The sequence below is a fragment of the Rutidosis leptorrhynchoides genome, chromosome 5 (assembly GCF_046630445.1).
Source record: "Rutidosis leptorrhynchoides isolate AG116_Rl617_1_P2 chromosome 5, CSIRO_AGI_Rlap_v1, whole genome shotgun sequence".
NCBI classification, from domain to species: domain Eukaryota; kingdom Viridiplantae; phylum Streptophyta; class Magnoliopsida; order Asterales; family Asteraceae; genus Rutidosis; species Rutidosis leptorrhynchoides.
In genome coordinates this window covers 147,826,545-147,898,633 of record NC_092337.1, presented here as the reverse complement: position 1 = coordinate 147,898,633, position 72,089 = coordinate 147,826,545, and the positions used below count along the sequence as shown (strand labels likewise).

General features: G+C 34.8%; 1 protein-coding gene and 1 long non-coding RNA gene across 3 annotated transcripts; one reads left to right on the top strand and one right to left on the bottom strand.

Annotated features, from left to right (window-relative positions):
- Positions 1–59,901: 59,901 nt before the first annotated feature.
- LOC139847156 (uncharacterized) lies at positions 59,902–61,013 on the top strand. Its single transcript, XR_011759336.1, has 4 exons — positions 59,902–59,957; positions 60,145–60,258; positions 60,578–60,696; positions 60,985–61,013. It is a non-coding gene; the product is annotated as an uncharacterized lncRNA (long non-coding RNA).
- Positions 61,014–63,279: 2,266 nt separating this feature from the next.
- LOC139850312 (uncharacterized) lies at positions 63,280–65,512 on the bottom strand. 2 transcript variants are annotated; one of them, XM_071839898.1, is made up of 6 exons: positions 65,321–65,512; positions 64,603–65,016; positions 64,282–64,523; positions 63,895–64,176; positions 63,559–63,651; positions 63,280–63,476 (listed from the first exon to the last, which is right to left on the bottom strand). In XM_071839898.1, exons 3-6 carry the CDS (start codon positions 64,489–64,491, stop codon positions 63,432–63,434), a joined length of 630 nt encoding a protein of 209 aa, XP_071695999.1. In that variant the 5' UTR covers positions 64,492–64,523; positions 64,603–65,016; positions 65,321–65,512; the 3' UTR covers positions 63,280–63,431. The 2 variants fall into 2 exon arrangements, with proteins under 2 accessions (XP_071695999.1, XP_071695998.1); XM_071839897.1 differs by having other exon boundaries at positions 63,895–64,181; positions 64,284–64,523.
- Positions 65,513–72,089: the final 6,577 nt, after the last annotated feature.

Genomic DNA, 72,089 nt, shown 5'->3' with positions numbered 1-72,089 from the left:
CCAACAAGAGCTTACACTTTGGTGCAAGTATCATGGATCCAACACTTGGTTGTGATCTTTCTTAGTGTTCATGAACTTGTTCATAAACTTACATGTAACCTTGGTTCATCAAACACTTACAACACTTGCACTTGAGTTATGATGGACAAACCTTGGTCAAAATGATGTTAACACATCAACGAGTTGTACACTTGAAGCTATACGCATCAAGGATGAGAACCGTGATGAACATCAAGCACCGAGACAACCGGAACTCTCCAAAACCCACTGTTCTGTCCAAAACCTACTGACCTGATGCTTCTGGAACAGACCAGTAGACCTGGGCTGTTCTAACCTTGATTTTTAGATAGAACTTTTCGAGTAGATAACTTTTCATATAGGACTCGTCTTAATCCGAGTTACGGTTTAGGATTTATGGCCCTCCGATCGTTACCATGTCCTTTAACGTTGTGCAGAAATTCCTGACCTACTCGCACTTAGACCGTCGCCACGGTCAAACCAAGACGAGTTTGCTTCTGTAAATTTTACCACACTTAAGGGACTCGTAGACGGAGCCATGACCACTGGTCTCACCTTAATTCAGTAAGGGTAGAGGCTGTGGTGACTGACCGAAGTCAGCCTTTGTTTTACACGACTTTCATAAACGAGTCTTACTTGTTACCTTTTGTTTAATGATGATTGATGATGACCCTTATGACCTTAATTACGTACTTGTAAACCTTTTGAGACGACTTATTGACTTAGTGCTATTTGACTTAGGTTGAGGACGTTTGGACCGTTACTTGCACACCACTTTCCGACTACTACCTTACCATTACTACTAATCATTGTGAGTTATAGCATTCCCTTTTTACTTTAACTTATTTTGGGAACTGAGAATACATGCGGATTTTATGTTTTACATACTAGGCACGAGTACTTAAACTTTATATATGTGTGGGTTATATAACGGCAGAAACATTCCCTTTAGCTCGGTAACGTTTAATCATTGGTTTTTGAACCGTGAACGCGAATCTTAGATATGGATCCATAGGGTTTGACATCCCCACTCGGGCTAGTAGCGCTAGCATTTAATGAGTGTTTAATACTTCGAGGTTATACGCACTTGCCAAGTGCACTTTAAGGGGGTACATTAAACGTTAAGTTAGTTACCGGGTGCCCACGGTTAAGCATATACTTTTACATACTTTTGAAACGCTCGTTGTAGCACTGAAATCTCGTGGCCTACTTACATTACTGTTATACTTAAACTATAGCTCACCAACCTTTGTGTTGACCTTTTTAAGCATGTATTTTCTCAGGTGCTTGAAGTCGCTTCCGCTATCTTACTAGTCGTGCTGTAGAACCCGCTGCCTAGAGTTGTTATCGCATGACTACTTATGTTGCATTCAAACTTTTTACTTATGAACTTATGTTATGTAACGACCATAATGGTCACGCACACTTATTTAATGCTTCTACTTAGCGAAGCATACTTTTGATTTGTAAAACAATTGACGTATGTTATGACGTCACTTTTATTTATGAATGTAAACTCTGTTTTGAAAACGCATATAGTACTTAACCTTGTAATGATCCTGTTGATGATGGTCCGTACATGATGATTTAGTACGGGGCGTCACAGTTATGATGCTGATTATTCAGACAGTACAAGTTCAGAGTCAGAATCAGAATCAGATACAGATTCGCATGATGGTAGAAAAGTTTACGCGTTCATGGCTAACACATCCAGCAATGACAAGGTATGTAATGATTCAGATTCTTTATGTTTAAAATGCACTGATCTTGAACAGGAAATAGCTAGACTTGAATGTGTGGTCTCTAAGCTTAACGAGATACCTGCTACTTGTGAAACTTGTCCGAAACTTAGACTTGAAATTAAGAACTTGAGTCTAGAAATTTAGACACATAGGAAGAACTATGATGATGCTCTTTTCTACCTTAATAAGCAAAAAGAGTATGTTGATGTTATTAAGTCCTTAGAGAATCAGGTAGGTCATTTAAAATCAACTATTGTAGATGATGAGAAAGTGATTCACCTGTATTTGAGCCAGATAGAAGCACTTAAGGCTGAAAAAGATTCATTCAAATTAAAATATGAGTCAGAAAAGGCTAGGATTGATAATTTGCAGAGAATGTCATACGTGACACAAACCTTGAAACATCCCAAAAACCAAAGGATAGGCTACAATCAGGTTGCCCCACCGCTTTTAGGAGAGTTTATCAATAAACCTGTTAAGAAGAATAGGAATTCGGTTGTAGAACCACAGTATGGTAAGCCTGAGAAAAATTCTGTAGAGAGTAAAAGTGAGTATGGTGAGGGTAAAAATCCATTAGATGTTGTCTATGAGACGGAGTCTGACACTGATGTCGACACCGAAAAGGATGGGAAATCCTTTGTAGTTGTGACTAAACCAGTTACAATTTTGAAGAATCCAAATAATGAAGCGAAGAGGAGTGTTAGTAAGCCAAAACAATCTAGGAAGAAAAACACTCAGCACACCCCTGTTAAGTTTGTTAAGGATAGTAGTACTGTGAACTCTCAGATTGTTGATTCCAAAGCTGAACTTCCACCAAAAGGTGAGGGTTCAAATTTAGGAAGGGTGACGAAATATATTCCGCCTAATCGTAGACAGACTGTTAAACAGCAAGTCACGTCACCCACTCCAGCTAGGCAAGAGAATAAACCCCCGATGAGACAGTATTCAACGTCTAGGCGTCAAGTGTTTAATGCTAATGGTTTTGATAATGTTAACTGTTTCAATTGTGGGATGTTGGGACACATGGCTATGAATTGTAAACCCATTCGATAGACACCACACAAGAAGATTGATCTTAGTCCCAAACGTACTTTTGATAGAAGATCATCTTCACATGTGTTTAAATCTACTTCTATCAAATCAGCTGAAACAAAAGTTTTTCAAACAAATGACTATTACAAGAAACCATTACCAAAGAATGTTGTTTGGAAACGTAAATCGGAAGTGACAGGTGTCCAAAATTCTGAAGGTCCTTCTAGATCTAAGGGACAGTGGGTGGAATTGCCAGTGGTTGGCATTGATGGGAAACCCACTGCCATCGGGCATGGGTGGCCCTTTCTAACTAATCTCCTTATTTTTGTGTGCATGTCGCCTACAATCCTCACTACAGTACATGGATTGTTGATAGTGGGGCATCCAGGCACATGACAGGGAACTTGTCCTTACTTTCTAATGTGAAGTGGATGAAGGACCAGTTTCGTTTGCAAGTAGTGAAGGAGGTTTTATTACTGCGCAAGGGGTGATTGCTAATGAGAATGTCAGCTTTGATAAAGTTAATTTTGTGGAAAAAATGTCGAACAATTTGCTTTCAGTTTCACAGGTTGCTGACAAAATGTATACAGTTGCTTTTGATGATAAATTGTGTTATATCCTGAGAAAAGAATTCGTAATTTCGGAAGACATGATTCTGATGACTGCTCCTAGGTACAAGGATCTCTATATCATTGATATGCGTAAGGCTCATGTTAAAGCAGCTATAGGCCATCAGGCATTCGTTTCTAAGGCTACTGAACAGGAGTTGATTATCTGGCACAAGCGTATGGGTCATCTGAGTCTAAGGAAGATGAATAATCTAGTTCACAATGGACTAGTTGATGGTGTTAATCTTAAGAGCTTTCATATTCCTGAAGGGTGTCTTCCGTGTAAGAAAGGGAAACAGACAAGAAAATCTCATGCATCCAAGAAGCATCATTCTGTTAATATTCCTTTGGAGTTATTGCATATGGATCTCTTCGGTCCAGTTAACCGCAAGACTATCACAGAAGAATTATATTGCTTGGTAGTTACACATGAGTATTCACGTTTCTCTTGGGTTGTGATGCTGAAGCATAAATCAGATACTTTCGAGCACATTAAAGTTTTGATTCTGAAGCTTGAAAGTTTATATAAGTTGAAAGTTAGAAAAATTCGTACCGACAATGGTACGAAGTTCAAGAATAACAACATGTTGCTATTTTGTAATGAAAAGGGATACAACAACAGTTCAGTCCTGCTTATACACCTCAGTCAAATGGGGTTGTTGAAAGAAAGAATAGGACGTTAATTGAAACTGCAAGAACTATGCTAGCTGATGCATGCTTACCTATTGTTTTCTGGGGAGAAGCCGTGAGCACAGCGTGTTATGTGATGAACAGAGTTCTAGTGGTGAAGAGACACGGTAAGGCGTGTTATGAATTATTGCACAAGAGAAAGCCTAACATTAAACATTTTGAACCCTTTGGTGCACCTTGTACAATTCTGGTACGAGACGCTGGAGGGAAATTTAATTCAAAGGTTGTCTCTGGTATCTTCTTGGGTTATGGGAATCCAAATAAGCGAGTGTACAATACTGAATCTAAGTGTGTTGAAGAACGTTTTGAGGTTGATATTCAGCGCAATGCTCCAGCTCGTGTTAGTAAAGGATTCGCATGGCAATTTGAATATGATAAATTGTTTGACTCTTTCAACGTTCCACCGGAGCTTACAGACGATGAGTTACTTACTCAGATGTTGTATCATGCTCAGAATTCCACAGAGAATGTTATCTCTATTCCTAGCCAGACTCAAGTCCAGACTCAAAGTTCTCTTCAGAGCCCGATTCAGAGTCCGCGGCAAAGTACACAGAGTGACAATTCTAATGATGATCCTAATGTGGAGATGGTGTATGAGACAGATGAAGATAGTGATTCAGAAGAAGATGAAGGTGTTAATCGAGCACGGTTGATAGAAGAGCACTTAAATCCTCTTTATAATCAACCTCCAACTGTAACAGAGTCTGAACAACCAACTGAAGCAGGAGGAGTACGTAGATCAAATTGTGTGATCATGCCTCCAAAACGTTTAGATGACTACTATGTTGATACAAGAGGCATACCTCATATTGGGATTCCTCATGCCAAGAGTAATGAAGTATCTACGTCAGAAGTTCCTACTACACCCGATGTTCCTGAAGTAACTGAGAGTCAATCGACAGCAGAAAATGTTAAATCTGAAAGTGCGAATGTGGTAACAGCTTTTTATTCTTCGTTAAACAAGACAGGGAGAGTATTTGTGCATGCTCATTCATGCTATATGTGTCAAATTGAACCAAAAGATGCTTTTGAAGCATTGAAATATAATGAGTGGGTTAGTGCTATGCAGGAAGAGCTGTTACAGTTTAAACACTTGAAAGTTTAGAAACTAGTCAATCCACCACATGGTTGTGTACCCTATGGTCTTCGATGGGTGTTGAAGAATAAGAAAGATGAACAGGGTATCGTGATCAGAAACAAAGCTAGGTTGGTGGTAAAGGGATATCAACAAATCCCTGAAATTGACTATGATGAGGTTTTTGCTCCGGTTGCACGACTGGAAGCAATTAGAATTTTCTTGGCTTTTGCATCCTTCATGGGATTTAAAGTTTTTCAGATGGATGTGAAAAGCACCTTTTTGTACGGAGAGATCAATGAAAGGTATTTGTTGAACAACCACCCGATTTCGAAGACCCGCATTTCCCAGAAAAGGTTTATTGACTTGAAAAGGCACTTTATGGTCTTCACCAAGCTCCTAGAGCAAGGTATGCAACGTTATCCAACTATATGCTTGAAAACGGTTTTAGGAGAGGTGTCATTGATCAGACACTTTTCATCAAGAAGAAGGGACAACATCTTATGTTAGTGCAGTTCTACATTGATGATATTATCTTCGGGTCAACAGATCAAGGAATGGCTGATGAGTTTGAGAAAGTGATGTCATGCGAGGTGTATACGAAAATACTATTATTTTTTACTACGAAATACGTTACAATTTACACAAGTTTTAATTATTTATTTATAAATGGGATACACCTAAACCTTGCTACAACACTATAAGCAGTGTACCTAATCGTAGAGTAGTATAGTTTTTAGTAAGTCCGGTTCGTTCCACAGGGAGCTGGCTTATTTTACACTATATTTTTAAACAATTATATTTGTACAAAATATATTATATATATTAATAATATATAAAAGGGGGTTTACCGTTTAATGACCAGTTTGTCAATTTTATATTTTAAGTCACAATTAAAACCTAATGCAAAATATAAATGACGATAATCTAAGTGCGTAAAATAAAATGTGATAAGAAATAAGATAAAAGTATTATGCTTATTTAAACTTCCGTAATCATGATGTTTGATGTTTTGATTATAATTTATTATCCTGGGTTAATTGTCCTTTGTCCTGGATGTATTTGAAACCTATCTGATTTTTGTCCATAATAGTTCATCGATCATAATTATAAAATGCTCGGCAAATTTAACCTTATACCCGAAGTCAAATATTCCAACTAATTGGGGATTCGAACTGTAACAAGGTCTTAATACTTTGTTTAATGAATACACCAGGTTATCGACTGTGTGTAAACCAAGGTTTTAATACTTTGTTAACAATTACACCAATTACCCTTGAATATAATCCACCCCTGTTTTAATGAGTCCATTGACTATTAATCCATCCCCGTGTCCGGTCAAATGAACAATAATTTGTATTTATAAATATCCCGCCCATCGTATCCGATTAAGCGTATGTGGTTATATATAGATACGTCAAATTGTAACCTTTATATTAAATTAATGAGGTATCGTTAATTTAATATAAAGCTCATTAATAGCCCATAGTCTAATTTCCACAAGTGTCGTTCTTTTGTCCAAACCCCAATTATGGTCCAAAGCCCAATTACCCCATATTAATATTTAGCCTAACATCACGATTACTTCGGCTCAAATAAGCATAATAATAACTTAAGTACGAGACATTAATTTAAAAAGGAGAACATAGCTTACATTGATTATTTATCGCGTAGTGTTACATGGACAGAGCTTCGACTTCAAAACCCGTAAAATAACATTTACATTACCCAAACTAATCTAATATAAAACTAACCTATACTATATTATATATATATATATATATATATATATATATATATATATATATATATATATATATATATATATATATATTATACTTAAACAGAGGGAGTAATATATATTTACGTGTCTTTAAACTCGATCAGAAGTCTGGTATTTATAGATGTGGCCTGAGTTTTGGCCCCATGCGATCGCATGGAATTTTCTCTTCCAGGCCATGCGATCGCATGGCCAGCTGGATCCAGCCACATTGCTTTGTTTTCTTCTTTGTCGACGTATTATTTAAATATATATAATATATAAATAATTTATATAATTATTTAAATATTATATTATATTCTTATGCATAGTAGACTTGTAATTTTTGGTCCGTTGAGTCGGGCGTTGATAGTTGGCTCAGGTCCCCGTTCCGGATTTTCGAACGTCCTTTCATACTATTTAATATCTTGTACTTTGCATTTTGCAATTTGTAATTTGCACAAAAAATTATTTTCCTTAACTCCCAAAATCAGCGCAAGTCTTTTAACTCAATTTTTGGGACACTTTTGAGTGCACTATGGCTTTAAGGACCCTTTTCCAGTTTTAGGACGCTTTTTCTTCAATTCTTTAATCTTCGTGCTTCGTCTTCGCATTTATTTATTTAAACGATTACAACTTAAAAATAGAATAATTACAACTAAAAACTTTACATATTGGAAGGATATTGCGACTAAATATATGATCATTTGGAGCACTATCAAATATCCACACACTTGAGCGTTGCTTGTCCTCAAGCAATACAGAACTTGAAATTAAATTACACGAATCACTTCTTTATTCTTCACACTTTATACATCAGTGATTTTGATACGGCGGTATAAACAATGATAGTAACGGTGTGGTTTACAGTCCCACATAACTATTAAAAATTTAGATCCTTTAAGGAAATTGGATCTTTATGAAAACATTTGATCTTTTTGAAAATTCAATCTAGATTTACCCTAGATAAGTTTTCCGGAATAACCCTTCACCGGTGTTTGCAAAATATTTTTGTGGGTTTTGTGGGTTTCAGATTTTAAAATTTTAGCTCAAAACTTGCGGTTTTGTGTCACCCACTTGCTAACCTTGTATTAGGAAAGCACACGTCCAGTATACTTGCTCCGTATATTACCTTTCGGTAAACTACCGTTCGGTTGTAAAGGAAAGCGTTGAACAAGCAACTGTTAAGGCAATATCTAATGACATGCAGATGTTCATGGTCTAAAACTTGTCGGATGCAATTACTATCCTTTGTAGGAGCAATAGTAAAGATCACCTGATGTTAAGCGAGGTGTATATAAAATAGTTTATATTTTACTAGGAAAAACTATTAAATACGATACAATTTTACACAAGATATTTATTTATTTATAGAATGGATATACTTAAACCTTGCTACAACGCTTATAGGCAGTGTACCTAATCGTACAGTAGTGTAGTTTTTAGTAAGTCCGGTTCGTTCCACAGGGAAATCTTTAAACAAAGCTCAACGCTATATTAGTTTACTTTTATTAAAAATACAAATATATATAAGTAATATTATTATTATAAAGGGGGGTTTTTACCGTTTAATGACCGGTTTGTCGATTTTAAAACTTTAGTCGCAGTTAAAACCTAATGTAAAATATAAAATAAATACAAGACTTAAATTAAAGCGTAAAGTAAATAACGATAATGAAATTGCGAATAATAAAATTGCGATAATTAAAAAGTACGATAATTAAAAGTGCGATTAAATAACAATAAATAAAAGTGCGATAATTAGAAGTGCAATTAAATATAAAATAAAGGAAATTAAATATGAAATAAAAGAATTATGCTTATTTAAACTTCCGTAATCATGATGTTTGACGTGTTGATTTTAGTTTTATGCCCATGGGTTAATTGTCCTTTGTCCTGGATTATTCAGTATGTCCGTCTGGTTTTTGTCCATAACAGTCCATCAGTCATAAATATAAAGTGCGAGTGTCCTCATCAAATTATTCTTATACCCGAAGTTAAATATTCCAACTAATTGGGGATTCGAATTGTAACAAGGTTTTAATACTTTGTTTAATGAATACACCAGGTTATCGACTGCGTGTAAACCAAGGTTTTACTACTTTGTTAACAATTACACCAATTACCCTTGAATGTAATTTCACCCCTGTTTTAATTATTCTAGTGGCTATTAATCCATTCCCGTGTCCGGTTAAATGAACGATTATTCGTACATATAAATACCCCGCCCATCGTGTCCGATCGAGTGTATATGGTAATTTATAGGGATGCCCAATTGTAAATCTTTATATTAACATTAACAAACTTTCATTTAGTTAAACAAATATAAAGCCCATTAATAGCCCATAGTCTAATTTCCACAAGTGTCGTTCTTTTGTCCAAACCCCAATTATGGTACAAAGCCCAATTACCCAATTTTAGTAATTAGCCCAACATCATGATTACTTCGTTTTAAATAAGCATAATAATAACTTAGCTACGAGACATTAATGTAAAAAGGTTGAACATAACTTACAATGATTAAAAATAGCGTAGCGTTACACGGACAGAATTTCGACTTACACCCTTACAACATTCGCTAACATACCCTTATTATTAGAATTAAAATTAAAATTAAAATATAAATTATATATATATATATCGTATATATTGAGAGATGAGAGAAATAGAATATGAAATTTGATCAGAATTCGGTTTGCTTTATAGCTAGAGTTGAATTTTGGGGCTCCGCGACTCGCGGCAAAATACTCTTCAAACTCCGCGAGTCGCGGAGGATGTATTTACAGCTCAGTCCTTGGAGTTTTCTTTGCCGACGGTTTTTTATATATAAATATAATATATATATAATTAATATAATTAATTATATATTATATTATATTTATATACATAGTTAACTTGTAAGTTTTAGTCCGTTGCGTCGAGCGTTAAGAGTTGACTCTGGTCCCGGTTCCGGATTTTCGAACGTCCTTGCGTACAATTTTATATTTTGTATTTTGCGTTTTGAATCTTGTACTCTTGTAATTTCGAGACGTTTCTTATCAATAATTGGAACCTCTTTGATTGTCTTTTGTACTTTTGAGCTTTTTGGTCGTTTGCGTCTTCAATTCGTCGAATCTGTCTTTTGTCTTCACCTTTTATTATTTAAACGAATATCACTTGTAAATAGAACAATTGCAACTAAAAGCTTGTCTTTTTTGAGGAATAATGCTATGAAATATATGTTCGTTTTTAGCATTATCAAATATTCCCACACTTGAGCGTTGCTTGTCCTCAAGCAATATCGTCTTGAAATACTAGAATCACTTCTTTATTCTTCACACTTTGTACATCAGTGATTTCTATACGGCGGTATAAACAATGGTAGTAACGATATGGTTTACAGTCCCACATGACTATAAAAATTTAGATCCATTAAGGAAATTGGATCTTTATGAAAACATTTGATCTTTTGAAAATTAAATCTAGTTTTTACCCTAGATAAGTTTTCCGGAATAACCCTTTACCGGTGTTTGCAAAATATTTTTGTGGGTTTGGTGGGTTTCAGATTTGAAAATTTTAGCTCAAAACTTGCGGTTTTGTGTCACCCACTTGCTAACCTTGTATTTGGAAAGCAACACGTCCAGTTTACTTGTCCCGTATATTACCTTTCGGTAAACTACCGTCCGGTTGTAAAGGAAAGCGTTGAACAAGCAACTGTTAAGGCAATGTCCCGTGACATGCTTTTGATTATGGTCTATAACGTGTCGGACGCAATTACTATCCTTGGTAGGAGCAATAGTAAAGCTCACCCTTATAATTTTTCAGTATGGCACAAGGTCCTGTCTTTGACCACTATGCAACCACCGTTCTTACGGTTGACACCCGATTTAGTTCAGATGACCTAATGAATTCCAGGTGAATTCTTAGGATTTTACGTTCAATGGTAATGAACGCATTGAAAATAGGGTTTTCAGAAAACAAATCGGTTTGTAATTTTGATCAAAATATTTTCTCGTTTAAGCTCGAGTTTAGATATCATTGAATTCCATGAGTTTGAATTCTCAATCTTTAAGGTCAATCTCTAGGATTGAGTAATATCAGTCTTAAAAGCTGATTTTTAATCTTTAAGGAGATTATCCTTTCTGGGGATCTGATTCATTAGTCTTATCCAGCTAATTTGCATGGTGCCCCCCCATTGTACGAGATAAATCCTTCTCATGGTTAGGATAAATCTGACCACTTGGCGACCCTGTTTAATGCTGAGGTCCATGGATTTTCTGCTGATTTTAGTGATGACTTTTCTAGATTTTTCGTCAACCTACAGCTGGTCTGAACGACAACTTCATGACCTAAATCAAGAAGCGCGTTTCTTTTTCGGAAGACTTTACTTCCTTTTAATGATGGAATTGATTCATCGTGTAGATCCATCTCTTCTTTTCTTTCATCGGGTAAAACAGTTTAGTTTAGTCCAAAGCAAAAGTATTTTCAGTTATTTGTTACAGATATATGTGACATATGTTTAAAATAACTTGGTAAATTTTCCCACACTTGGCTTTTTATTTTTCTTTTTATCGTCCTCTATTCCATTTTAAATGAATTTTAACATTTTAGTTTGTTTCTCAATTTATGTCCTTTCCGAGGTAACAATAATTTCGGTGTTAAAACCTAGTTTTATCGTTCATAAATATGTATAAACATGATTTGAATTCATTTAATTGAAAAATTTTACTAGAATTGGGTAGTCAGTATATAAGACTAGGGCTGTTCTTTTTTATCAGAGAGCACTAGATTCTAATACAACTACTGCTTTACTAGTATTTTTAATGGTAACCAAGTGTATAAAGTAAAAAATTTTAAAATCTGAAAGAATTTAACCTCTTCCCACACTTAAGATCTTGCAATGCCCTCATTTGCAAGAAATCAGTAACAATTTAAATTATTGAGGGTGATTTGTGTGAAAATGATTAAATTTTTACCAAAGTTTCCAAATATATTGGCGTTTGTTTGCTGAATGATAAATGGTGCACATCATTTGTTCATTCCGTCTTGTTGTTATTTCACATATATTTTGCATCTTGTCGTCAAAATTAGTTGCTTTTGCTGAACTTAATGCCAGTCGTTGAAAATGCGTTGTTTTACCCTGTTGTGTACATAAGATAAACTGCAAACATATATACATATTTTTGAAGTTTGGTATATTACCCCACATTCAAAAATTATTAAAGTCTAAGAATAAAAGTTAGAAATTATAAAAATGATTACAATATTAACAAAAATATTAAATGTATCAATAATTACAAATTACAAAATAAAAAAAATAATAATAAGTAAACTAAGGATGATATTGGTACCAATAGGGGTTCCAGGCATAACCATAAGTGCTATAGAATGCTTCGGCAGGGTCATACGTAGGATATGGTGGCTGCATCTCTATCGACCAAGGAGGGAAGACGGGTTTCGGTGTAGGAATATAGTTTCTACCTATATGTTGGCAATGAGCTATGATCTGGTTCTGATGAACTTGCCAATCTTCAAATGCTCTCTGTCTAGCATTTTCGTATTCCTGAGAAGCTATAAACCTATGCATTTCTTGCATCTCATTCCCCCCTCCTACATTACCTTGCTGCTGGTTTCTCTCCACCTGTGGATGTCTACCATGGTATCGTACTGCGGCGTTATTTCGCCTCTTCAAAACTTTCACACCATGGTATACATTTAAACCTATAGTATCGCGGGGTTCCGGCTCTTCTAGTAATAATCCCCCCCGACTTATATCCACACCGAGATATTCACCAATCAAAGTAATAAAAATACCACCTCCTATTATGCTATGTGGTCGCATCCCCCGAACCATAGCTGATAAATAATAACCCACACAATATGGTATACTTACAGCGCTCTGTGGGTCTCGAATACACATATGGTAAAACAAATCTTGTTCATTTACTTTTTCTTTGTTCTTACCCCTTTGTGTAATCGAATTAGCTAAAAACCTATGTATCACTCTTAATTCGGCTCTATCTATATCCAAATAAGAGTAGTTTCCCCCTTTGAAACGGTGATGGCTTGTCATTTGACTCCACACACCGTGTGTATCAAAATTCTCATCTATCTTTCTACCGTTTAGTATCAATCCTCTACAATCGGCAGACGCTAACTCCTCAGGCGTATATATACGTAAAGCCTGAGCCATGTCCAGTAAAGACATGTGGCGCATCGAACCGCCTAACAAAAATCTAATAAAAGAACGATCGGTTAAACTAGCTACCCGATCATTCAACTCTATACTACATAACAATTCTTCACACCATACTTTATATACAGGTCTGCGTATGGTGAATAAACATATCCAGTCATTAAAAGAAGAATTACCATACCTCTGTACAAGTAATTCCCTAATTGACCCGGCCAATTCTACAGCTTCTAAGGGTCCCCATTCTATGACCCTCGGTACCTCAACAACCTTAGAGTGAAGAGTATGCAAACCCCGTTGATATTTTGGATAATCTATCCAAAGTCTGTCAAATCTCAGGTTCGGGTGCAACTCTTCCAAATGCATATCGGAAAAGGTCATGACTGGATGAGGTACATCCTGCTTGTAGTAGTTATCTACCTCCTGTTGTTCCAAATTCTCAGCAGGAGCATTGCGGGCTTGGGATGAAGATTCACCCCTTTCATTCTGCAAAACACATCAAACACAAATTTTGTGCATCCAAATATGCATTAGTGTCAGCAAAATCATCAATCAAAATAATTACAATGACATTATCAATTTATATCAAACTTAAGCTCATTTTCACATTTTTATCAAATCTACACTTTTTCAAATAAGCATATACGAAAATTTTCGCCAAGTTCATAAACATTCAACTCAAATAACATGTCAAAATAATCATTACTAGCAATTAAACAAGTCTCAAATGGCATTATCTTTCAAAAATCAAGTTCATGAATTTTAGACTTGAAAAAGTCCACTTTAATTCTCAAAATCATGTTTAGGCTCAAAGTTTGAATCATTTAACTACCTAGACATGTTACACTACTCAATTTAGCAACAATTCATGACAAAAATCGGCCATAACCTGTTTATATCAAAAAGCCCCAAATTTGCTCAAGAACACAAACCCTAGATTATTCAAAATTTGAAGTTTAAGGCTTCTAATCATGTTAAACAGCATCAATCTAGGTTATACAAGCATAATACATAAACAATTTAAGTCTAATTACACTAAAAAGCATCAAAATCAAATTGGGGAAAAAATAGCTCAAGAACACCTAATTTCGAATTAATGGTGTTTAGGTGTAGAAATTTACCGTTTTTCTTGAGTAATTCTTAGATAGCATCCTTCTCAACATGATTTTAGCAAAAAATTTGGTGATTAACGGTTAAAAATTGGGATTTTTGGGGGTGTTTTTCGTGTATTTTCGGGGTTTTTCGCAGCAGTTTTTTAGTTGTGGAGGTGTGTTTCATAAACTGATCGTTCAGCTCTTTTATTTTTTTTTCTGATTTTCGGTCCCTCCGCGAGTCGCGGAGGTTTTGCACTTCAAACTCCGCGAGTCGCGGAGTTTGCTCTCTTTTTTTTTTTTTATAATCTTTTAACTTATAAAACAATTAAGTACTTAATTTTAAAATTTTGTTTCCCTTGTTATTTAGGACGAGGTCGTTTCGGATCGATGTCCTAGTCCGTCCTTCGACAAAATTTTAAAATTTGTCTTTTTGTAGCGATTGTTTTAAAAGCTAAGATTTTTGGGTTTTTTCATGTTTTTGGCATACTTTAATTCAATAAGATTAAAAATAATGATAATAAAAGTTCTCGTCCCTCCCTCGGGTAAAGCAATTTCGGTTCAAAGACCTAGTCTTCAACTTACGACGAATTTTAAAAATCATATTCTTAACTTAATGAGATAAAGTAAATTTTTGTTTTTAAATTCACACAACATAAATATAAAATTCAAAATTAATAAAAAAAATCACACCAAACTTAAAATTTGAAATGCATAAAATTAAAATTTTATATTTTAAAAATTCACACCAAACTTAATTTAAAAATTCATAATTTCATATCAAACTTATATTAATTTTTCAAATATTTTAAATATATTGTTTTTACAAAGTTTACAATATTAATTTAAGATTTAAATATTAAGATTAAAAACATGGTAAAAATAAAATTAAAAATCTTTTTGTCTTTTTATCCCACTTTAATCAATCAAATATTATCAAAAATATGCGCCCCTCTTTTCGGTAAAGTAATTTCGGTTCCAAGACCTAATTTAACTCATGACGAATTTTTGAAATATTTTGGGTTGATTGATTAAAGATATTTATACCTTAAGAATAAACGTTAAATTTCGCAGTGATGTAATAAATTTTTGAATGATATCAATAATTTCGGTCGCCAAACCTAATTTTATTCAATACCAATTTAATACTTTTTAGCGAACAAATTAGCGTTTATTATCAAAAGGTTAAAAATAAAAAAAATAAAAACTGTACAGACATACCTGTGGAATAGATTTCTTAGTTATATGATCTATTCCATTCATAAGATAGTCGGTTTAATTGGTTTTCCATGGCTACATAGGCGTAACCTCGAGCATTCAGTGTCTTTTCTTCTAAACATATGAACGGTCCGTCTCTGCATAAAGTAACAAATTCGGTATTTGAATAGGTTTGATTATTTGAACATTTACCTCCATGTGACCATTTTCCGCATTTGTGACATCTTTCTAGGTGTCGTGCTCTTCTTTTCGCTGCGGATTTTGATTTTCCTTTACCAAATTGTAACTTATTATCTTCGCATCTGGATTCTTTTCTAACTCCGTCCATTCTTTCTCTGATTACTGATACTAATTCGCTCGGTAGTATGTCATTATTACGTTTAGTGATCAAAGCGTGTAGCATTAGACCATGGTTTAGTTCACAGGCAGTCTTCATTTTGTAAAAACCTAAAAAAAATAAAAATTCAGAATGGGGGGAGAAGACTAGTTCTTTAGGGTCTGCTAGGGAAAGACCATACGTGTTCCATTTTCGAGAACTACACGAAAACAGACAATCTAACTCTAACAGAAATACATATTATCCTTTAAAGACTTGATTCTCCCCACACTTAGTTAGCTGTGGTGTCGAAATTGTGATTAACTTCGTTGTCGACTTCCATCGAACCATGTATGTAATGTTTAACTCTGTGACCATTAACTTTAAATTCAATCCCATTTGAATTTATCAATTCTATCGTTCCGTATGGGAAAACTCTTTTGACTATGAATGGTCCAGACCATCTTGATTTCAATTTTCCAGGAAATAGCTTGAATCGTGAATTGAAAAGAAGAACTCTGTCTCCTTCTTTAAATTCTTTTGAACTTCTGATTCTTTTATCATGCCATTTCTTCGTTCTTTCTTTATAGATTAACGAATTTTCGTATGCTTCATGTCTTAATTCTTCTAATTCGTTTAATTGACTTAATCGTAGACGTCCGGCTTCATGTAAATCAAGATTACATGTCTTCAAAGCCCAAAATGCTTTGTGTTCAATTTCTACTGGAAGATGACATGCTTTTCCATAAACAAGTCTAAAAGGTGTGGTTCCAATTGGAGTTTTGTAGGCTGTTCGATAAGCCCAGAGTGCATCCTCCAATTTAATGGACCATTCCTTCGGATTTGATCCTACGGTTTTCTCTAGAATACGTTTTAAAGCTCGGTTGGTATTTTCAACTTGTCCACTTGTTTGTGGATGATATGCGGTGGAGATTTTATGAGTTACTCCATATCTTTTAAGAACTTTCTCAAGTTGATTATTACAGAAATGAGTACCCCGATCACTTATTAAAGCTTTCGGTGTTCCAAACCTTGCAAAAAGACGTTTTAAAAAGTTGACTACAACTCGTGCATCGTTAGTTGGGAGAGCTTGTGCTTCCGCCCATTTAGATACATAATCAATGGCTACGAGTATATATAGATTATTATGAGATTTTGGAAATGGACCCATAAAGTCAATACCCCAAATGTCAAATACTTCACATACTTGGATGACATTTTGTGGCATTTCATCACGTTGACTTATTTTTCCGGCCCTTTGACATGCATCACAGGATTTGCAAAGAAGGTGTGCGTCTTTGTAAATTGTAGGCCAATAGAATCCAGCTTCATAAACTTTTCTTGCTGTTAGTTGAGGCCCATAATGCCCTCCTGTTGGTCCTGTGTGACAATGGTTTAAAATTTTACTAGCTTCATCTCCAAATACACATCGGCGTATTATTCCATCGGGACAACTTTTAAACAGATGTGGATCTTCCCAGAAATAGTGTTTTATATCACTGAAGAATTTCTTTCGTTTTTGGTACGATAATCCTTTTTCAAGGAATCCACAAACTAAGTAGTTTGCATAGTCTGCAAACCATGGGATTTCTTTATAATCTATCTTCAATAGATATTCATCAGGAAAGTTGTCTTGTATGGCTGATTCATTTAGAACTTCTAATTCGGGATTTTCAAGACGAGAAAGATGATCAGCGGCGAGATTTTCTGCTCCTCTTTTATCTCGGATTTCAATATCAAACTCTTGTAAGAGTAAGATCCAACGGATTAGTCTTGGTTTAGCATCTTGTTTTGAAAATAGGTATCTAAGAGCAGAATGGTCGGTATAGACCACCGTTTTTGCTAGAACGAGATATGATCGAAATTTGTCAAAAGCAAAGACAATAGCAAGGAGTTCTTTTTCAGTAGTTGTATAGTTTGTTTGTGCTCCTTGTAATGTCTTACTAGCATAATATATAGGTTGAAATCGTTTTTCAATCCTTTGTCCTAAAACGGCTCCCATTGCAAAATCACTTGCATCGCACATTAGTTCAAATGGTAGATTCCAATTTGGTGTTATCATGATCGGTGCATTAGTGAGTTTTTCTTTAAGAATATTAAAAGATTTGATACACTCATCTGAAAAGATGAATGGCGCATCCTTTTCTAGGAGTTTATTCATAGGAGTGGCAATTTTAGAAAAATCTTTTATGAAACGTCGGTAAAAACCGGCATGCCCTAGAAAACTCCTAACTCCTCTAACATTGGTGGGATGTGGAAGTTTAGCAATTACATCTACTTTAGCTCTATCCACTTCAATTCCTTCTTTTGAAATTTTATGTCCAAGAACGATGCCTTCTTTAACCATGAAATGGCATTTCTCCCAATTAAGAACTAGATTTGATTGTTCGCATCTAATTAGCATTCGTTCCAGATTAACTAGACATGATTTAAATGTATCACCGAAGACTGAAAAGTCATCCATGAATACTTCCATGCATTCTTCTATCATGTCGTGAAAAATCGCCATCATACACCTTTGAAAGGTTGCAGGGGCGTTACAAAGTCCAAATGGCATGCGTTTGTAAGCAAACGTACCATAAGGGCACGTGAATGTGGTTTTCTCTTGGTCCTCGGGTGCTATTGGAATTTGAAAATATCCGGAAAATCCATCTAGAAAACAATAGTAACTATTTCTGGCTAATCTTTCCAACATTTGATCTATGAAAGGTAAGGGAAAGTGATCTTTTCTGGTGGCGTCATTTAATTTTCTATAATCAATACATACACGCCATCCTGTTACAGTCCTAGTAGGAATAAGCTCATTTTTCTCATTTGTGATGACAGTCATGCCACCCTTCTTAAGTACGCATTGAACTGGACTTACCCATGGACTATCAGAGATTGGATATATCAAACCTGCATCTAGCAGTTTAATAATCTCTTTCTTAACTACATCTTGCATATTAGGATTTAGTCTTCGTTGGCGTTGCACATACGTTTTATGACCTTCTTCCATAAGGATTTTATGTGTGCAATACGAAGGACTTATTCCTTTAATATCATGAATCTTCCATGCAATGGCTGGTTTATGAGCTTTCAACACAGAAATGAGTTGTGATTTCTCATTTTCAGTAAGGGAAGACGATATTATTACAGGTAATTCAGATTCACCATGTAAATAAGCGTATTCCAAATGGTTTGGAAGTGGCTTTAACTCTAATTTCGGAGGTTCTTCTATCGATGATTTATATCGATATCTGTCTTCTTCTTTTAGCATTTGAATTTCTTCTGTTGTTGGTTCATATCCATTAGCTATAAGTGTAGCTAACATTTCAGCTTCATCAATTGGTTCATTACCTTCTCCTAAAGAACATTCTCCTGTTCCTTGTAATTCTGGAAATTCTTCTAATAATTCTGCATGTGCATCTATAGTTTGAATATAATAACATGTATCATCTGCAGATTGTGGTTGTTGCATTGCTCTATCAACTGAAAAGGTAACACTCTCATCCTCTATACTTAGGGTCAGTTTCTTACCGAACACGTCTATCATTGCTTTAGCCGTGTTTAAGAATGGTCTTCCTAATATGAGAGGAACTTGAGAATCTTCTTCCATGTCCAAAACAACAAAATCTACTGGAAATACTAAATTACCAACTTTAACTAGCATATTCTCCATTATCCCTCTAGGATATTTTATTGATCTATCGGCTAGTTGTATGCTTATTCTGGTTGGTTTCAATTCTCCAAGGTCTAGTTTAGCGTATAGTGAATACGGCATTAGATTTATACTAGCACCTAAGTCTGCCAATGCTTCTATTGAACTAAGACTACCCAGAAAACATGGAATTGTGAAACTTCCTGGATCAGATAGTTTTTCTGGTATCTTATTCAACAGCACTGCTGAACAATTAGCATTCATAGTAACAGCCGAGAGTTCTTCCATTTTCTTTCTATTTGAGATTAGATCTTTCAAGAATTTAGCATATCTTGGCATTCCTGAAATCACATCAATGAAAGGAAGATTTACATTTATCTGTTTAAACATATCCAAGAATTTGGATTGCTCGGCTTCAAGTTTTTCTTTCTTCATTTTACTCGGGTAAGGAAGTGGTGGTTGGTATGGTTTAACATAAGGTTTATCCTTAACTGTGTTATCTTCATTAACCTTTTCAACTACCGGTTCTTTTTCCTTATCTTGATCAGGTTGTGGTTCTTGTGGAGTAGGAATAGTTTCATCAGAAGTTACAGGTATTTCAGGTGGTTTAAGTGTTGTACCACTTCTTGTGGTAATAGCTTTAGCTGTTTCATTCCGGGGGTTAGCGTTTGTATCACTAGGTAGACTTCCCGGTTTTCTTTCACCTATTAACCTTGCTAGGTTACTTACTTCTTGTTCCAGATTTTGAATAGAAGCTTGTTGATTTCTAAATGCTTGAGCATTTTGTTCATTGGTTTGTTTTTGAGATGTGCAAAACTGCGTTTGAGTTTCAACTAGCTTCGTCATCATATCTTCTAAATTTGGCTTTTTATCATCGGTTTGTTGTGGTGGTTTGTTTTGAAAATTCGGTCTTTGCTGATTGTAAGTATTATTGGATACTTGTTGATTGCTAGGACCTTGTTGGTTGTTGTATGGAATATTTCGATTATAATTCTGGTTTTGATTGTAAATCGGTCTTGGCGGTTGATAATTATTCTGATAATTATTTCCAGGCCTTTGGTTTATGTATGAAATATTCTCTCTTTGTTCCATTGTTAATTCAATACTGAGACAATCTTTTGTCAAATGTGGTCCTCCACACTGCTCACAACTAATTCGTATTGAGTGAATATCCTTAGTCATCTTTTCCATTCGTCTCTCCACAGCATCTATCTTTGCGGAAATGGAATCTAAGTCATGGCTAGAATCGGCTCTAGCTGCTTTAGATGATCTAATGATATCTTTTTCTTGGTGCCACTCATGTGAGTGGGAAGCAGTATTATCAATAATTTTGTAAGCATCAGTTTCGGTTTTCTTCATAATAGAACCACCAGCTGCTATATCTATGTCTTTTCTTGTAGTGATGTCGCATCCTTGGTAGAATATTTGTACTATTTGACAGGTGTCTAAACCATGTTGCGGACATCCTCTTAACAACTTTCCATATCTTGTCCACGCCTCATATAGAGTTTCATTTGGTTTCTGTGTGAACGTAACAATTTCTGCTTGAAGTCTTACGGCTTTAGATGCAGGAAAGAATTGTTTAAGAAATTTGTCAATTAAAACATCCCATGTATCAATCGCCCCTTCAGGTAACGATTCCAACCAATCTTTGGCTTCTCCCTTTAAAGTCCAGGGAAATAACATGAGATATATCTGTTCATCCTCCACTTCTCGGATTTTAAATAGTGTGCAGATCCTATTAAAGGTACGTAGATGTTCATTTGGATCTTCCTTCGGCGCACCACTAAATTGGCATTGATTAGTCACCATGTGTAGAATTTGTCCTTTGATTTCATAATCTAGCGCATTAATGTCTGGATGAGTAATTGCGTGACCTTGGCCAGTGCGTTTAGCTCTCATTCGGTCTTCCATACTTAAAGGTTCCAGATTCTCCATAATTGAATTTGTTGAATCGGTATCACTAGATGATTCTGATTTAATGGTTCGTTCCTCAACAATCTCTGTTTGAATGATTGGTGGTTCCGGAGGAAAGTTTAATGGTTCAGGATCTACGAACCGTTCCTGAATATTCTCTGGATTCTCAATTGTGAGGTTGGGTTCAAAAAATGGATTATCGGAAATTTGAACTGAAGTACTTGGTCGACTGGATGACGATTCTAAAGAAAAATCAACGGCGGTTATATTTGTTAAACGATGTCTTGATCGAGTTACAGGTGGTGAACGTACAAAAGGTGATGAACGTCTTGCTCGGTGCATTCACTGAATATCCTATTAGTTTTAAAAAGGAAAGAAAAATTATAATAAGTTATCCAATCAATAGACTTTTCTGATTTTGCCCACGTTTCGAATAGCCAAAAGATGCAGCAGAGGGGCAGGATTCGTTTGGTCTCAATATAATTGAGGACTGTTTGGCTCCAATAACCCGGTCCACGTACAAATCCAACTATTACTACGAACCAGAAAATTTTGATGTCTATCAATTTAACCACTCAAAATAAATTTTCGTAATTTTAAGAAATTTAGATAAGAAGTAGAAAAAATTCTAAGTCCTAAAAACTAGAATGGCGAGAAATAAGAGAGAAAAAGAGTTCGTTGAAAAAGGTTGAAAAAGAAAAAAAATGGTTGAAAAATAAAAGGTGACGGAAAAATAAAAGAAACTTATAAAAACTTAAAAATACATGACTAACCTAACCTTATTACTACAACTAACTTAAAATTATAATCGCAAATTGAAATTACTAATTGGAATGACAATTGGTACATAGTAAAAGGTCTAAAAATATTAAAGCTTACAAGGAAAAACTAAATCCCAAATGGAAATAACTTAAAAAGAAACTAAAACTTCAAAAGGCGTCGTAAAATTCTAAAGCACCTAAATCTTAGTCTAAGGAATAAGCACTTAAGGGATTTTACGGCAATCCTAAAAATCTAGGAGTAAAAATAACTATAGCAAAAACTAAGTTTAAAATTAAATATAAGCGAAAAATACAAAAGTTATGCTACAACGATTAAAAAGAGTACAAAATATAAAAATATACAAAAAGTTGTATAGTTGTAAAAAAGTTGATTACGATTAATTCTTTCGGATTTTAAAATTTTTATATTAAACACTTGGTTACCATTAAAAATACTAGTAAAGCAGTAGTTGTATTAGAATCTAGTGCTCTCTGATAAAAAAGAACAGCCCTAGTCTTATATACTGACTACCCAATTCTAGTAAAATTTTTCAATTAAATGAATTCAAATCATGTTTATACATATTTATGAACGATAAAACTAGGTTTTAACACCGAAATTATTGTTATCTCAGAAAGAACATAAATTAAGAAACAAACTAAAATGTCAAAATTCATTTAAAATGGAATAGAGGACGATAAAAAGAAAAATAAAAAGCCAAGTGTGGGAAAATTTACCAAGTTATTTTAAACATATGTCACATATATCTGTAACAAATAACTGAAAATACTTTTGCTTTGGACTAAACTAAACTGTTTTACCCGATGAAAGAAAAGAAGAGATGGATCTACACGATGAATCAATTCCATCATTAAAAGGAAGTAAAGTCTTCCGAAAAAGACACGCGCTTCTTGATTTAGGTCATGAAGTTGTCGTCCAGACCAGCTGTAGGTTGACGAAAAATCTAGAAAAAGTCATCACTAAAATCAGCAGGAAATCCACGGACCTCAGCATTAAACAGGGTCGCCAAGTGGTCAGATTTATCCTAACCATGAGAAGGATTTATCTCGTATAATGGGGGGGCACCATGCAAATTAGCTGGATAAGACTAATGAATCAGATCCCCAGAAAGGATAATCTCCTTAAAGATTGAGAATTACAAACTCATGGAATTCGATGATATCTAAACTCGAGCTTAAACGAGAAAATATTTTGATCAAAATTATAAACCGATTTGTTTTCTGAAAACCCTATTTTCAATGCGTTCATTACCATTGAACGTAAAATCCTAGGAATTCACCTGGAATTCATTAGGTCACCTGAACTAAATCGGGTGTCAACCGTAAGAACGGTGGTTGCATAACATGGTCAAAGACAGGACTTTGTGCCAAACCGACAAATTATAAGGGTGAGCTTTACTATTGCTCCTACCAAGGATAGTAATTGCGTCCGACACGTTATAGACCATAATCAAAAGCATGTCAGGAGACATTGCCTTAATAGTTGCTTGTTCAACGCTTTCCTTTACAACCGGACGGTAGTTTACCGAAAGGTAATATACGGGACAAGTAAACTGGACGTGTTGCTTTCCAAATACAAGGTTAGCAAGTGGGTGACACAAAACCGCAAGTTTTGAGCTAAAATTTTCAAATCTGAAACCCACCAAACCCACAAAAATATTTTGCAAACACCGGTAAAGGGTTATTCCGGAAAACTTATCTAGGGTAAAAACTAGATTTAATTTTCAAAAGATCAAATGTTTTCATAAAGATCCAATTTCCTTAATGGATCTAAATTTTTATAGTCATGTGGGACTGTAAACCATATCGTTACTACCATTGTTTATACCGCCGTATAGAAATCACTGATGTACAAAGTGTGAAGAATAAAGAAGTGATTCTAGTATTTCAAGACAATATTGCTTGAGGACAAGCAACGCTCAAGTGTGGGAATATTTGATAATGCTAAAAACGAACATATATTTCATAGCATTATTCCTCCAGAAAGACAAGCTTTTAGTTGCAATTGTTCTATTTACAAGTGATATTCGTTTGTATAATAAAAGGTGAAGACAAAAGACAGATTCGACGAATTGAAGACGCAAACGACCAAAAAGCTCAAAAGTACAAAAGACAATCAAAAAGGTTCCAATTATTAATAAGAAACGTCTCGAAATTACAAAAGTACAAGATTCAAAACGCAAAGTACAAGATATTAAATTGTACGCGAGGACGTTCGAAAATCCGGAACCGGGACCAGAGTCAACTCTTAACGCTCGACGCAACGGACTAAAAATTACAAGTTAACTATATATATAAATATAATATAATATATAATTAATTATATTAATTATATATATATTATATATATATATTAAAAACCGTCGGCAGAGAAAACTCCAAGGACTGAGCTGTAATTTCTATCTCCGCGACTCGCGGAGTTTGAAGGGGATTTTGCCGCGAGTCGCGGAGCCTCAAAAATCAACTCTGGCTATAAAGCCAACCGAATTCTGATCAAAATTCAATATCTTTTTCTTCTCATTCATACGTAAAACTTATATATATATATATATATATATATATATAATTTATATTTTAATTTTAATTTTAATTCTAATAATAAGGGTATGTTAGCGAATGTTGTAAGGGTGTAAGTCGAAATTCTGTCCGTGTAACGCTACGCTATTTTTAATCATTGTAAGTTATGTTCAACCTTTTTACATTAATGTCTCGTAGCTAAGTTATTATTATGCTTATTTAAAACGAAGTAATCATGATGTTGGGCTAATTACTAAAATTGGGTAATTGGGCTTTGTACCATAATTGGGGTTTGGACAAAAGAACGACACTTGTGGAAATTAGACTATGGGCTATTAATGGGCTTTATATTTGTTTAACTAAATGAAAGTTTGTTAATGTTAATATAAAGATTTACAATTGGGCGTCCCTATAAATTACCATATACACTCGATCGGACACGATGGGCGGGGTATTTATATGTACGAATAATCGTTCATTTAACGTGACACGGGAATGGATTAATAGCCACTAGAATAATTAAAACAGGGGTAAAATTACATTCAAGGGTAATTGGTGTAATTGTTAACAAAGTAGTAAAACCTTGGTTTACACGCAGTCGATAACCTGGTGTATTCATTAAACAAAGTATTAAAACCTTGTTACAATTCGAATCCCCAATTAGTTGGAATATTTAACTTCGGGTATAATAATAATTTGACAAGGACACTTGCAATTTATATTTATGACTGATGGACTGTTATGGACAAAAACCAGACGGACATATTGAATAATCCAGGACAAAGGACAATTAACCCATGGGCATAAAACTAAAATCAACACGTCAAACATCATGATTACGAAAGTTTAAATAAGCATAATTCTTTTATTTCATATTTAATTTCCTTTATTTTATATTTAATTGCACTTCTAATTATCGCACTTTTATTTATTGTTATTTAATCGCACTTTTAATTATCGTACTTTTTAATTATCGCACTTTTATTTTATCGCACTTTTATTATTTGCAATTTCATTATCGTTATTTACTTTACGCTTTAATTTAAGTCTTGTATTTATTTTATATTTTACATTAGGTTTTAACTGCGACTAAAGTCTTAAAATCGACAAACCGGTCATTAAACGGTAAAAAAAAACCCCCCTTTATAATAATAATATTACTTATATATATGTTTGTATTTTTATAAAAGTAAACTAATATAGCGTTGAGCTTTGTTTAAAGATTTCCCTGTGGAACGAACCGGACTTACTAAAAACTACACTACTGTACGATTAGGTACACTGCCTATAAGTGTTGTAGCAAGGTTTAAGTATATCCATTCTATAAATAAATAAATATCTTGTGTAAAATTGTATCGTATTTAATAGTGTTTTCTGCTAAAATTAATAACTATTTTATATACACCTCGTACGACATCAAGTAATTTTTGGCGCCGCTGCCGGGGATCTATCTTAAAAGCCGGAAGCGCAACGCTAATATAAAAAAAAAAAAGATTTTTATTTTACTTTTATTAAAAGTCGCTTTTGTAAAAATACGTTTTAATTATTCAAAAATATAAAAAGAAAAACAAAAATATAAGTATTTTTTTTTAAGATTTTGTTAAATATTTAAGTTTTATAAGTTTCTTTATTTTTATTTTAGTTTATAAAAATATAAGTTTAATTTTAATATCTTTTATTTATATAAAAAAAACAGAAAACAGAAAATAAAATAATAAAAAAAAAATAGAAAAACGCGTAAAAAATTCAAACCTGTCAACTGAATTTCTGAACCCCGCGACTCGCGGGGTTTTCTTCATTAATTGCCGCGACTCGCGGAGGGTATCTGACAGGCGACATGAAGCCCTAATCGAGCATTGATTACGGGTTATTATTAATTATTAATAATATATATATTCTATTTCTCTCATCTCTCAATATATACGATATATATATATAATTTATATTTTAATTTTAATTTTAATTCTAATAATAAGGGTATGTTAGCGAATGTTGTAAGGGTGTAAGTCGAAATTCTGTCCGTGTAACGCTACGCTATTTTTAATCATTGTAAGTTATGTTCAACCTTTTTACATTAATGTCTCGTAGCTAAGTTATTATTATGCTTATTTAAAACGAAGTAATCATGATGTTGGGCTAATTACTAAAATTGGGTAATTGGGCTTTGTACCATAATTGGGGTTTGGACAAAAGAACGACACTTGTGGAAATTAGACTATGGGCTATTAATGGGCTTTATATTTGTTTAACTAAATAAAAGTTTGTTAATGTTAATATAAAGATTTACAATTGGGCGTCCCTATAAATTACCATATACACTCGATCAGACACGATGGGCGGGGTATTTATATGTACGAATAATCGTTCATTTAACCGGACACGGGAATGGATTAATAGCCACTAGAATAATCAAAACAGGGGTGAAATTACATTCAAGGGTAATTGGTGTAATTGTTAACAAAGTGGTAAAACCTTGGTTTACACGCAGTCGATAACCTGGTGTATTCATTAAACAAAGTATTAAAACCTTGTTACAATTCGAATCCCCAATTAGTTGGAATATTTAACTTCGGGTATAATAATAATTTGATGAGGACACTCGCACTTTATATTTATGACTGATGGACTGTTATGGACAAAAACCAGACGGACATATTGAATAATCCAGGACAAAGGACAATTAACCCATGGGCATAAAACTAAAATCAACACGTCAAACATCATGATTACGGAAGTTTAAATAAGCATAATTCTTTTATTTCATATTTAATTTCCTTTATTTTATATTTAATTGCACTTCTAATTATCGCACTTTTATTTATTTTATTTTATCGCACTTTTAATTATCGTACTTTTTAATTATCGCACTTTTATTATTTGCAATTTCATTATCGTTATTTACTTTACGCTTTAAATTAAGTCTTGTATTTATTTTATATTTTACATTAGGTTTTAACTGCGACTAAAGTCTTAAAATCGACAAACCGGTCATTAAACGGTAAAAAAAACCCCCCTTTATAATAATAATATTACTTATATATATGTTTGTATTTTTATAAAAGTAAACTAATATAGCGTTGAGCTTTGTTTAAAGATTTCCCTGTGGAACGAACCGGACTTACTAAAAACTACACTACTGTACGATTAGGTACACTGCCTATAAGTGTTGTAGCAAGGTTTAAGTATATCCATTCTATAAATAAATAAATATCTTGTGTAAAATTGTATCATATTTAATAGTTTTTCCTAGTAAAATATAAGCTATTTTATATACACCTCGCATGACATCAAGCAATTTTTGGCGCCGCTGCTGGGTGACCCGGGTTCGTTTCCCGGCAGCGGCGCCAAAAATACTTGATGTTAAGCGAGGTGTATATAAAATAGTTTATATTTTACTAGGAAAAACTATTAAATACGATACAATTTTACACAAGATATTTATTTATTTATAGAATGGATATACTTAAACCTTGCTACAACACTTATAGGGAGTGTACCTAATCGTACAGTAGTGTAGTTTTTAGTAAGTCCGGTTCGTTCCACAGGGAAATCTTTAAACAAAGCTCAACGCTATATTAGTTTACTTTTATTAAAAATACAAATATATATAAGTAATATTATTATTATAAAGGGGGGTTTTTACCGTTTAATGACCGGTTTGTCGATTTTAAAACTTTAGTCGCAGTTAAAACCTAATGTAAAATATAAAATAAATACAAGACTTAAATTAAAGCGTAAAGTAAATAACGATAATGAAATTGCGAATAATAAAATTGCGATAATTAAAAAGTACGATAATTAAAAGTGCGATTAAATAACAATAAATAAAAGTGCGATAATTAGAAGTGCAATTAAATATAAAATAAAGGAAATTAAATATGAAATAAAAGAATTATGCTTATTTAAACTTCCGTAATCATGATGTTTGACGTGTTGATTTTAGTTTTATGCCCATGGGTTAATTGTCCTTTGTCCTGGATTATTCAATATGTCCGTCTGGTTTTTGTCCATAACAGTCCATCAGTCATAAATATAAAGTGCGAGTGTCCTCATCAAATTATTCTTATACCCGAAGTTAAATATTCCAACTAATTGGGGATTCGAATTGTAACAAGGTTTTAATACTTTGTTTAATGAATACACCAGGTTATCGACTGCGTGTAAACCAAGGTTTTACTACTTTGTTAACAATTACACCAATTACCCTTGAATGTAATTTCACCCCTGTTTTAATTATTCTAGTGGCTATTAATCCATTCCCGTGTCCGGTTAAATGAACGATTATTCGTACATATAAATACCCCGTCCATCGTGTCCGATCGAGTGTATATGGTAATTTATAGGGACGCCCAATTGTAAATCTTTATATTAACATTAACAAACTTTCATTTAGTTAAACAAATATAAAGCCCATTAATAGCCCATAGTCTAATTTCCACAAGTGTCGTTCTTTTGTCCAAACCCCAATTATGGTACAAAGCCCAATTACCCAATTTTAGTAATTAGCCCAACATCATGATTACTTCGTTTTAAATAAGCATAATAATAACTTAGCTACGAGACATTAATGTAAAAAGGTTAAACATAACTTACAATGATTAAAAATAGCGTAGCGTTACACGGACAGAATTTCGACTTACACCCTTACAACATTCGCTAACATACCCTTATTATTAGAATTAAAATTAAAATTAAAATATAAATTATATATATATATCGTATATATTGAGAGATGAGAGAAATAGAATATGAAATTTGATCAGAATTCGGTTTGCTTTATAGCTAGAGTTGAATTTTGGGGCTCCGCGACTCGCGGCAAAATACTCTTCAAACTCCGCGAGTCGCGGAGGATGTATTTACAGCTCAGTCCTTGGAGTTTTCTTTGCCGACGGTTTTTTATATATAAATATAATATATATATAATTAATATAATTAATTATATATTATATTATATTTATATACATAGTTAACTTGTAATTTTTAGTCCGTTGCGTCGAGCGTTAAGAGTTGACTCTGGTCCCGGTTCCGGATTTTCGAACGTCCTTGCGTACAATTTTATATTTTGTATTTTGCGTTTTGAATCTTGTACTCTTGTAATTTCGAGACGTTTCTTATCAATAATTGGAACCTCTTTGATTGTCTTTTGTACTTTTGAGCTTTTTGGTCGTTTGCGTCTTCAATTCGTCGAATCTGTCTTTTGTCTTCACCTTTTATTATTTAAACGAATATCACTTGTAAATAGAACAATTGCAACTAAAAGCTTGTCTTTCTTGAGGAATAATGCTATGAAATATATGTTCGTTTTTAGCATTATCATCACCCTATAATTTTTCAGTCTGGCACAAGGTCCTGTCTTCGACCATGCTATGCAACCACCGTTTTTACAGTTGACACTCGATTTGGTTCAGGTGACCTAATGAATTCCAGGTGAATTCCTGGGATTTTATGTTCAATGGTAATGAACGCATTGATAATAGGTTTTCAGAAAACAAATCGGTTTTAATTTGATCAAAATATTTTCTCGTTCATGCTCGAGTTTAGATTTCATCGAATTCCATGAGTTTGTAATTCTCAATCTTTAAGGTCAATCTCAAGGATTGAGTAATATCAGGCTTAAAAGCTGATTTTTAATCTTTAAGGAGATTATCCTTTCTGGAGGTCTGATTCATTAGTCTTATCAAGCTAATTTGCACGGCGTCCTCCCCATTTTACGAGACAGATCCTCTCATGGTTAGGATAAGTCTGACCACTTGGCGACCCTGTTTGATGCTGAGGTCCGTGGATTTCCTGCTAATTTTAGAGATGACTTTTCTAATTTTTCGTCAACCTACAGCTGGTCTGGACGACAACTTCTTGACCTAAATCAAGAAGCGCGTGTCTTTTTCCGGAAGACTTCACTTCCTTTTAATGATGGAATTGATTCATCATGTAGATCCATCTTTTCTTTTATCTTTATTATAATATTGCGGGTAAAACAGTTAATTTAGTCTAAAACAAAAGCACCTGCAATAACTTTACGGAAACATGTGATAGGTAGTTTTTTAATTGAATAACTTGGTACATTCTCCCCACACTTAGTTTCTTTCTTTGCCTTTTTATTCTCCTTTATTCCATTTTAAATGAATTCAAGTGTTTTAGGGTGTTTCTCAATTTATGTCCTTTCCAAGGTAACAATAATTTCGATATTATCATCTAATTTTATCGTTCATAAATATGTATAAACATGATTTTGAGTTCATTTAGTTGAAAATTTTTCAAATTTTCACAAAATTTTGGCAATTAAACCAAGTGTAAACCTGAGAGAATTTATAACCCTTCCCCACACTTGAGATCATGCAATGCCCTCATTTGCATGAAATCAGACTCTAATTATAAATTCATGAGGGTGATTAGTGTAGAAAAGTAGTTAAAGATACCCAGTTTGTAATTACAAAGCTCGTCGAATGATAGATGGCGCGCCTCATCGTTCATTCCTTCTTGTTTTATCACACATGTTTTTCTTCAAAAACGGTTGCTTTTCTGAACTGTTTGCTAATCTTTGAAAATGCGTCTTTTACCCTAACTTATTATGCATGTTTATTAATGAGTTATGCACTAACCCGAACCCCGAATTTAACGTTAAGTGGGGTTAGACTTCCCCACACTTAGCTGACGACATGTGAAGTCGATAGAATAAGTTCCACGAATTAGAATAGTGAGCCAGTTATTTAAATCTCGGGTGGTGTGTAATATATCAATGGGTTTAAAGTTTAGAACCACCCGATCGTCACTACTTAATTCTTTTTTAAGTGTAGCTTTTAGTAAATGGAAATGTCTCTTTTCTGGTTCTTGGTCAAATGGATCAATATACACCGATATACATATTTCTATAGGGTGGAAAATTCCTAACATTTCCTTCCGTTTATTCTCTGGATCAAAGTTTTCACCTCTATTACCCAATTGGGTGAAATCCGAGGTGTCATTATCTATTACAGCTCGTAGTTCATCTTCGATAGATGACTCGTCTATTGAGAATATTGGTTTGGAAGGTTGTGGAATGGTGAATTTCGGGATCGAAGTAGATTCTTTTTCATTAACGGTACTTATCGGTCCCACCACTTTGGTCTCGGGGGTAAAGTTTTCAACGTTATCGTTTTTCCAAGAGTACCAATTTGTCACCCTTACTTCTTCTTCATTCATAGATTGATCGATGATTTCATCGGTAGAGGCTAATGTGTCGATATGTTGTGAAATTGGTAAAGCTGAATAAAAAGTATCATCGGGATAGTTGGTGATTTCGGAGCTCTCGAATTCATCAAAATTCGATGATATGAGATTTTCTTGCACAATATTCCTCAGATCAACAGGTGTGTAATCTGATAGAGTTTCATCTTGCCTATTTACAAACTCTCTCATTTGTTCATTTTGAGCATCGAGTTCTTCGAGTTTGATTTTCATATAATCTAAAGAATTTTCATACACATAATTTTCCTCGTCTTCTGGTTGTTGAGTTTGGATATATTCTTGGGAATAATCCCAATTAGAATTGTATTCCTCATAATCATTCCATTCAGGTTCCATGGGTGCATAATTTTCCATAGGAACGTAATAATAACATTCCCATGTTGAGTGATAATCTCCACAGATTTCACAACCAGTTATTGTTTCGTCATTCGTGATCCAAGATTGACCGAACGAATTGTCATCAACACCCGTTTGAGAGTATTGATTAAATTGATTTCGGATGTCATAAAGAGTTTCCAAAATATTCTCGAGATTTTCCATAATGCGCTTATTACCAAATTTTAGCTACAATGTGGTGCATTTACTTAATTATCCTATTAGTTATAAAAATAAAAATTATATAAGTTATCAAATTAATAGACTTTTCTGCTTTTGCCCACGTTTCGAATAGCCAATAGATGCAGCAGGGAGCCAGAACCCTTTAAATCGGAAGCTCACAACTCAGCCACTAACAAATCCAACTATTACTACGAAGTAGAAAATTTGGATGTCTATCAATTTAACCGCTTAAAATAATTTTTCGTTTGGAATTTTGAAGAAAATAAAAATCTATGTCCTAAAAACTAGCGTGTCGAGAAATAAGAAAGAAAAAGATTACGCGTCGAAAAACGTCGAAAAATAAAAATAAGAAAGAAAAACGTCGAAACTTAAAAGTCTAAAAACTAAATCTAAAAAGCTGCGCCTAAAGGTCTAAAGGTAAGTGCAATTTTATTCGGAAAACGACAATTACTTAAATTGGCACTAAAATCTATAAACGGCGGCGCAAAATTCTAAAGCTCCTAAATCTTAATCTAAAGAAAAAGCACTTAAGGGATTTTACGGCAAAGCCTAAAAATATAGAAATATAAAAATTCTACGGCAAAAACTAAGTTTAAAACTAATTACGGACGATAAATATACAAATATTTAAAATATACAAATTATAAAAAGAGACAAAAAATGACAAAATTACTTATTTTTATAAAAATATTATTTTTATATTATTTATTATATAAATATATTAAACTGTATAATTAATAATAATAATTAAAACTTAATATTACTAATTAAAAATTAAAACTAAAATAAACTAATTAATATATTATAACTAAACCCTAAATAATAATAATAAATATATTAAAACCCTACGCGAATTAAATGCAGTCCAAGGTTTGGGTCTGTCACGTCAGCCATGCGACCGCATGGTTTTACAACATCCGGCTCATGCGATCGCATGGGCCTGGTTTCCAGGTTTTTTTATTTATTTATTAATTTTATATTGTTTTTCTAAAAATTATATATAAATATATTTATACAAAAATAAATTAAAAATATAGCGTTTCGCTTCTTCCCCGGCAGCGGTGCCAAAAACTTGATGTCATGCGAGGTGTATACGAAAATACTATTATTTTTTACTACGAAATACGTTACAATTTACACAAGTTTTAATCATTTATTTACAAATGGGATATACCTAAACCTTGCTACAACATTATAGGCAGTGTACCTAATCGTAGAGTAGTATAGTTTTTAGTAAGTCCGGTTCGTTCCACAGGGAGCTGGCTTATTTTACACTATATTTTTAAACAATTATATTTGTACAAAATATATTATATATTTTAATAATATATAAAAGGGGGTTTACCGTTTAATGACCGGTTTATCGATTTTATATTTTAAGTCACAATTAAAACCTAATGCAAAATATAAATGACGATAATCTAAGTGCGTAAAATAAAATGCGATAAGAAATAAGATAAAAGTATTATGCTTATTTAAACTTCCGTAATCATGATGTTTGACGTTTTGATTATAATTTATTATCCTGGTTTAATTGTCCTTTGTCCTGGATGTATTTGAAACCTATCTGGTTTTTGTCCATAATAGTTCATCGATCATAATTATAAAATTCTCGGCAAATTTAACCTTATACCCGAAGTCAAATATTCCAACTAATTGGGGATTCGAACTGTAACAAGGTCTTAATACTTTGTTTAATGAATACACCAGGTTATCGACTGTGTGTAAACCAAGGTTTTAATACTTTGTTAACAATTACACCAATTACCCTTGAATATAATCCACCCCTGTTTTAATGAGTCCATTGACTATTAATCCATCCCCGTGTCCGGTCAAATGAACAATAATTTGTATTTATAAATATCCCGCCCATCGTATCCGATTAAGCGTATGTGGTTATATATAGATACGTCAAATTATAACCTTTATATTAAATTAACGAGGTATCATTAATTTAATATAAAGCTCATTAATAGCCCATAGTCTAATTTCCACAAGTGTCGTTCTTTTGTCCAAACCCCAATTATGGTCCAAAGCCCAATTACCCCATCTTAATATTTAGCCTAACATCACGATTACTTCGGCTCAAATAAGCATAATAATAACTTAAGTACGAGACATTAATTTAAAAAGGAGAAAATAGCTTACATTGATTATTTATCGCGTAGTGTTACATGGACAGAGCTTCGACTTCAAAACCCGTAAAATAACATTTACATTACCCAAAATAATCTAATATAAAACTAACCTATACTATATATATATATATATATATATATATATATATATATATATATATATATATATATATATATATATATATATATATATACATACATATATATATATATATATATATATATATATATATATACATATATATATATATATGTATATATATATATGTATGTATATATATATGTATATATATATATATGTATATATATATATATGTATATATATATATGTATATGTATATATATATGTATATGTATATATACGTATGTATATATATATGTATATATATATATATATATGTATATATATATATGTATATATATATATATTATACTTAAACAGATGGAGTAATATATATTTTTGGTGTCTTTAAACTCGATCAGAAGTCTGGTATTTATAGATGTGGCCTGAGTTTTGGCCCCATGCGATCGCATGGAATTTGCTCTTCCATGCCATACGATCGCATGGCCAGCTGGATCCAGCCACATTGCTTTTTTTTCTTCTTTGTCGACGTATTATTTAAATATATATAATATATAAATAATTTATATAATTATTTAAATATTATATTATATTCTTATGCATAGTAGACTTGTAATTTTTGGTCCGTTGAGTCGGGCGTTGATAGTTGGCTCAGGTCCCCGTTCCGGATTTTCGAACGTCCTTTCGTACTATTTAATATCTTGTACTTTGCGTTTTGCAATTTGTAATTTGCACAAAAAATTATTTTCCTTAACTCCCAAAATCCGCGCAAGTCTTTTAACTCAATTTTTGGGACGCTTTTGAGTGCACTATGGCTTTAAGGACCCTTTTCCAGTTTTAGGACGCTTTTTCTTCAATTCTTTAATCTTCATGATTCGTCTTCGCATTTATTTATTTAAACGATTACAACTTAAAAATAGAATAATTACAAATAAAAACTTTACATATTGGAAGGATATTGTGACTAAATATATGATCATTTGGAACACTATCAGAAAGTCTTGCAGCAGATGTTCAAAATGAGTTCAATGGGAACTATAAAGTTTTTCTTAGGTCTGCAGGTAGCTCAGACGGATAAAGGCATCTTCTTGCATCAAACCAAATATGTTGCTGATATTCTGAAGAGGTTTCAAATGGAAGCAGAAAGACCAGCTAAGACTCCATTGTCAGTGAATCATGGGATCTCACCTAATTGTGAGGGTGCTCCAGTGGACCCTACATTATACAGGGCGATCATAGGTTCTCTAATGTATCTTACAGCTTCTGGACCAGATATTATGTTTGCGGTTTGTCTGTGTGCTCGTTATCAGGCAAATCCTAATGTTCATCATATGCTCGTGGTTAAGAAGATTCTGAGGTATTTGAAAGATACACCGAGTTTAGGGTTATGGTATCTGTGTGAGGATAGGTTTGATCTCACAGCTTATAGTGATTCTGATTATGGAGGGTGCAAGAAGGATTTCAAGTCAACATAAGGAGGTTGTCAGTTCCTTGGTAGCAAACTAGTTACCTGGTAGTGTAAGAAGCAGACAGCAGTGGCTCAGTCCACTTGTGAAGCAGAATATATTGCCGCGGCCAGCTATACATCACAGGTTATCTGGATTCAACAGCAACTACGTGACTACAGTTTGCAAATTTCTAACACTCCTATTTATGTTGATAATACTGCTGCCATAGCTGTCACTAAAAATCCCGTAAATCATTCTAAAACGAAACATATAGGGATTAAATACCATTTCATTAGAGATTGCTATGAGAAAAAGTTGATAGATGTAGTGCATATAGACACTACAACCTAAAAGGCTGATCTCTTCACTGAAGCTTTTGATAAACCACGCTTTGATTATTTGTTAAAAGAGATAGGTATTAAATTGCTTAATGACGTGGTTCCTGAAACTGAGGTTCCTAACTCAGAGGAACCTAACCAAGAGACTGAGTTGTGAATGGTTTGAATCTGATGTATAGTATGTGGAGTTATGCATGGTAGTTAGTAGATCATTTGCATGTTTTCTTTACGATTGCATGATAGATTTGTATTTTGTGCTATTTTTGCATGTTTTTTCCTTTGCTTTTAGATAGTTTATGCTTTTGTACAAAGAAAATCGAAAAGCCATAAAAATCAGAAAAACCAGAAAAACAAATAAATATTGGAATGCCTGAAAATGATTTGCTTATTCTATTTGTGGGGAAGTGATTGCAATACTGAAACTGACATGTAAGTTGTGGAAAACAAGTAATAAAGAATAATTGATAATGTATTAGTAGACTTTATCGAACTAATTCTAGATAGAGATGATCACACTAACAAAGCGTAAATATCATGATGAGGAAATCATGGAAAGATTTACAGCGGTTGAGGGTAGTCACCTACTTATCACTGCATATGTACTGAGAAATGATTGTTCAGAAACTCAACAGACGGTTGAGGTCTCCCCTACTACGATTTATACTTGGTAGCAAAGGATAATTTTGTGAGTCCCCAAGGTGAGCATACTTTGTCTAGGATGCATACTTGTTTCTATTTACCTTTATTACTTGGACCGAAATTCAACAACATACATATCGGGTACCCAAAGGGAGGTGTTTTCTCTTGAAGGGTTGAGAAGTGCAGTTTCGTATCACAGACACAGAATGATTTATACAATGCAACGTCATCGGGTTATAGATTTCAACATCAGAAGGTTGATTTTCCGTACAGTTACAACAAAAGTCAAAGACTGTGGTGCATCATCATGCATAGATATATTTATTTATTTATTTTGTTTGTTTTATTTATATGCTGTCAATTAGCATGGAGAAAAGGCAACATTAGAAAATTCCAAAAAATAAAAAAATAAAAAAATTTGCAAGTTATGTTATATTTATGTTTATTTATTCAAAGTTGTAAATAAAATGATACACCACATTACTGCAAGAGAATCATGGATCAAGAATTGAACAAAGCTTCAGAGATTCCTATGTTATCTAAGTCTGAGACAATCGATATCAAAATCGGAGTATTGTTTGGAAGATTTAGTTATCTACATCCGAGGGGGAGAAATTATCAGATAGAGAACTTAAATCATTTAGTCCACATTACTAATTTGGTGGACTTTACATCTTTTGTCTGTGGTATGGGATTGTACATATTGACCTGAATAGAGGGAATATCATCTGGAAGGTAACTTAGCGTTCCATCACTCAAATATATTTATCACTTCCATCCATCAAACATCAAACATCATACGATTTTCGTTTAAGTATGGGGTTTATAGCTGCCGGTATGCGTCTTTTCAAAGTATGCAATAAATTTGAGATAAACAATGTTATCTGAAACGAAAGGTATAAGTTTAAGGTAGAAGCTCATGGCTGACAGGGTTGCTAGAAACATAGTGAGATGGTTCTGTTCAATCAAATTGAAAGTACATTGAGGTGATAAGATGACAACATCAATATACTTGTGCTCAATTGTTCTACCTGAAACATCGTGCGATCTCAAATGAGGACTGACTTCGTGATCAAAAACTAACATTGCAAGATGTTAAAGTAATTAATCTAACGTGATCATCATGTCTAGGGTGAAATTTGGTAAATGTTTATTGATATTTTTGAAAGTTATTCTGTATATGCTTTATCAAATATGATAATGAATAAATTGTGGAATAACATGTCAACATAGTTCAGTTCTGATCCCCGAATCATAAGATTAAATCAATTTGATATGTCAACTCACAAAAATATGTGTTATGCTCCTCTTAGTGTGATTCATGATAAGCTGTATCACTTGTTTTCATGCTAATAACATCATTTATCTGCTTATGCTTTCGTGTAATGAAATTGATGTTACAAGGTGGATTTTTACAGACCTGTAAGGTTAAATGTTATTTACTATGTCTGTCTTAATACTGTTGATCATCACACGCTGGATCTTGTACAGTTGTTCGCTTTGTAAATTTGCATGTGCATACATATCTGAAAAATCAAAAATATTTGCATTCATAAGTTAGTTGCGTGTGAATTTCTGTTTTGTTTATTAAGCCTAGCAACTCAGTTCTTGGAAAGGTTTACTGTGAAAGGAATCCTATGTTTTACATTAAATTTGAAAATAAGGTGTTTAGAGCTTAAAGGAACAAAGCGTGTTTGTTTTTATCCTATGGAGATCAGTCCCAAGGGGAGTGGACAGGAAAAGTATGTGAAGTTAAAAGTTAAAAGTGTTAAGTTTTGAAATCAATAGACAGTCGGCCGAGTGAGTATACACACACGACCGTGTGACTCACTCACACGACCGACTGAGGTTGAAAAAATGTGTTTTGTTTAATAAACACACTCGGCCGAGTATGTACACATTCACGGCGGAGTGAGTGACACACTCGACCGAGTGTGTTTGTGGGTATAAAAGGTGTTGAACGTCGAACGGCTCAAAACACTTTGTAATTTTTAGAGAGTATTTTACCCAGATTTTTTGAAGTTGTAGAACGAGTTTTTGATCGTGCTTTTTACATACAATATCTCTCTGTGATTACAGCGCCACAATCGAGGTAGCTTAACTCGTTCTCGTTTGTTTTTAATCGATCATTTTAGGTCTGAAGCTTAAAACTCTAATTATATGCTTTTTAGACTTGTTTTGTTAAAATTGGTTGTGTGATTATGTTAATCGGTCTGTTTAGAGGCTAATATGACCAGATCTTGAATCAAAACAACTGATTTGAGCGATTTGTGAAATTGGGAGAAAACAGATCTGGATGAACACGCTCGACCGAGTGTGTGACACATTCGACCGAGTGAGTTAACACACTCGACCGTTTGTCGACACACACGACCGTGTGTGTATACACACTTGACCGAGTGTATGGAAACCCTAATTTTTGATTTTTGCTGATTTTGATTGTTTTGTTAAATTCATGTCATATTATACTGAATGCGTTGTATAGTTTTTGCTCTAAGAATGTCAGGTCCAAGTAGTATGTTAAGTGGAACTTGGAGATATGATCTTGAATGTAGGAAGGCTTTGGCCAAACACAGGCCTATCCAAGTAGAGACCAAAGTTGTCGCAACACAGACCACTCAAGATCAGTGGAAAGGTTTAGATTGCATAACATTTTTTCAGATAGGGAATCATTTCTGTCCTAAGCTTATTCGAGAGTTCTATTCTAGTGTGGCCTTAAAGGAAGGTAAGAAGAAGCATGTTCATGCTAGTTTCTTTGGTAATGCCTATAAGTGGACCATAGATGAGTTTGCTGATCACTTACTATTGCCTTACTGGGGAGCCAAGATTTATTGCCCTAGTAAAGATCTTAGAAAGATTTCTAGCAAATTTGACGCTGGTGGGGTGTCTTCTCACATCACTAAGCCAGGGTATGTAATTGGTTCCAATAGAATTGAGATCAGAGATAGTGATGTTAGGGATGACTTGGTACCTAACATGACGATTATTAAAAGAAACGTGGTGTTTAGGGATCCAAATGATGATTTGCTATCTGGTACTGAGGCTATTCTGTTATACTGTCTTATGGAACGTATCAAGGTGAATTTGAGTCAGATTGTCATTAACATCATGAAGGACACCTTGGATAATGAGGAAAAACCATTTCCCTATGCCATTCTTTTAAATCATTTTTTTGATGAGCTTGATCTGTTTGAGGACACGAATTACAAATTGAAGCTAGTCCCAGAGGATGTTATTGAAGGATAATTCTAATGCTTGTGATTTCGTGTGTTTATGTTAGTTATGTTTAATGTGTAATTTGATGAGTAGTCTGTTAGCCTTGAATCAATGGTGTGTAATAAACAGTGATCTCTGAACAATGTAGTTGTGTGTTTATCAGTTGATATATTTGTCATGATTATTTATTTACTGATACATATGATTAATTTGATACCCCATGATACATGGAGGTAAATGCTTATTAGTTACATTATTTTGAGTGTTTTTCAGTTATTCAGTATGTCTCAAGAAAATCAGTAGATGTCAGATGAAGAGAATGAACCACAGATCCCGTTATCTTCAGAGTTACTAGGTCTAATTGGACGTGAAGATACAAATGTTCTTGCTTGTGTTGATGAAACAGGGTCTGAAGCTCAAAGAGGAGGTTTTGGTCCGATTATAGCATTTCTGAAGCGATCTAGAATTTTCAAAGCTATCACCCCTGAGTGCACTCCATATTACTCACATCAGAGAAAGTTTTGGGAAGTTGCTAGCATTGTTATTGAGAACAACAAGCAGGTGATTCTAAGCTCAGTCAATAATACCATCGTTCGGATCTCTGCTCAGACTATCAGGGAAGATTTGGGGTTCCCAGATAATGATGATATGCCGACTTCTTTACCAATTCTGAAGGTAAGGAGATGTTTGAAGAGATGTGGTTATACTGGTGATATAACCAAAGCTGTGAAACGTACTAAGCTTCCAAGGCAGTACAGATATTTTACGTATGTTCTTCAGAGATGCTTGAGCCCGATGCAGGGTGGTTTCGATGAGATGACCGCGACGTATAGTTCTATGTTTGTCGCGTTGGTTTTGAATGCTGATTTTAACTTCTCTTAAGTTATATTTGATGGGATGGTTCTGAATGTGAAGAAGAAGAAGGTACATCTGGTGTTTCCGAGGTTTCTTCAGATTATGCTTGAGAAGCAGGTTCAAGGGTTAGTGAAAATTCCTCAAGATGAGCTGAAACAAAATTATTTGAATGATCAGTCCTTCAATAGGTTTCTTCAAAACAGAGTTGAGTTTCCAGAGAAAGGGTTGATTGGCCATCTGGCTAATGAGAATTATGTGTGTCCGGAAGGTTTACACTGCCGTCATGAGAATAGTAATTCTGGAGATGAAACTGATATTACCATCGAAGGAGAAGAAGAGGTGAATCAGCCACTGCCGAAACAAACTGGTCCTCGGTTGGTTGATGAAGATGAGGTGACTGCTCTTGATGACAGTCAAGTTAATTTAGTTAAAAGGAAGTTAGCTGAAGCTCCTAAGGTGTCAACTAGAGGGAGACAGAAGCATTTGAAGATCTTAGTTAAGGACGGAAGTTCATCTTCTACAACAAAGTCACAACCGAAGGTCGCTCCGACTGTTCAAGCTACTGGTGATGCTGGTGGTTCTACACAAGTACCACCCACTCAACAACAACAAACTCCATCTATTCAACAAGTTCAGACTTCTCAGCATTCTGAAGTTGTTTCAGGTGATCTAACAGGAATTGTTAATCGACGATTGATTCAGTTGATTGCTGATTTTGCTAAATTCCAAAAGTCTGCTGATGAAGACAAGAAGAAGATGGAAACAGAAATGTCTGCATTAAGGAAGTTAGTTGATCAACAACAGTTGAAAATTGATGAACTTGAGTAAAATGTTGGAAGTCAGGCTGGAGAAATCTTGACTCTTCAGACTCAGAATCAAGCATTGACTGAGAGATTGAACGAATGGGAGAAGAAGTTTGTGAAAGAAGAGGAGGATGGAGAACCAGATCCTTTTGGTACTGTTGGTGAAGAAGAAGAGGAGGACAGGGCTCTTGAGCTTGCTAAAGGCTATACAGAGGATAACCCGCTGTATGTAACTCCACTTCAAGTTATAACAGTTTCTGAATTTTTAGTTATGCAGGATCGACTTAATCACTCTACTGTTTACACTGATTTAGAAGAAGGGGAGATCCCTCCGGATCTCACCGAAACTGAGCAGGAGTTGATGGAACGTCTAAAGCGACAAGCAAAAGAATTTGCTGAAGCTGCATCAAAAGCTTCAACTGAAGCTTCAACTTCAGAGGCTCATAATTTTGATGATGATATGAGTGATACTGATGTTTTTGATGAGAGTGATAATAGTTTTGATGAAGTTGTTATTGAGGATGAGCCAACTGAGCCTTATCCTCGTTATGAAGGATGTGATAATGATTATCCAACTTTTGCTGAGTACTTTCAAATGAATGATGAACTTTTGAATAGAAAGTGCAAGGAAAAAGAACAGAAAGAGCAAGAGAGTGCGTTGCCGAAAGGCTTCCTGCCAGTTAAAATCAACAAAGAAAAGGTTGAAGTTTTGGAAGAGGATTGGAAGATTTCAATGAGAATTCATAAATATGTGATGAAACCTGAGGTGGAGCCTCAATTTTTGAAGTTTATAAAGCACTGCGAGAGTTTGCGTGCTAAAGGAAAGATTATTGCTTGGGCTTATATTAAAGAATTTGATATATATGCGATCAAGAAAGAACACGGAGTGGATTATATCAAATATGCATACGAATTTAAATCGTTACCTTATTTTGAATTTATGCAGATTGCGAGGCTCAAGATGTTATATCAGGATTATGTTGGTATTCCTGATATTTTGGTTCGTAAGATAAGAAGATCATTTAAGTCACCTAATTTCTTAGGTTTTCGTCCTCAGTTTCCGAAGATCTCTTACAGAACGAACAAGAAAATGGGAATCAGAAGGAAGATTGTTAAATATCAACCTGTGAAGTATATGCGAAAGGTTCCATTGAGGAAAATGCCACAACACTTCAGCTCTCGTTCTTGTTGGTGGTATTATGATGAACGCTCGGAGGAAGCGGTTATTGTGTTAGACAAAGATGGAGGAGATGAAAATGATAGTATAAGGGTTTTGGATCCAGTTTGGTTGAGGAACTGCTGTGAGGAAGATATGTTCACCTTATACTACAACCGGATGCTATATCATCCAGAAAATTGTGTGCAGGCTGAACAGTATTGCAGAGTTGTGAAACTTTGCTATTTGAAGAACTGGATAACAGATCCATTTACTGATTGATAACTGAATCTTTGTACTCTACGGCTAGGTCTTAGGGGGAGTTTGTTGGTGCATGAATCCTCAGCCGTAGTTTATCTTTACGTTTAACACATTCGGTTATGTAATAATGTTTACTTGTGACTATTGATTACATTTGTGATTGTGAGTACTTACTTTGTTAAATAATCAATATGTTACCGAGTGTGTGTACACACTCAACCGACTGTGTTACTCAGTCGACCGACTGAGGGATACACTCGACCGAGTGTGTCTGACCTGCAGTATATATACAGGTTGTGACTTCTTAGTTGAGGTTGATCACCCCATTTACCCTAGTCGACTGGTTTTCGTCTCCAGAGAACCCTAACACCATCTACCACCGAAATCATTCATTTAGACATCGATCTAATCTAGGTTTTGTTCAAGGTTTAACCAAATCGATCTCAACACGACTCGTATCTTGGTTTTACTCGATTCTAGTGTATTCTGCCTCTAGGATTGTTAGCAAGCGACCTAATATCCGTGAATAAACGTCTACAAAAGTAGTCGACAAACAAAAAATATCCTAAAGAAACCACATTAAAAGATTTTAGTCTTCAATAGTTGTCATCTAATTATACATAAATGAATCTTTAAATAAAATGACACTTGTAACATACATTTCTGATAGCAAAATTGTTGAAACTCTTTTTAGTTAACACTCTTCGATATCATTATTAATAGTTATGAACGTCAATCCATTACAACTCTTAACTAGATTACTAAATGTTCCATGAAGGCCTGTAAAGAGTAAAACTTAATGCATCCACGATTTAACAGAATTGCACAGATCTTTTGTGTCTTCATAATCTTTAAGTTCATCTAAAACTTTTTTTTAATTGCGCAAAACTATTTTAAAATTGCCTTTTCGTTCCATCATTGAAAGAATGTATGAGCCATTCAAAATTTTGAGCCCTCTAAAAACTTAAGGTCCTGTGTGATTAACGACACTCGCACAACCTGTAAGATGTCGTCGGGAGTATGTAATTAAGGCAATCATACATGATACATCTAACCTAACCATATATAATATATGTACGTTGTACATTTTCATACATGCATTCATGAGGTTTGAACTCACGAGCTATTGGTTGATGAGCTTATCAAATATCACTTGGTAATAGACCCTTTGTAAGTATAATACGGAGTAATAATTATAGAGATGATGATTACACCGCCTTAAAAAGTTACAAAGAATTAATTTTTGGTCTTCTACCATAACTAGGATGATCGACACAGATGTGGCGGAGACTTTCATCATGTAATGGGATGTAACTAGTCTCGTAAATGTAGTAATGTGATGTGACTCGGTAGAGTGTGAGGGTTGCGGAATCATGTTGTGATTCTAGTTGTGAGTCTTCTTTAGATATGGTGTGTCGGAGAGTCTTCATGTTGTTAAACTCACGGGAGTGAGGCCCTTATAATGGTGGTTTGTGTTAGAGTGTTAGTATGTTTGTGGGGTTATAGGGTAACATTCCTTAAGGAATTTCTCCTGTATTGATGTTTTCATCGGAGTGCAGAAGGGTGTAGAACTTGATGTTCTCAAGCATCTCCTTAGAGTTGGATGAAGGGTTTAGTTGGGTTATATCACTTGGCCTTGGTAAGTTCGTGAGGAGCGTATGTTCGCTAGAAAGTTTTTTAAGTTATAAACTGTGGGGTTTGTAAGGTGATTATGAATTCGGGGCACGAAGTGGCGTAATGGGTGACATCGAGTATTTGGAACCCAAGGACTGAGTTTCTAAACCTCGGTAGATGGTGATGGAAGTCTACATGACGTTGTGATAGGTGCCTTTTATACCTGCTAGTGTGATGTTCGACTCAGATAATGATGTAGTCAAGTTATGCTTAGGGCACACTGAGAGATCCTTGGGTATAATGGTGGATGACCATGGGGAACGGCGGGCAATAACGATTCGACGATTGCAAAAGTCGAAGTTTAAGAGCGTTGTGGCAAATAATTCTTACGAAGTGAGGACGGTGTTGGCATTGTGGGTGACGCATTCTTTGTGCTAGATTGGTCACTCTCTCCCACGAGTGTGAGTAAATGTCCGTTAGCAATTAAACTGCTAAGTGAATAAAGATTCTAGTGGGCTCAATTGACAGGTATGATCGATGAAGCAAAGTGGCATATGCATAGGTTCAGAGGCGTAATACGTGTTATGAAGGCACGATGTCATCGCTTGTATGACATCAATGGTGACTGTGTATGTCGGCTGCAAGGGCCTGAAGTGAATTCTCAAGAATTTGATGCATATTGTCAACAATGAGAATGGTTATGTCCGTCGGAAGACTATGAATCCGTGAGATGTTACCATCTTGTCAAGGTGAATATGGAGTTGAATTCTACGTGAGGGAGTCTTTACTGCCTCCCAAAAAATTTTAATGGTGATATACCTGAAGGAATGTTGGAGCATATTGTTCCTGAGCTCGATAAGGATTCCAATTCCTTATGAGGAAGGGTAGTAGGATATTGACATTGAACTCAAGGTCGGGTCTTTTGATCATTGAGATACCATCTGGAAGTGTTATGCATGGAGTCAATTATAGTAGGACTGATTGAGGCGTGAAATCCCGTAAGATAGGTGACTGAGTCGTTATGTGTGGTCAATAAATGCCTAAGAATAATAAGTCGTTCATATCAGAATCTTCATTCCTATGCTTGAGTTTGACTAAAATGTGTTGATGGTATCCCTAAATTAGCAGTGTTTCATAATGTAACGGTGCGGTGTATATGTATTAAATTTGAAACAAAGTATTGGCTCAACAAAATTTGACCAAACTTTGCAGCAATTCAAACATACCAAATTATTACACACAACTAAAATCTCATTTTTAACTCATTATCCACAACTTTAGACAATTAAAGTGGTCAGCAGTGCCACTGCAAGACCTATTACCGAATCACACTACTTAAAAGATACCCAAAATACTTAGAAAATACATCTTTTGACTAGATACTTTAAAGACTGTGTACATTCTATTCTATATACCTCTAATTGACAAAATAATGAACAGTACCAACGGCATTTTCGCCTTTTCACGCGGAAGGGTATTTTCAAAATTTTCCTACATTATCCTCACACCTGTCCTGCCACTTGTTGTGCTTATAAGCTGTGTTTTGCCACCTGTTATCCATATCCATATATACTATATACCCTAAATCACGTTTCTCAGTTCTCTCCACCACCACCACCACTAGATCTATTAAAAACCTAAATCACCACACCCCCATCTTCATGCTCGATCCATCCCCGTCCCAGCCTTCTTCCCAAATTAACCAGCAGCCATCACCTCTGCCACCGTCACCACATCTGCCACCGTTACCACAGCCACCACTACCGCCCCCACGGGGCCGATTGCTCAAACCCCCACATCGTAGGTATTATTCTAATTTGTTTCTTTACTACTTACATGCTCCTATTAATCTGATTTTCTGTCAGATTTCCCTATCGATATGATATCAGGTTAATTTCTTTTCTATACTTTCTTTTCTGTTATTATTTTCTAAATTGCTGCTTCTTTATGGATTTCTTGTTATGTACTCTGATTTATTTGTTTATGTTGTTTATGTTGTTGTTAGTTATGACAGACCACCATATTACACTATGGATATACTGCTCGACATACTATTGTTCACTCTAGACTTTTATTTTGCGATTGTCAATTGCATGTTTATATCTAAGTTTTTACTTGCTTTTCGTATATGTTTCTTTTTTCCATTGTGTATTATAGTTTTGTTAATTTGTTATATTGGGTTGGTGTAGTATGTATCTTCATCTTTGTTTTTTGGAATTTGTTTTTTGCAAGTCACTTTCTCTGACCTTTCTCAGTTTCTAGTAATGTCATTTTCATGTCAGTATTGCTTTGATTTTTTTCTTGATATTGGTTGTTCTTTTGTATATGTATTATTGTTTTATCTTGGATGATAGTATATGCATCTTTAAATTGCATTTTTTAATTGGCCAGAGTTTGGAAGATCAGTCCTCGAAATCAGAACAGATACCACCGATGGTTGCAAATGGGCTTCATACAACTGCTTTGAATGAAAGCTCTTTTTAATCTAATCATCATCGTCATCTTTAAAGAAGTGGCCGGTGATCTGAAACCGATGGTGTTGATGACATCGTCACTACAAAAGAACCTAATTTTAGATGGTAATTGATATGACTGAAACGGAAGGTTTTATTCGTGCGGTGTCGTTAGGCCGCAAGGCATCTGAATCAACTGATCAGGGTAGCAAACAGTGGTTTATTATTTATATTTTGCGGGGCCTAAATTTAGTTTTAACTTTCTAATGGTAGAAGTTGTAAGTTAACTTAGGGTCGTGTTTTTGAATGGTTTAATGAATTAAAGATCAAGTGGATAATTGTCTTTGTTTAAATTATCTTGGTAAAAGATAGTATTTGGTTTTAAGCTAATAGTCCTAATGTAATAACCCGTCTTTTTCCGTATACTTTCCGTTTAATTATTTTAAACTCCGTTATTTAATTATAACATCTCTCGTTTACACTAGAGTATTTAAGATAATTCGTATGGTTAATTCACGTACCCGCATTTAAACTCGAGGGATAAAACTTGCCAAGGGACGAACCTAGTTGACTAGGTCAACTAGTCAATCCCTCCTCCTCCACGCATTCATTCACCTCCTTTTTCTTTTGATACTTCCATTTTCTCTCAAACCTACTCATCAAAGATTCATCATCTATTCAAGATCTAGCAAGCCTCAACTCAAACAAATTGTACTTTCGGAATTCTCTCATCATCCTCTACACATAGATACCAATTTCATTACTTGGGGTGAGTTTTTCAAAAACTCTAGATTTTTGTTCTTGGTGTTCTTAACTAATAAAAGTGTTAATTAGTGTCTATGACTCAAGTCTTACATGAATACTTGAATTGTTTGCTTGTTCTTGTCATTTTGGTGTAACTAGCATGAACTTGAAAAATGGTTGATTAAATATTGTTAGATGTTAAAGTGCATGTATTAAATGTGTTACTAGCATCATTAGCTTCAATTTGATGTGTAGGTTGACTTAAAAAGACTCCATTAACATGATTGTTGAATTTATGATTTTTGGTTAGGGTTTGATAGCCTTAAATGTGAATTTTGATGCATTAAATACTTTGCAATGTTGTTTGTAAGTGTTTAATAGTATTGTATGCATACTTACCTACGAAACGGCATATTATATGTGTGCATTTATTTCCCGAATCACCAAATTGTATTTATGAACTTAAATGTAATTAATGAGGAACATTTAATGCGAATTATGTTGTTGTAAATGTTTAGTTTAGTTATTGTTATGAGTTCAATTGAACTACTAGTAATGGGTGTTTTCAAATGACATACAATAAGCCTTTTCCATGTTTGTTGACCATAATTTGTGTTTTGGTGAATTTTGGTTCGAGACTTGACTACTTGAAACTGCCCAGAAATCTGTCCAAGTGTCTTGCCGCGGCGCGGCCAACCTTGGCCCGGCGCGACTCAAAGAGTGTTTTGAAATTTGCCTTAAACCAAGGTGTGAGGCATCAGGTAAGCCGAAGTGTCGCGGCGCGGCCAATCCTTGGCGCAGCGCGACCAATCCTTGGTGCGGCGCGGCATATGCCGGGATTGGGGGATGTACAACTTTGCGTTTTCACGTCTAATTCTAACTATGCTACGCACCTCCGACTAACATGTAACTTGTCCTAACATGCTCATATATGAATATATATAACTCAGAAAAATTGTCCGAGACCCGACCCTAACGTGTTGACTTTTTTGTTGACTTTGACTTGACCATAGTTGACTTTTATTCAAACTTAACCAATACTTTATTTAATCGTTATAACCTTTCTCTTATACTTGATTCTTGCATGAAACTTGACAGATTGATTCACATGCTATATAATCGAGTCGTAACGAGCCATAGGACTAATTGAACAATTTTGACCGACCTTGTGTTTTACCGATATTGATAAGACCTACTTGTTTAGATCAAGACTAGCATTCGTTCTTGCGCACGTTTACCTTGTGAAGTACCTTATTACTCGTGCACTCAAGGTGAGATCATAGTCCCATCTTTCAACAACTTTTACTCTTTTAAATCATGGGATGAGAAACATATACGGTTTATACTTTTATACTTTGAACATAAGTACGGAAACAAACATTCCACATGCGAGTTAGAACAAAAAGCCTCAATTCAATTATCATTAGTTACACTTGTAGGGTGTAAACGTGAACTTATGTTGTGTGGATCCATACGGGCTTGACGCGCCCTCATTCGGACGGTTCGCTACCGTTAGCGGATGAAATATATTTTCGGGTATAGTGTAGGTTCTAACACTATGATAACGGGGTTTGTAAAACAGTTAAGTCTTGATAATTGGGTGCTAGTGTATGTACATCAACTTTGGGATGCAAATGATTAGGATAATCAACTTTATATTAAATCTTGTGGTTCAATACAACATACTTACTAAACCTATGATTTCACCAACGTTTTCGTTGACAGATTTTTCTATGTTTTCTCAAATCCTTGAACGCTATGTGTTACATGCTTCCGCACACTATTTTGATACTTGCTTGGATGTTGAGTATACATGCATACATGGAGCGTCTTTTGACTATACTTTAATTTGTGTCGCATATGTTTCATTTGTACTTTAAACTTTGTAAAGTATCTAGTTGTTAAACTACTTTTGTAAACTTTGAAACATCTTTACATTTGAAATGAATACGACATATTTTGGTCAAACTTTGTATTAAAGACTTATGACCACGTAATGGGACTTAATTTGACGGCGCCGTCAATGACGATTTTGTCGGGTCGTCACATGTAGTATCAGAGCGTTGGTTGTAGGGATTTAGAGTTCATTGGTATCAACCCCGAGTCATAGGGTGCATTATTGAGTCTAGACTACAACGGGCATATAAACTTAAAGTAGGACTTGCTTGACTACTTGTACATTTATACTTGAACTCTTCTATTCGTATCTAACTCCTTTTTCATCTTAATCTCACGTTGTTTAATTTGATTGACACGTCATCTTGACCTTATGAGATGATGTCGAGTGCACATATGAATTAGGGTAATATAATTTCCGGGATTATATTACGGTGACTCATGTGGACATTCCGACATTATAACATAAAGAATTTAGGGCGGGTCAAGGAAAATTTTCTCTCTATCTTTATTCCATATCACGATTAGTATTATTGAGAATACTAATCAACGGTATTCTTGTGTCTTGAAGGAACAATGGCTCGCCGAGGTCAACGCAATACTCCTCCCGAAACTCCCGAACAAGCTCTTCAACGAATGATAGCCACCGCCGTTGATGCGGCCATGGCCGGTCACTCCTCCAATAACAATAACAACAACCACAACAACAACAACAACAACAACCATGGAGCCTGTAATTCAAATGAGGGTTGCTTCTACAAGAATTTCATGGGGTGAAATCCTCACACTTTCGATGGAACCGGGGACCGGTTGCTCTCACCCGATGATTTGAGCAAATGGAAGCCGTTTTTAGCATAAGCGGTTGCCAGGACCAAGATAAGGTCAAGTATTCCACCCACACATTCGCCGGTATCGCTCTCACATGGTGGAATACGTATGTGCAATCGGTGGGTACCGAAGAAGCCCATGCACTCTCTTGGGCCGATTTAAAAGAAAAGATGATCACCGAATACTTCCCACGTGAAGAGACTCGAAGGCTCGAAAACGAGCTAAGAAGTTTAAAAGCGGTCCGAAATGACCTTAAAGCTTATAATCAACAGTTTGCCGAGCTAGCCTTAATGTGTCCGGCCCTCGTGACTCCCGAGTCCCTAAGGGTTGAACTTTACATAGATGGCCTCCCTAAGAGCATTAAACACGGGGTAATGTCATCCAAACCCGCTAACCTACAAGAGGCTTTAAAGATGGCTCGCCAATTGATAGAAACGGTGGATGAAATTGATGTGCCGGCACCAAAGGCCGAGGATAAATCGGGTGGCAACAAAAGAAAGTGGGAAGCCCCTCAATCAAGTAACTACAACAATAACAACCTCACCAAGAAGCCTTTCACTTCAGACGGCAAGAAAGGTTATGCCGAAAATCAATCTTTTTGTAACAAGTGCCACAAACATCATTATGGTGAATGTGGCAAGCCATTTTGCAACAAGTGTCAAAGAAGTGGCCATGTAGCCAACGATTGTAGAAATACCGCTCCCGTCGCTCAAAAGGGGCCCAATGCACCAAAAACGGGTGTTTGTTACGAATGTAGCCAAGCGGGTCATTATAAGAACGCATGCCCAAAGAAGAAAGCTAACCCCAATGCACGCGGTCGAGCTTTCAACATTAACACCGAGGAGGCCCGAGATGACAATGAATTAGTCACGGGTACATTTCTTCTCAATAACTCTTATGTTTCTTACTTATTCGATTCGGGTGTCGATAAGAGCTTTGTATCCAAGACCTTAAATCAATCTTTTTGCACTCCACCACTTCCACTAGATACTACTTATACCATTGAAGTGGCCAACGGGAAACTATTGAGTGCCGACAAATTTTATCGGGGGTGTACGTTAAACTTATTGGGTAAAGAGTTTGAAATTGACTTGATACCTATAGAACTAGGGAGCTTCGATGTAATAATTGGTATGGATTGGTTAGCCAAAACAAAATCTCACATCCTTTGTGATCTTAAAGTAATTCAAATTCCTATCGAGAATGGTGAACCCTTGATTGTCTATGGCGATAAGAGTTGCATCGGACTCAACCTCATCTCGTGCCTTAAAGTTGAAAAATATCTTCGTAAGAGTTGTTTTGCGATCCTAGCCTACGTTAAGAAATTCGAGACCGATGAGAAGAATATCGATGATGTGCCAATCGTTAGTGACTTTTCCGATGTATTTCCCGAAGAATTGCCGGGTCTTCCACCTCATCGACCGGTTGAATTCCAAATCGATCTTATCCCGGGAGCCGCACCCATAGCACGTGCACCGTATAGACTTTCTCCATCCGAAATGCAAGAATTACAAAGTCAAATTCAAGAACTACTTGACCGTGGTTTTATCCGACCTAGCCATTCACCATGGGGTGCTCCGATTTTATTCGTTAAGAAGAAGGATGGATCCCTACGAATGTGCATTGATTATTGTGAACTAAATAAATTAATGGTTAAGAACCGATATCCTCTTCCTCGCATCGATGACCTCTTTGATCAACTACAAGGGTCTTGTGTATATTCAAAAATCGATCTCCGCTCGAGTTATCATCAACTAAGGGTTAAGGGGGAAGATGTTTCCAAAACCGCTTTTTGGACTCGTTATGGTAGTTATGAGTTTCTTGTAATGCCATTCGAGTTAACTAATGCACCGGTGGTGTTCATGAATCTTATGAACCGCGTGTGCAAGTCGTATCTAGACAAATAAGTCATCGTGTTCATAGATGATATTTTAATCTACTCAAAAAGCGAAGAAGAACATGAACAACACCTCCGATTCGTGCTCGAACTCTTGAGACAAGAATAACTCTATGCCAAATTCTCCAAGTGTGAATTTTGGTTAAAGGAAATTCAATTTCTTGGTCATGTTGTAAGTGACCAAGGTATTAAAGTCGATCCCGCGAAAATCGAAGCCATTATAAAATGGAAACCCCCACTACTCCTACTCATATTTGCCAGTTACTATCGTAGATTCATCGAAGATTTCTCCTTGGTTGCTCGTCCTTTAACCGCATTAACTCACAAAGGAAAGAAATTCGTTTGGGCGGCCGAACAAGAGTTGGCGTTTCAAGTCCTAAAGAAAAAGTTAACCACCGCTCCTATCTTGTCTCTTCCAGAAGGTAATGATGATTTTGTTGTATATTGCAATGCCTCGAAACATGGTTTTGGGTGTGTATTGATTCAACAAAAGAAAGTTATTGCTTATGCCTCTAGACAATTGAAAATTCACGAACGGAACTACACGACACATGATCTCGAACTCGGAGTCATTGTCTTTGCACTCAAAATGTGGAGACACTATCTTTACGGAACCAAAAGTACCATCTTCACCGACCACAAAAGCCTCCAACTCCAACACATTTTCGATCAAAAATAACTAAACATGAGACAACGGCGGTGGATCGAAACGTTGAACGATTACGATTGTGAACTTCGTTACCATCCCGGGAAGGCAAATGTAGTAGCCGATGCCTTAAGCCGAAAGGAAAGAATGGTGCCTCTTCGTGTCCGAGCTTTAAACATCACCATCCACACCAACCTCAATAGCCAAATCCGTGTAGCCCAAGATGAGGCTCTCAAAGATGAAAATATTTCACACGAACACTTGAATGTTCTCGTCTCTCGATTCGAAGTTAAGGAGACCGGACTCCGATATTTTGCCGGAAGAATTTGGGTGCCTAGTTATGAGGATTTACAAAGCCATATTCTAGACGAAGCCCATAAGTCAAGGTATTCGATTCATCCTGGTGCCCGTAAGATGTACCATGATCTCAAAGAACAATATTGGTGGACGAACATTAAAAAGGACGTTGCTACTTATGTCGAAAAGTGTTTAACTTGTTCCAAGGTCAAAGCCGAACATCAAAGGCCATCCGGGTTACTTCAACAACCCGAAATCCCTCAATGGAAGTGGGAAAGAATAACGATGGACTTTATCACAAAACTACCAAAAACTTTGGGCGGTTATGATACCATTTGGGTTATTGTTGACCGTCTCACCAAATCCGCTCACTTTCTAGCCATGAAAGAAACCGAAAAAATGGACAAACTTGCACAACTTTACATAAAAGAGATTGTATCCCGTCACGGTGTACCCTTATCGATTATTTCTGACCGAGATGCCTATTTCGCTTCTAGATTTTGGGGTGCCTTACAAGAAGCTTTGGGAACACGTTTAGACATGAGTACCGCATACCATCCGCAAACCGACGAACAAAGCGAACGCACGATTCAAACCTTGGAAGATATGTTACGAGCTTGCATTATCGATTTCGGAAGAGCTTGGGAAAAGCATTTGCCTCTAGCCGAATTCTCCTACAACAATAGTTATCACTCGAGTATTAACGTCGCACCTTTCGAAGCATTATATGGCCGCAAATGTCGTTCTCCTATTTGTTGGGCCGAAGTAGGTGACAAGCAAATCACCGGACCCGAACTCATTCACAAAACAACCGAGAAGATCGTTCAAATCCAAGAAAGGCTCAAGACGGCTCGTAGTCGTCAAAAGAGCTATGCCGACGTTAGACGTAAAGATCTCGAATTCCAAGTGGGTGACCACGTAATGTTAAAAGTCACACCTTGGTAAGGTGTAATCCATTTCGGGAAACGTGGAAAGCTAAATTCGCGATATATTGATCCTTTTGAAATCTTGGAGCGTATTGGACCCGTTGCTTAACGTTTAGATCTTCCGACCCAATTGAGCTCCGTTCATCCTACTTTCCATGTATCAAACTTGAAGAAGTGCCTTGCTGAAACCGAACTCGTCATCCCACTCGAAGAACTTACTACTGATGACAAACTTCACTTCGTGGAAGAACCGGTTGAAATTGTGGACCACTCCTTCAAGACGCTAAAACAAAGTAAAATTCCGATTGTCAAAATCCGTTGGAATGGACCCGAGTTTACTTGGGAAAGACAAGATCAAATGCAAAGAAAGTATCCTCACTTATTCGTAGAGTTGGCAACGCAAGATCCCGAGAAGGACGCAACACCTACTACATCTACCTAAATTTCGGGAAGAAATTTCTTTTAAGGAGTAGGTAATGTAATAACCCGTCTTTTTCCGTTTACTTTTCGTTTAATTATTTTAAAGTCCGTTATTTAATTATAACATCTTTCGTTTACACTAGAGTATTTAAGATAATTCGTATGGTTAATTCACGCACCCGCTTTTAAACTCGAGGGACTAAACTTGCCAAGGGACCAAACTAGTTGACTAGGTCAACTAGTCAATCCCTCCTCCTCCACTCATTCATTCACCTCCTTTTTTCTTTTGATACTTCCATTTTCTCTCAAACCCACTCATCAAAGATTCATCATCTATTTAAGATCTAGCAAGCCTCAACTCAAACAAATTGTACTTTCAGAATCCTCTCATCATCCTCTACACATAGATACCAATTTCATTACTTGGGGTGAGTTTTTCAAAAACTCTAGTTTTTGTTCTTGGTGTTCTTAACTAATAAAAGTGTTAATCAGTGTTTATGACTCAAGTCTAACATGAATACTTGAATTGTTTGCTTGTTCTTGTCATTTTAATGTAACTAGCATGAACTTGAAAAATGACTTGTTTAATCTTGAGTTTGGTTGGTTAAATGTTGTTGGATGTTAAAGTGCATGTATTAAATGTGTTACTAGCATCATTAGCTTCAATTTGATGTGTAGGTTGACTTAAAAAGACTCCATTAACATGATTGTTGAATTTATGATTTTTGGTTAGGGTTTGATAGCTTTAATGTGAATTTTGTTGCATTAAATGCTTTGCAATGTTGTTTGTAAGTGTTTAATAGCGTTGTATGCATACTTACCTACGAAAAGGCGTACTATATGTGTGCGTTTATTTCCCGAATCACCAAATTGTATTTTTGAACTTGAATGTAATTAATGAGGAACATTTAATGCGAATTATGTTGTTGTAAATGTTTAGTTTAGTTGTTGTTATGAGTTCAATTGAACTACTAGTAATGGGTGTTTTCAAATGACATACAATAAGCGTTTTCCATATTTGTTGACCATAATTTGTGTTTTGGTGAATTTTGGTTCGAGACTTGACCACTTGAAACTGCCCAGAAATCTGTCCAAGTGTCTTGCCGCGGCGCGACTCAAAGAGTGTTTTGAAATTTGCCTTAAACCAAGGTGTGAGGCATCAGGTAAGCTAAAGTGCCGCGGCGCAGCCAATCCTTGGCGCGGCGCGACATATGCCGGGATTGGGGGCTGTCCAACTTTGCGTTTTCACGTCTAATTCTAACTATGCTACGCACCTCCGATTAACATGTAACTTGTCCGAACATGCTCATATATGAATATATATAACTCAGAAAATTTTTCGAGACCCGACCCGAACGTGTTGACTTTTTCGTTGACTTTGACTTGACCAAAGTTGACTTTTATAAAAACTTAACCAATACTTTATTTAATCGTTATAACCTTTCTCTTATACTTGATTCTTGCATGAAACTTGACAAATTGATTCTCATGCTATATAATCCAGTCGTAACGAGCCATAGGACTAATTGAACAACTTTGACCGACCTTGTGTTTTACCGATATTGATACGGCCTACGTGTTTAGGTCAAGACTAGCATTCGTTCTTGCACACGTTTACCTTGTGAAGTACCTTATTACTCGTGCACTCAAGGTGAGATCATAGTCTCATCTTTCAACAACTTTTACTCTTTTAAATCATGGGTTGAGAAACATATACGGTTTATACTTTTATACTTTGAACACAAGTACGGAAACAAACATTCCACATGCGAGTTAGAACAAAAAGCCTTAATTCAATTATCATTAGTTACACTTGTAGGGTGTAAACGTGAACTTATGTTGTGTGGATCCATACGGGCTTGACGACCCCTCATTCGGACGGTTCGCTACCGTTAGCGAATGAAATATATTTTCGGGTATAGTGTAGGTTCTAACACTATGATAACGGGGTTCGTAAAACAGTTAAGTCTTGATAATTGGGTGCTCGCGTACGTACAACAACTTTGGAATGCAAACGATTCGGATAATCAACTTTATATTAAATCTTATGGTTCAATACAACATACCTACTAAACCTATGATTTCACCAACGTTTTCGTTGACATATTTTTCTATGTTTTCTCAGGTCCTTGAACGCTATGTGTTACATGCTTCCGTACACTATTTTGATACTTGCTTGGATGTCGAGTATACATGCATACATGGAGCGTCTTTTGACTATACTTTAATTTGTGTCGCATAGGTTTCATTTGTACTTTAAACGTTGTAACGTATCTAGTTGTTAAACTACTTTTGTAAACTTTGAAACATCTTTACATTTGAAATGAATGCGACATTTTTGGTTAAACTTTGTATTAAAGACTTATGACCACGTAACGGGACTTAAGTTGACGGCGCCGTCAATGACGATTTTGTCGGGTCGTCACACCTAATTGCAGAAAAAGTAAAGAATGTGGAAGGATATTCGGAGTATGCAGATCAGGGAAATGTTGACCAAGATATTAGTTTGGGTTAGGGAAAAGTAATTATGTTTATGTTAAAGCTATGATTGGAATGGTGTAGATCTGGTTGGATGAGCCAATTACACAGACCTACTTATCTCTAGACTCTCAGAGTTCTCGTTGAGTAGTGAAAAGTATGTCACTTGATTGTATAATTGAAAGGTAACTATACCTCGGAGGTTATCCTCAGTAAAGCACTAGGTTTATTAGTGAGTTGAGCTCTAATCCTAACCCTCGTTATCAGTTTAGTTAACTGAATAACAACGTGCCGTGTTGATTGAACACTGATCACAAACGGAAGGAGTCCGTCGAGTTAAGTTGACAAAATCTTAAATGAAACTAACAACTATTTCATCATACTAATGAGATCATATACTAATCCAAACATTATACAACATTACAGTTGGTATACTAAAAGTAAAGCAGATAGAAACCTAACAGATACCTAGACGGTTGATATGACTTAATCCTAGGGCAACAATCAAACAAGAACATGCAATAGGTATGGGTCATACAGTCAAGGCACTAACTAGATCTTAACAGCTCCTAAAAGGTCTCTTCGGAACAGTCAATAGGCATACTAGGTCATTCATGTCTCAATTCCTAAGTTCCGTGTCCTAAAAGCGCATTAGATGCCTCTCGGGAACTCCGGCCATACCGAGTTCATAGAATCTTCAGATACAGTATAACATGGGTCTTAATCCTATGAAGTAGCTAAGTTCATATAGATGGACAAGTCCTGATCACAACCTAGGCTGGTCAATCCTTAAGATGCTAGCATACAAATCTATCAGACTCACAAGTTCAGCATAACAACAGTAACTGTACTACGCTAACCCAAACTTCTATCATGGCAACATACAGATTAATTAAGCTAACATGGTAATATCGGAACGCATTATTAAACATAAATGGTAACGATACATGTTTAATACAAACGACAAGCGTTTCGGATAAAAACCTGAAAAGGCTGAAGAAATCTGCCAGAGATCGCAGGGACTCGCCAGGATATCCTCTGGAAAATAAAAGCTAAGCTAGCTACTACTAAAAACTAACTAAAAAGCTTGAAAATATAAAATGAAGTACAAATTGAGTGTGTGTTGAAATGATGGAAGAAGCTCTTTAAATAGACCTGGATTTTGCCTGCAAACGGCTGGCAGGCCGTTTGGCAAGCCGTTTGTAGGGCCCGTTTGCTGAGGTGGCCTGTTTTTGATGCCCGTTTGCTTGGCCCGTTTGGCAGGCCGTTTCCCATTGTGGCAGGCCGTTTGGCCTGCCCTGGTCAGCTTGTTTCCTGGATCGTAACTTGATTTTCTTGGTCGTAACTTGTCTTTCACCGTTTTTGCTCTAGATTCTTCGTTTTAGCTCCGATTTACTTGATAATTTTTGCATCGCCTTTGTAATTACTTAATCTACAAAATCAACTGACAAAGCGATTATTTTGCCGACAAAGCTTGAAACTTTATTGATTTGGGGCTCAATATCGGGGGTAAAAACGTAACTTTTTGGCCGATATCAGTAATAATCTTTTTTATTTTTCATATTTTGAAGGTTGAAGATGCAAGATTGGTAATCACCTAACTTACTGTTCATAAAGCTGTTGTGGTACTTTTTTTATTTAGAAATTGGAGTCTTGAATGAGTAATTTGTGCATTTATAAGTTTATATTTGTCTAATATTTTTTCAGTATTGTTGTTGCAGGAGTGATTTTTGCCTACTTTTTTTTTTTTTCCTTTTGGACAAGTTTCATGGCGTACGTTACACCCTCTTTATTCCACGAAGGTATGATTCATGGTTTAGTTCGTCTTTTTTTTTTTTTTTTTCTGTTCATAGTTGGTTTGCTATTGAGTTTTTTGAATATGAGGTTAATGTCAGACTTCTGTTTTGCTGATCGTTTTTTTTTTTTTTTTTGGTAATCGTAGGTTATTAAAATAGCTTTTGATCAAGTTATTGTTCAGTAAATGATATTCTTATGGTATTTCTTTAATCTTTTGTTTTGGTGTTGCTTTATCAATTTCTATTCATCATCTCTGTTTTTTTGGTTTGGTGTTTTAGGTTGCCTTCACAGGTTGTCATAATTTGGTTGTTCAGTAAGTGTTTGTTTTCTTCTCCTTTTTATTTTCGGTTACTCATTTGTATATATGTTATCTTTTATCTTTGATGATAGTCTTCGAATGTGATATCTTTGATGTGTTTTCTGTATTAATTTTTACATCATAGTATATGCATGATTAAGTTGCAATTTTATAAGCTATTGGTTGATCGCGCCACCGCAGCTCCTCCCTCTTTCCTTTCGATTTCAACTGTTCTCTATCTCAATAGCTATTCTTCTTTATTAAATTTGCGGTTAATTTTTGAAGAATTTCAATTACGAACCATAATTGTAGAACTAACGAATTGTGGAGGCGTAGCGGCGGTACGAGCACTGGCGATGAAAGAATCGGTATGTGTCTTATCTTCTAACTATTTTCTAAATCTAACCTCATTATACTTTAAAGGTTACAAGAAGAAAATTACGTAGTGTTGAATTTTGTACTTCAATAGGTCGCTAAAGTACATTGGGTTTCGAGTTAATGTTGATAATCTTGATTGTAATAGCCATATTCATGATGGTTTATATTTCGTACTAGGTGAAACAAAGGTGAATGCTACTTTAATAGGTGTTCTATAAGGCATCAAAGCAGATATTTGATGGCGATGCTGAGTTCAAAGAGAGAGCCCAGCAAGCAGTAGTTCGGCTCCAGGTGATTAATCAACTTTTCAGTCTATGAAAGAGAGTTTTCAAAAATGACTTTCATGCTTATCATGCTAAAATCTCTTAAATTTCTGCCTTTTTTTGTTTATTATTTAGCATGTTTTTCTATCTTTTTCTTGCATATATAATGACAAATTAAGTTATAGGCTGGCGAAGAAATAGAGATTTAGCGAATGTTCTGTGAGATCCATTACACTATGAGCATAAGTTTTTTTTTATCCTTTTGTGTTGTTTGATGGATTGTTCTTATTTGCAGGTAGTTGATGGAGGTTTAACATGTTTCTTAACAATTTTTTGGCTTATTCCAGGATTTGAGGGGAATTGGAGTTCGGCTTTAAAAGTTCGAAAGTCTTATTCTTTGATGGCTTGATTCCTGTTCAATAAGTTACGTGTGTGTAGATATAAGTTTTGCTACAATTGATCAAAGGTATAATACACTCTATAAGTTTATTTTATCTAATATTGAATTTTTGTTGTAATATGAATTGTAGCAATTGTATGAATTGTTTTATGTGAGCTGTTGTTGTATTGTGGGTAGTTATTGTTTGATGGCAAATGGAAAATGAAATTTAGTGTCGTTGGCGATAGTGGTCCTTTTTTGGGTTGACATCTGTTTTTGCGATACAGATGGCTAAATGGTGTCTCTTATCTTTCGCTAATCGTGCTCATGGGCTATTTTCTTTTGAATCGTTTCATATTGTATGTGGGTCTGCAGGTCTTCTGTTTTTGACCCATTGTTCCCCATGTTCTCTCAAATGCAGTTACCGCAAGCGGTATTGGTTTTACTACTTTTTAACTGTAGTGTCATTGTTGTTGCAACTTTTTGTACATTGATTTGTACTTCTATTTGTAGGGGATGTTTGTATTTCCAGTGCTGAAATACCTACTATTGTTTACTACTTGCCGAGTGTTGTAAAGGATGCTACTACATTGTCATGTCACTACAACAAAAAGGTTCAATCTACACGCATATTTATAACAATTTTCACGCTTTAAAGAGTGGGCATTTATTAACTTCACATTTTGCAAAAGTGTGTGAAATATGGCCGTAGCAAAATGAAACTTCATTTGCACACAAATGAGTGTGAGTTATTAATGTATATTTTCATGCTTCAAAGTGTGAAGATTTGAGGGAATTCCTCACACACTCAAATGTATAATAGTATGATACATTACTCACACATGTGAGTGTGAGGATTTGAGGCAAGAAAGTAGTTGTACATTTAAGCGTGAGAATATGAGAGAAGCTTTGTAACATCTACATATTATTTTCACACTTTTGAGCGTGAGATATATATATATATATATATATATATATATATATATATATATATATATATATATATATATATATATTACGCAAAATGAGAAATTTCACATGAAAACATGATTTTATACATTCAACTTTGTAGTCATATACACAACTAGTTACACCTGACTATTTCAATCTAAAAATGACTCAAATTCACATATTACAAGTAAAATGAGTTTAAAGTCTTCAGAAGTCCATAAAAGGACCCAAATTCACAGATTACACATAAAAGGAAATCATACAGGTCCATAAAAGGAAATCATACAGCAGGCTTGGATTCATAATTGATTCTTGAAAGCCATATCCAAACTTGAACTTTTGTACCAATTTCCTGTACAAATATGAAAAACGGGTCAGAAAAACGAACTTCATGTCCCAAAAACACTTTATTCACCCCTAAATTGACTAGATATTTTTCAACTCTGACTCCCTAAAGTACTTAAGTCATCACCTAAAGATATCATATAACCATAATAATAAATTATATGGTGTGAATGAAATAAAAGATTAAAGATTTATGAACCAAATTTATTTATTAATAAATTAAAATCAAACCCATCATAGCAGAGGAACTCAAAAAACCATAAGCTTAATATTAAACAGATTACTGAATTCATAGATGCACCTGATGTCTCAAGATCCCATTAAACAGAAACACTAATAAAAGGCTGCAATGAAACAGAAACTATATTTTAGACAACCCGATGCACTTGATTTTTCAAGATCCTAATGCAGTTTAAAAGGAAATAGCTTTTAAACTGAAAACCTAATGATTAAACATAAAAAACCTGATAGCAAACACTTTATTCACCCCTAAATTGACTAGATATTTATAATGAAACGAACTCAGATCATTTTATCTCTGTCGACTAGTTAAACCACTGAGTATCTGCAACAGAGCCACTAGTTAAACCACTGACCTGCACCAAAACTTATTTATCACCACTATACTAAAGATTTTAAACTAACAATTCAACTTTAATACAATTCACCTTCATTTGAAAAATTTAAGTTCATAGTTCGACACTTCTTTTTATAAATAACCCTAAAGCACAATATCCAAATATTGAATAACTTAATATATTGGAATAACATACCGATTCAATCACGTGTTCGTTGAACAATCTCTATCCGCTTCTTCACGCGATGTTCTTGAAGAGATCTGCAATGCAAAATTATACTTAAATGCCCTTAGGAATAGTTGACAAAATTATGAGATCTGCAATTCATCATTTACATCAATATCATGAAACTGTTGACAAAATTATACCTGTGTTCGAGATAAATTTTCACGTGGGACATCAGCATAAGAGTTTTGAAATACACTTAGGAATAGTTGAAATTCTCCTCTTACATCATCAACTGTTTGATGCAAACTCATGATCTGTTTATTTTGAGACACAAGTTGTTGGCTTTGAGATTCAAGTTGTTTTCTTTGAGATTCAATTTGTAGTCTTTGTGATTCAAGTTGAACCAACAGTGTACCATCGTGATTGTTCATAGAGTTATTGCTTCTAATTCTTCTTAGGTCATAACTAAAATCTGTTACTTGCGATTTTGTTACTCCTTTCCCGTGAAATCGAGCTCGTCCATTCTTATCTGGGCCCATAAGCTCCATCACAACATCTCTCTCAATTTTTGACCTCTTGTGAGTATCAAGAGATTCTGTGTCCTCCAGGCTTAGAATCCTTTTATTCACTTCCCCACTTGCCGTATCCTATGATAAAGACGACCAAATGGTACCATAAAATCCTTAGATATCAAGCAAAATTCAATAAAGTTTAAAACATACCATAAAATCCTTAGATATATCTTGAACATATGCTCCATCTTTCGATTTATAAACGATATCAAAAAAACTCGAGGGGATATGGTTCTCTATTATTTTTCATCATCTGTAATTAAAGTAACAATAGTAATTAAAGAGACAATTATCATGGATTTAATTCTAAATTTCAGGAATATTAGTAAACTCACAAAATCATCTCTTATTCGTGCATGGCTACGAGCACCTGTAGTATGAAAATGAAGTTTCTCATCTCTTGCCTTTTTCCCAAGTTCTGATAGTTTCTGCCAAAACATAAAGACATTTAACAGAATAACATATTCAGTATACAAATATAATTATACATACAAATCTGTCAAAATCGACAAAACACATAAAATGAAAAAAAGGCATGCACTTGAATAATAAACAGAGTAACATCAATATCAACTGCATAGTTATTCAAATATTCTTACACATATACACAAGGCTTTCTAATTGGTCCACCACATGTTTTGTTAATTATAAACACAAATATACCATAATACCTTTGAGTGAGATGATCTAAGCAGCTTTTTATAGTCGTTCCACTGCTGAATATTAATGTTATCAGGTGCTTCAACCAAGTCTAGCCCTTCAAGAATCTCTTCTTCTGTGTATTCTATCTCTTGTGCTTCTACCAAGTCGACTCCTTCAACCTCTTTTAACTTTTTAGTAACCAACTTAAACAAATCACACTTCACTCGATACTTTCGAGCCCTATACTTATCATTGAGTATTAAAAACAAAACTCTATCAACATTCTCTCTTTCAGGTAATGAAAATTTTTCCTGCCAAAAATAACCAAAAGCATTTCATATAGATAAAGAAACTGAAATCAACAACTAATATTAAACAAAATACTAATACCAAAAATGATTAAATATAAATCTTACCCGGATGTGTTGCATAAGCATAACACCACATCTCATTTTAACTTCACGCCAATCCTTTGCCTCAATAGGGCAAAAACGTTGTTGTTTTAAACATCTGCCCATAAATCTAGTGCATAGTGACCCTCCAGACTTGATAGACTGATCAAATCCATTGAGATGAACCAACACTTTTTCACCCGTTACTAGCATTTCTACATCTTTTGTTGTCATTCTTTGTTTTCTAATAATATTTCCATTCGTATCTACACAATTTCAAATCATTATTAGCAACAATATTAGAAAAGCAAAAGTTAAATTTAGCAACAAAATACGAAAAATTACCTATGATCTCAACCTCCTCGTTCTCATGTTCATTTTCTGCATTCAAAATAGACTCAACAGGTGTTTCTTTAGAGGATGAGGAGTGCTCATGGTTAGAAGTTGATGATGATGAGTTATCGTGAACCGAACCAAGAAAATGTCGAAATTGTGTGTTAGTGAAAGATGATTGCTGACTAGAACTTGCAAATTGTGTTTTAGACAATGACACTTGGGGATTAAATGTAGGGAATGGTGTTTTAGATAATGAAGGTTGAGGATTATGCTGACTAAATGGTCGAAATCGTGTGTGCAAGCTTGATTAAAAAGCAGGAGAAGAAGGAATTGATTTAGATACTGGAGGTTGGGGATTATGCTTAAGTTTTTGTTTTTCATATTTTTGCAGTTGCCTTTTAGATCCGAACATCCTCTAACTACCTGTAATTGAGCTTATACAAGTTAATAGATGAACAATTGTTTACAACAGCTAGATACAAACGTGACACTATAAGCCAACACATAATCATATTGAAAGCATGTTGAGCATACATCAAAATCACAAGCTAGATACAACTGAATCAAACAATTACACATATAAATCAACAAATTAAATGAATGAATGAATAATGAATCAATCGACAATTTCTGAACGAATAATGAATGAATCGAATTAATAAACAAATGTATGAACGAATTATCTAAAAACTACTAATGAATGAATCGATTAAACATATATACTTACTTAATGAATGAATAGCTGAGTTGAAGTGATTCAAATGCGACAATAGAGATCGAGTAGCATCGTAAATGGAGAATAGCAGCAGAAATCATCTAATAGCAGGAGAAACGATAAACGGTCGATTCGGAGAGGTTGAATTTGGGGATGAAATTGGAAGGGAGAGAGGAGATGTTGAAATTTAGGGTTTGTCGGTTGAAAACTGTTAAATGGGATAAGATAACCCATTTATATACTCCGTATAAAGATTATTTTAATTTTAATTTTATTAAAAAAATGGGATAAGATAACCCATTTACAAATAGCTTATATTCACGGGTCATTGTTACACAGTCAATTTAATAAATTTGACCAGCAATGATATTGACTTCCCTTTTTACTCCTGGTAACTATTTAAATCACAGCGAGTGGTATGGTGAGGATGGTATCGGTTTTAACATCTTTCTTGTGTTTGTATGTGAATTAAATATTAAATATTAAAACAAAACTCACGCTTCTAAATGTGTCCATCTGAGTAATATTTTTAATTTAATATCAAAACAAAACTCACGCTGCTAAATGGGTCCATCGGAGTAATATTTTTAATTTAATATAAAAGAAAAACTCACGCTTCTAAATGCTTTTAGGCGGAACAAATTTTGCACGATTTTAATTGTTTAACTGTTTTTACACACTTGTATATGTGAAGATTTATTACTACTCATCTAAAAGTGTGATAATAAGTCATTAAGTCATTACATTTATAAAAGTGAGCTAAGTTATAAAATATCACACGCGTGAGGAAATTAGCGTGGAGAATGAGCCCTTTTTGTTGTAGTGTGTGAACCTTTGGTTACTCTTCAACCCAATGGTACGTTTCTGGCTTTATATCAAACACCATTTCAAATATATGGAGAGTTATTGTATTTTATGAGCAATACCACTGCATTATATTTTATATTGCTGATACTTTTGTTTGTTTTTCATGATTTGAGATTCTTCCTTTTTATATATGCTGACCTTACTTTGTGTTTCATTTTGTGAAGTAAAAGAAGAGATGGTGGTTACGTGTTGACATCAGTTGTAACAAAACAACATCTGGTGCAATTAGTGAAAGGGGGAGCTCAAGTTTTCCTTTGTGTTATTAACAAGAGAGCCGTATGTAAGGATTATAGGACTCAAACAATAAGATTAATCACTGAGATTAATCACCAACTTCGACAAACGAAAGACAATAAAACAAGAAAAATTAAAGAACACGAGATTTAACGTGGTTATATGTAATCGAATGTCGATTACTTTAATCTACGGACCAACTAGAGAGATTTTTATTGATATAATTCGTAGATACAACTGAAGGTTACATTATGATGCTTTATATAGACCAAAACACCTTGGAGAACAAGAAAAAACTTAAATTTGGAAACTTCTCGCCAGACGAAGCCGCGCCGCGTCTCAAAGGCTATTTTCCGGACAGTAGGTTTCCCAAATTTGATGCTCTGATCACACGCTAGCCGCGTCACGCCTTCCAAGGCCGCGGCGAGGCTCCCCTGTTCGTCCGAATCCTTTGTTTTGATATCCTTCACATCCAACATTCTCCCACTTGAAGATAGTCAAAACCATGACTCACATTTTGTCAACCCATCATAACATCAAACTAACCAAGATCACCAAAGCACCCTTTACCGCCAAACTCCATTTGGGACACGCACACTCTTATCACATACGCCGGATAAGCAGACTTTCGATACAAGGTCTTCAACACTTCTTGTTAGAATCGAATCATCATCTCTCTATATCCTAGTCGGTCATCACCTTCTCATTAGTTCATGAGAAGACCCGTTGAAGATATGCAAAACTTCAACTTGTCCATTGACACCACCTTAGTAAACATATCCGCGGGATTCTTCATACCAAGGACTTTCTCTAATGTCAAAGTACCATCTTCAATACGTTCTCGAATGAAATGATACCTCAAATCAATGTGTTTCGTGCGATTATGAAACACCAGATTCTTCGCGAGATTGATTGCACTTTGGTTGTCACAATATAAGACGCAATTGTCTTGTCTTTTACCCAACTCACACAAGAAGTTCTTCAACCAAACAAGCTCCTTAGAAGCTTCCGCAATAGCCATGTACTCGGCCTCGGTGGTCGATAAAGCAACACTCCTTTGTAGTCTAGACATCCAACTAACCACCGTCTTACCAACCATGAACACATATCCCGTAGTACTCTTACCCGAATCACCAAATCCACCCAAATTTGCATCCGCATAACCTCTAAGTATAACATTGCTTTTAGTGAAACACAATCCCATACTAGAAGTACCTTTCTAATAACGAAGCAACCATTTGACCGCTTCCCAATGCTCCTTCCCCGAATTAGACATATAACGGCTTACAACTCCCAATGCATGAGCTATATCCGGTCTCGTACAAACTGTAGTGACCCGAACTTTTCCATGTTTATATATATTAATTGAGATTGATATTTACATGATTAAATGTTTCCAACATGTTAAGCAATCAAACTTGTTAAGACTTGATTAATTGAAATATGTTTCATATAGACAATTGACCACCCAAGTTGATCGGTGATTCACGAACGTTAAAACTTGTAAAAACTATATGATGACATATATATGGATATATATATATAGTTAACATGATACTATGATAAGAAAACATATCATAAAGTATATTAACAATGAACTACATATGTAAAAACAAGACTACTAACTTAATGATTTTTAAACGAGACATATATGTAACGATTATCGTTGTAAAGACATTTAATGTATATATATCATATTAAGAGATATTCATACATGATAATATCATGATAATATAATAATTTAAAATCTCATTTGATATTATAAACATTGGGTTAACAACATTTAACAAGATCGTTAACCTAAAGGTTTCAAAACAACACTTACATGTAACGACTAACGATGACTTAACGACTCAGTTAAAATGTATATACATGTAGTTTTTAATATGTATTTATACACTTTTGAAAGACTTCAATACACTTATCAAAATACTTCTACTTAACAAAAATGCTTACAATTACATCCTCGTTCAGTTTCATCAACAATTCTACTCGTATGCACCCGTATTCGTACTCGTACAATACACAGCTTTTAGATGTATGTACTATTGGTATATACACTCTAATGATCAGCTCTTAGCAGCCCATGTGAGTCACCTAACACATGTGGGAACCATCATTTGGCAACTAGTATGAAATATCTCATAAAATTACAAAAATATGAGTAATCATTCATGACTTATTTACATGAAAACAAAATTACATATCCTTTATATCTAATCCATACACCAACGACCAAAAACACCTACAAACACTTTCATTCTTCAATTTTCTTCATCTAATTGATCTCTCTCAAGTTCTATCTTCAAGTTCTAAGTGTTCTTCATAAATTCCAAAAGTTCTAGTTTCATAAAATCAAGAATACTTTCAAGTTTGCTAGCTCACTTCCAATCTTGTAAGGTGATCATCCAACCTCAAGAAATCTTTGTTTCTTACAGTAGGTTATCATTCTAATACAAGGTAATAATCATATTCAAACTTTGGTTCAATTTCTATAACTATAACAATCTTATTTCAAGTGATGATCTTACTTGAACTTGTTTTCGTGTCATGATTCTGCTTCAAGAACTTCGAGCCATCCAAGGATCCGTTGAAGCTAGATCCATTTTTTTCTTTTCCAGTAGGTTTATCCAAGGAACTTAAGGTAGTAATGATGTTCATAACATCATTCGATTCATACATATAAAGCTATCTTATTCGAAGGTTTAAACTTGTAATCACTAGAACATAGTTTAGTTAATTCTAAACTTGTTCGCAAACAAAAGTTAATCCTTCTAACTTGACTTTTAAAATCAACTAAACACATGTTCTATATCTATATGATATGCTAACTTAATGATTTAAAACCTGAAAACACGAAAAACACCGTAAAACCGGATTTACGCCGTCGTAGTAACACCGCGGGCTGTTTTGGGTTAGTTAATTAAAAACTATGATAAACTTTGATTTAAAAGTTGTTATTCTTAGAAAATGATTTTTATTATGAACATGAAACTATATCCAAAAATTATGGTTAAACTCAAAGTGGAAGTATGTTTTCTAAAATGGTCATCTAGACGTCGTTCTTTCGACTGAAATGACTACCTTTACAAAAACGACTTGTAACTTATTTCTCCGACTATAAAACTATACTTTTCTGTTTAGATTCATAAAATAGAGTTCAATATGAAACCATAGCAATTTGATTCACTCAAAACGGATTTAAAATGAAGAAGTTATGGGTAAAACAAGATTGGATAATTTTTCTCATTTTAGCTACGTGAAAATTGGTAACAAATCTATTCCAACCATAACTTAATCAACTTGTATTGTATATTATGTAATTTTGAGATACCATAGACACGTATACAATGTTTCGACCTATCATGTCGACACATCTATATATATTTCGGAACAACCATAGACACTCTATATGTGAATGTTGGAGTTAGCTATACAGGGTTGAGGTTGATTCCAAAATATATATAGTTTGAGTTGTGATCAATACTGAGATACGTATACACTGGGTCGTGGATTGATTCAAGATAATATTTATCAATTTATTTCTGTACATCTAACTGTGGACAACTAGTTGTAGGTTACTAACGAGGACAGCTGACTTAATAAACTTAAAACATCAAAATATATTAAAAGTGTTGTAAATATATTTTGAACATACTTTAATATATATGTATATATTGTTATAGGTTCGTGAATCAACAGTGGCCAAGTCTTACTTCCCGACGAAGTAAAAATCTGTGAAAGTGAGTTATAGTCCCACTTTTAAAATCTAATATTTTTGGGATGAGAATACATGCAGGTTTTATAAATGATTTACAAAATAGACACAAGTACGTGAAACTACATTCTATGGTTGAATTATCGAAATCGAATATGCCCCTTTTTATTAAGTCTGGTAATCTAAGAATTAGGGAACAGACACCCTAATTGACGCGAATCCTAAAGATAGATCTATTGGGCCTAACAAACCCCATCCAAAGTACCGGATGCTTTAGTACTTCGAAATTTATATCATATCCGAAGGGTGTCCCGGAATGATGGGGATATTCTTATATATGCATCTTGTTATTGTCGGTTACCAGGTGTTCACCATATGAATGATTTTTATCTCTATGTATGGGATGTGTATTGAAATATGAAATCTTGTGGTCTATTATTATGATTTGATATATATATAGGTTAAACCTATAACTCACCAACATTTTTGTTGACGTTTTAAGCATGTTTATTCTCAGGTGATTATTAAGAGCTTCCGCTATCGCATACTTAAATAAGGACGAGATTTGGAGTCCATGCTTGTATGATATTGTGTAAAAACTGCATTCAAGAAACTTATTTTGTTGTAACATATTTGTATTGTAAACCATTATGTAATGGTCGTGTGTAAACAGGATATTTTAGATTATCATTATTTGATAATCTACGTAAAGCTTTTTTAAACCTTTATTGATGAAATAAAGGTTATGGTTTGTTTTAAAATGAATGCAGTCTTTGAAAAACGTCTCATATAGAGGTCAAAACCTCGCAACGAAATCAATTAATATGGAACGTTTTTAATCAATAAGAACGGGACATTTCAGTTGGTATCCGAGCGTTGGTCTTAGAGAACCAGAAAATTTGCATTAGTGTGTCTTATCGAGTTTGTTAGGATGCATTAGTGAGTCTGGACTTCGACCGTGTTTTCTTTAAAAATGATTGCTTAACATTTTTGTTGGAAACTATATATTTTTAACATATGAATATTATGTGATATATTAATCTCTTAACGTGTTTGATATTATGTGATAGATGTCTACCTCTAGAACAAGTCCCATTGACTCACCTAATAATAATGAAGAGTCAAATGTAAATTGGAATGATTTGTGGACTGATTCACAAGTTCCCGAAGAGGAACCGGAAGAAGAGTCGGAACCGGAAGAAGAATCGGAACCGGAAGAAGAATCGGAACCGGATGAAGAAATAGAACCGGTGGGGGAAATAATAAAACGGTTAAGTAAAAGAAAATCCTCAACCAACCGACCAAAGTTAATTATGGTCAATGGTGTTTCCGCCAAGGAAGCAAAATATTGGGAGGATTACCAATTCTCCGATGAATCGGATTCCGACGAGAATTCCGATGATGTTATAGAAATTACCCCAACTGAATTTAAAAAGGCAAAAGAAAATAATAAGGGAAAGGGCATAAAAATAGAGAAATCTAATTCCAACCCCGATGAACTTTATATGTATCGTCAACCCCCGAAGTCCTTAAGTTGTAACAATGACCCGGGAACCTCTAAACTACCAGGTTTTTCTAAACCAATGTGGACAACGACGGCTCGTATTAGGGGAACATCATATATCCCTAGAAACTTGGCAAAACGAACCAAAACCGAAGAAGAAGAAACGAGCGAGTCGAAATAAGATAGTTGTATTCGTGTGGTGTAATATATGTAATATAGTGTTCTTATGCTTTATGATATATGTAAAAATTGCTTGTATTAATAAGTATTTTTTTATGAAACTAACTCTTGTCTATTTTACAGTTTAAAAACACAAAATGGATAGACAACCCAATATTTTAAGAGACCTACCCGGAGACATGATTGATGAAATCTTGTCTAGGGTCGGCCAGAATTCTTCGGCACAACTATTTAAGGCGAGATCAGTTTGTAAGACATTCGAAGAACGTTCCAAGAAT

Bases quoted from the DNA above. Each gene is read 5' to 3' on its own strand.
- LOC139850312 (XM_071839897.1), bottom strand. From the start codon at position 64,491: ATGACAACAAAAGATGTAGAAATGCTAGTAACGGGTGAAAAAGTGTTG. The intron at 63,652-63,894 runs GTATTATGGTAT...ATGTTTTGGCAG, and splicing joins TTAGATCATCTCACTCAAAG to AAACTATCAGAACTTGGGAA. The intron at 63,477-63,558 runs GTGAGTTTACTA...CTTTAATTACAG, and splicing joins CACGAATAAGAGATGATTTT to ATGATGAAAAATAATAGAGA.